Genomic DNA, 64,959 nt, shown 5'->3' with positions numbered 1-64,959 from the left:
TTGAGGCCCTCAGGACAGCAGCAGAGATGTCACCCTGGGGCTTGTTGGCAATATAGGGGCTTGGCCTCAACTGAGGTTCACTGCATCACAATTTGCATTTTAGCAAAACCAGCAGGGGATTCACAGGTGCATAAATGTGGTGCCTGAGAGGTAGCAGTGTGAGTGCGTCCCTGGAGGGAAACGAGTGGGTCCAGAAAAGACAGGAAGAGTGTTGTGCTCAGGAATGAACGGGGTCCGGCAGGGAGAGGGCATATAGAGCATCCTCATATTCGTGGCTGCTGTGTCACAGTCCCTGAGGACACGGAGTCAGCCACAGTGAGCCGTTGCTCCTGGAGTTAATAGAGGGCTGGGATCATGGGAGCCTCTTCCTGCAACACTTGCCCACTGATGAATACACAGCCTTGTTTCCTGTGTGTTTTTGATTAAAGACACCTTATTTTACACACACACATACACACACACACACACTTCCAAATAATTTATTGTATGTTGTATTTCCCTATCCTGAAATACCAGCTCAGAACTGTGACATTTCCAGGCCTGGTTACTTTGATCCCCAGTGTCTTTGGCTTTCAACTTCACAACTGTGCCACCCATGATGCCTTTAGAAACAGCTAGAAATCATCATCATCATCTCATGAATCCTCATATTGAGCTCTTTCCCCCTCTTTTCCGTGGCATCATCATAACATCCTAGATGTTACTTTAACATTTTCTTAGGTGGCTCCAAATAGACATCAAGAATTTCCTTTTCCTGGATTTACCGCATTGTTGATTCATTACCACTGAACTCAAAGGCACACGACTCTGCATCGCGAGCCTGAGCAGGACCTACCTGCACCGTAGTTTTGTCAGTGAGGCTCATCTCACTTTCTTGTGCTTAGGAACACCTGTCAGCCCTGCAGCTCTGGGCTTCAGGGCCTTTTGAAACACTGAAATCACCAGGAAAGTGCATGTAAATGCAGAAAATGTGGCACCAAATAGACCCTGAAAAGGACACGTGTTTACAGTGTGGGACTTACCATGGAAATGCAGAGCAGCAACTCGTTCAGCCTCACAGGACACATGCGATGGGTGACGCACGTCAGAGCACTCGCCCTGCCATCATGAACAGCAGTGAGCTGGTGGGTCTGGGGGTTACAAATCAATGTCACTAGGTGTGTCCATTAGCACAGACAGCCTCTGTGGATAATTGATTATTTCAACGGCAGTGCTAGTGGAGATGTCCATGGTTAGATTTCAGTTACTCAATTTTTTTTTAATTTTTCATTTTAATACATTTTACTTTTTTTTAATTAAAAAAATTTTTATTTGATTTATTTTTTTAATTTACATCCAAGTTAGTTAGCACATGGTGCAATAATGATTTCAGGAGTAAATTCCTTAATGTTCCTTATCCATTTTGCCCATCCCCCACCCACAACCCCCCCATCAACCCTCTTTTTATTCTCTGTATTTAATAGTCTCTTACGTTTTGTCCCCTTCCCTGTTTTTATATTATTTTTGTTTCCCTTCCCTTCAGTTCATCTGTTTTGTCTCTTAAAGTCCTCATATGAGTGAAGTCATATGGTATTTGTCTTTCTCTGACTAATTTCACTTAGCATAATATCCCCTAGTTCCATCCACATAGTTGTGAATGGCAAGATTTCATTCTTTTTGATTGCTGAGTCATAGTCCATTGTATATATACACCACATCTTCTTTATTCATTCATCCATCAATGGACATTTGGCCTCTTTCCATACTTTGGCTGTTGTTGATAGCACTCCTGTAAACATTGTGGTGCGTGTGCCCCTTCGAAACAGCCCACCTGTATCCCTTGGATAAATGCCTAGTAGTGTAATTGCTGGGTTGTAGGGCAGTTGTATTTTTAATTTTTTGCAGAACCTCCATACTGTTTTCCAGAGTGGCTGCACCAGCTTGCATTCCCACCAACAATGCAAAAGAGATCCTCTTTCTCTGCATCCTTGCCAAAATCTGTTGTTGCCTGAGTTGTTAATGTTAGCCATTCTGACTGGTGTGAGGTGGTAACTCACTGTGGTTTTGATTTGTATTTCCCTGATGATGAGTGATATCGAGCATATTTTCATGTGTCGGTTGGCCATCTGGATGTCTTCCTTGGAGAAGTGTCTATTCATGTCTTTTGCCCATTTCTTCAATGGATTATTTGGTTTTTGGGTGTTGAGTTTGATAAGTTCTTTGATTTTGGATCCTAACCCTTTATCTGATATGTCATTTGCAAATATCTTCTCCCATTTCATTGCTTGCCTTTTAGTTTTGCTGATTGTTTCCTTTGCTGTGCAGAAGCTTTTTATTTTGATGAGCTCCCAGTAGTTCATTTTTGCTTTTGTTTCCCTTGCCTCCGGAGACGTGTTGAGTAAGAAGTTGCTGCAGCCGAGGTCAGAGAGGTTTTCGCCTGCTTTCTTCTCTGGTATTTTGATGGCTTCCTATTTTACATTTAGGTGTTTCATCCATCTTGAGTTTATTTTTTTGTGTGGAGTAAGAAAGTGGTTCAGGTTCATTTTTCTGCATGTCACTATACAGTGTTCCCAGCACTTCAGCCTCTTGCTGAAGAGACTGTCTTTATTCCATTGAATATTCCTCCCTGCTTTGTCAAAGATTAATTGGCCATACGTTTGTGGGTCCGTTTCTGGGTACTGGGTTCTGTTCCATTGATCTGAGTGTTTGTTCTTGTGCCAGTACCATACTGTCTTGATATTACAGCTTTATAATACAGCCTGAAGTCTGGGATTGTGATGCCTCCTGCTTTGGTTTTCTTTTACAAGATTGCTTTGGCTATTAGGGGTCTTTTCTTGTTCCATACGAATTTTAGAATTGTTTGTTCTAGCTCTGCGAAGAGTGCTGGTGTTATTTTGATAGGTATTGCATTGAATATGTAGATTGCTTTGGATAGTATTTACATTTTTATAATATTTGTTCTTCCTATCCAGGAGCATGGAATCTTTTCCCATTTTTTTTGTGTCTTCTTCAATTTCGCTCATAAGCTGTCTATAGTTTTCAGTACATAGATTTGTCACCTCTTTGGTTAGATTCATTCCTAGGTATTTTATGGTTTCTGGTGCAATTGTAAATGGGATCGATTCCTTGATTTCTCTTTCTGTTGCTTCATTATTGGTGTATAAGAATGCAACCGATTTCTGTGCATTGATTTGACATATTGCCACTTTGCTAAATTCATGGATCAGTTCTAGCAGTTTTTTGGTGGAATCTTTTGGGTTTTCCATATAGAGTATAGTATTATGTCATCTGTGAAGAGTGAAAGTTTGACTTCCTCCTGGCCGATTTTGATGCCTTTTATTTCCTTGTGTTGTCTGATTGCTGAGGCTAAGACTTCTAATACTATGTTGAATAACAGTGGCGAGAGTGAACATTCCTGTCTTGTTCCTGACCTTAGGGGGAAAGCTCTCAGTTTTTCCCCATTGACGATGATATATGGGTCTTTCATATATGGCTTTTACGATCTCGAGGTATGATCCTTCTATCCCTACTTTCTTAAGAGTTTTTATCAAGAAAGGATGCTGTATTTTGTCCAATGCTTTCTCTGCATCTATTGAGAGGATTATGTGGTTCTTGTTCTTCTTTTTACTGATGCGATAAACCACATTGATTGTTTTGTGGATATTGAACCAGCCCTGCATCCCAGGTATAAATCCCACTTGGTCGTGGTGAATAATTTTTTTTAATGTATTGTTGGATCCCGTTGGCTAATATCTTGCTGAGGATTTTTGTATCCATGTTCATCGGGGAAATTGGTGTATATTTCTCCTTTTTCGTGGGGTCTCTGTCTGGTTTCAGAATCAAGGTAATGCTGACTTCATAGAAAGAGTTTGGAAGTTTTCCTTCCATTTCTATTTTTTGGAACAGCTTCAAGAGAATAGGTGTTAACTCTTCCTTAAATGTTTGGTAGAATTCCCCTGGAAAGCCATCTGGCCCTGGACTCTTGTTTTTTGGCAGATTTTGGATTACTAATTCGATTTCCTTACTGGTTATGGGTCTGTTCAAATTTTCTATTTCTTCCTATTTCAGTTTTGGTAGTTTATATATTTCTAGGAATTTGTCTATTTCTTCCAGATTGCCCATTTTATTGGCATATAGTTGTTCAAAATATTCTCTTATTACTGTTTTAGTTTCTGCTGTGTTGGTTGTGATCTCTTCTCTTTCATTCTTGATTTCATTTATTTGGGTCCTTTCCTTTTTCTTTTTGATCAGACTGGTCAGTGGTTTATCAATTCTGTTAATTCTTTCAAAGAACCAGCTTCTGGTTTCATTGATCTGTTCTACTGTTTTGTTGTTGTTCTTGTTGTGTTGTTTTGTTTTTGTTTTTTGTGGTTTTTTTTTGTTTGTTTTTTGGTTTCAATAGTGTTGATTTCTGCTCTAATCTTTATTATTTCCTGTCTTCTGCTGGTTTTGGGTTTTATTTGCTGTTCTTTTTCCAGCTCTTAAAGGTGTAAGGTTAGATTGTGTATCTGAGACCTTTCTTCCTTCTTTATGAAGGCCTGGATTGCTATATACTTCCATCTTATGGCAGCCTTTGCTGTGTCCTAGAGGTTTTGGGCTGTGGTGTTATCATTTTCATTGGCTTCTATGTACTTTTTAATTTCCTCTTTAACTTCTTGGTTAGCCTATTCATTCTTCAGTAGAATGTTCTTTAGTCTCCAAGTATTTGCTATCTTTCCAAATGTTTTCTTATGGTTGATTTTGAGTTTCATAGTGTTGTGGTCTGAAAATATGCATGGTATAATCTTGATCTCTTTGTACTTGTTGAGGCCTGATTTGTGTCCCAGTATGTGATCTACTCTAGAGAATGTTCCATGTGCACTGGAGAAGAATGCATATTCTGTTGCTTTAGGATGAAATGTTCTGAATATATCTGTTATGTCCATCTGGTCCAGTGTGTCATTCAAAGCCATTGTTTCCTTGTTGGTTTTCTGTTTAGATGATCTGTCCATTGCTTTAAGTGGGGTGTTGAAGTCCCCTACTTTTATGGTATTATTATCAATGAGTTTCTTTATGTTTATAATTAATTGATTTATATATTTGGGGGCTAACACATTTGGTACATAAATGTTTACAATTGTTAGGTCTTCCTGGAGGATAGTCCCCTTAATTATGATATAATGCCCTTCTTAATCTCTTGTTACAGTCTTTATTTTGAAGTCTAGATTGTCTGATATAAGTATGGCTACTCTGGCTTTCTTTTGACAATCATTAGCAGGATAGATTGTTCTCCATCCCCTTACTTTCAATCTGAAGGTGTCTTTAGGTCTAAAGTGGGTCTCTTGTAAACAGCATATAGATGGATCATGTTTTCTTATCCATTCTGTTACTCTGTGTTTTTTTATTGGAGCATTTAGTCCAATGACGTTTAGAGCGAGTACTGAAAGATATGAGTTTATTGCCATTATGTTTCTTGTTGTAGAGTTCGAGTTTCTGGTGGTGTTTTCTGTCCCTTTCTAGTCTTTGTTGCTTTTGGTCTTTTATTCCCCCTGTCTTTTCTCCTCTCAGAGAGTCCCCCTTAAAATATCTTGTAGGGCTGGTTTAGTGGTCACAAACTCCTTTAATTTTTGCTTGGGAAACTTTTAATCTCTCCTTCTATTTTGAATGACAGCCTTTCTGGATAAAGAATTCTTGGCTGCATATTTTTCTGATTTGGCACATTGAATATATCCTGCCACTCCTTTCTGGCCTGCCAAGTTTCTGTGGATAGGTCTGCTGCAAACCTGATCTGTCTTACCTTGTAGGTTAAGGACCTTTTTCCCTTGCTGCTTTCATGATTCTTTCCTTGCTTGAGTATTTTGTGAATTTGACTATGATGTTCTTTGTTGATGGTTGGTTTTTGTTGAATCTAATGGGGGTCCTCTGTGCTTCCTGGATTTTGATGTCTGTGTCTTTCCCCAGGTTAGGAAAGTTTTCCACTCTTATTTGCTCACATAACCCTTCTAACCCCTTTTCCCTCTCTTCATCTTCTGGGACCCCTATGATTCTATTGCTCCTTTTAATGAGTCACTGATTTCTCTAATTATTAAATAATGCTCCTTTGTCTTAGGCTCCCTCTTTTTTTTGTTTTTATTATTCTCCACAAGTTTGTCCTCTATATCACTGATTCTCTGTTCTGCCTCATCCATCCTTGCATCTGTGGCATCCATTTGAGATTGCAGCTCAGTTATAGCATTTTTATTTCATTCTGACTAGTTTTTACTTCTTTTATCTCCACAGTGAGGGATTCTAATTTATTTTTGGCCCAAGCTAGTATTCTTATTATCGTGATTCTAAATTCAGGTTCAGACATCTTGCTTGTATCTGTGTTGATTAAGTCCCTGGCTGTCACTTCTTCCTGTTCTTTCTTTTGGAGTGAATTCCTTTGTTTCATCATTTTGAAGGGAGGAAAGGAATTGATAAGGTAAAAAAAAATAAAATTAAAAAATTAAAAACAACACACACACACAAATCAAATAAATGATGCTAGATTCTAGGTGTGTTTTGGTCTGGTTAATGAAACTAGTTTGATAGATTAGAGAAAAAGGGGAAAAAAAGGAAAACCTTTGAAAATTTGAGAAAATGAATACAATGAAATAGAATAACATGAAATGATGGAAGTAAGATGGAATATAAAAATTTTACAAAAAAGTAAAAAATATAGTAGAAAAAATAAAGAAAAATATTTTTAATAAAAATTGAAAATAAAAATAGATTTTTCTCTTTCTGTATTCAAGAAAAAGAAAAGAAATGAAAAAGAATACAAAAGAAAGAAAATTGAATAAATGGACCAGTGAACAGACTGAAATACGATTGAAATTACATCAGTTTCCCCTAGAAGTCAAACTATGAAGCACTTTATAGTCCATAGACTAAGCAAGCAGAGAGGTTTCTGGTGTTCCTGAAGAGCACCCACTTGGGTGGGGCTTAGTGTATCAGCTGTGTTTTTCACTAGATGCCACTGCTTAGCTTACTGGGGTGGATTGTTGTGGTGCTTGTAGGTGTGTATGTGCATGCGCAGAAGGGGTGAAAATGGAGTCACCCAGCTACCCAGTGCTCTCCCCTACTAGCAATCTTGCTCCTGTCCTTTGTCTCTGGTTTCCATCCACTCCCTGCTTTTACACTGTCTGTGACCAAGCCATTAGTTTACCAGGTGGCACTTCTCTCCTGAGTTTTATCTCAGATGTGGCTGTGTTTCCCCACCCTTCACTTCTGAGGGACTGCAGCTTTGACCCATTCAGATCGTCTGCAGGAGGGTCTCACCAAGCAATGACTGGGTGCCGGCCATGCCCAGAAACATTTGTGGGATGGTGCTGCTGTTGATGCCCAGAGACTGCAGCTGGGCACCAGCCCACCCCAGAAAAAGTTCACACGATAATACAGCAGCAGCATTTCAGAGATTATGGAAAATCACAACACACATCTGGCACCAGGCTTCACCCTTAATGACCTTGTTCCAGCACCAGTGAATGTGGTTGTTCTCTGGGGTCTGCTGGGACTGGGTGGCCACACAACCTCTACCAAATGTCCTTTCAGCAGTGGAACCACTTCTCCCCATGTGGCCCAAGAACCTTCCAGACCCCACTCTGCTCCTGGAGATTTGCCCTTCCCACCAGAGCACTGCCAGGTATTGAGCTGAAGAGTTTCAGACTCTGAGATCTCCCTGTTTACAGAGTGTTAATGGAATTTAAACCCTCTCCTTTCTACTTTCTCACTTTTTAGTTCAGTCCCTGCGACTGTTTCCACTTTTCCACTTTCCCTCCAGCTGCTTTTGGTGGGGCGCTTTTCCCGAAATCTCCCTCTATCTCCGTCTTCTCTCCTCAAGCAAAAATAGCTCCCTGCCCTCCATGGCTTCTCTCTCCCCCAGTTCACCTCTCCGTGCCGTGAACCTGATGAGTTCTGTGGTGCAGGGTGCAGATTGTTGCGTTGATCCTCAAATCAGTTTTCTAGGTGTGCAGGATGGTTTAGTGTTGATCTGGCTGTATTTCATGGATGTGAGATGCAAAAAAACTTCCATGCTGTTCTGCCATCTTGGCTCCTCCTCCAGTTGGTTCTTTGCAGCATTCTATGATCAGTAGATCTGGTATGTGAGACAAGTTTGTGCTGGTCTTCTGGGATTGGACCGGTTTTGCTGATTCTCTGGAGGACTTGCCCTAGTGGAGATGTACCTGCAGGGTGCAGTGGAGGGGGCTTGGTGTAAGAGGCTCCAACCTCCACTTGATGGTGCTATTTTGCTCACTGAGGTCAATCATGCTGGGGGAGGGTGGGAATGGCATTACCCTGCTCTCTCGTCCCCAGAAAGGGAAGCTCAAGCCTGCTGCTCCCCGGCAAGCCCACACAGAAGAGCAAATAATCACCCATCTTGGGTCCCCAGCTTCTTCCAGATCCCTGCCTTCACTCTGCCTGCATCCAAGCTGTCTGCCTGCCAGGTGGCTCAGTACTCCTGGGTTTTATCTCAGATGAAGAGCTGTTTCAAAACTCCAAATTTTAAAGATCCACATGGTTCAGATTCATTCTAACCCTCTGGGAGAGTGTTTTGCTGCTTTTTTGCTGCTTGACAGTTCATCCCAGATATCAGTTGCTTGACGATGCAAGGTTTTGGAGTATATGGTAATGCTCAGCCAAAACCTGGCACCAAGGTTTGCTACCCTAAGCTGCCATCTCTATTTCTATGCCAGTGAATAGAACAGCACATTGGCATCTTCCAGGTCTTTTGTCCCCTACAGACCATGCCACCTCTCCCAAATGAACTCCAAGCAGGGGAACAGTTTCTCCCCATGTGACCCAGGGGATCCTCAGACCATGCTTTCAGCTTCTGGGTCTCTACCTTTATTCCCCACCAGAGCACATTTAAGCCCACCAAACAGGACACTGGCGATTGTTCTGACCTCCAAAACTTCAGTCTTTGTGTTTCATTGCTTATAAATAATGTGGTAGTCAGTCTGTCTTCTTTTTCCACACAGTGGTTTTGGTGAAAATTTCTTAATGTAAAATACCCTTTGTGTGCATCCACCCTTTCTCTCCCTCCAACTGTCTCTCTCTCTCTGTCTCTCTCTGTCTCTCTCTCCCTCTCCTCTTTGCTCTTTCTGTGATCAGGGCTCCCTCCCCTTTGCAGTGTCCACAGTTCTTCCCCCCCCCCCCCCCAAAGCTCCTACCTGCCACATTGTGGCTGTTTTTGAGCTGTTGTTGTTCAGTTTTGCTCTCTCAGTACCCAGATCATTTCTTGTGTACTCAAAATGTTTTGATATTCATCTACCTATGTTTGAGCAATGAGGCAAAGTTTCCCCTAGTACTCTGCCAACTTAACTCCCACCTGATAGGGAATTTAAAGTAAGGAAACCATAAGGAAACCATCTGATTTGAGTAAATAATGGAGGGCATCAGTGAGACCCTCAATAAAGGGAGAGAAGATAAAAAAAAGAAAGAATCAGAGAGGGAAAACTCAAGAGATGAAATTAAAAATACATGGATGGAATGAAGAGTAGACCATACGAAGCAGAAGAATGGATCAGCAACCTGGAGGATAAGGTAAATGGAAAGCAATCAAGCTGAGCAGGGAAGAGAAAAAATAATACAGAATGAAAATAGATTTATGGAACTCAGAGGCACAGGCAAGCATAGTAACATTTGCATTATCAGGATCACAGAAGGAGAAAAGAGAGCAAAGGGTCAAAACATTTATTTGAAGAACGAATAGCTGGAGAATTCCCAAATCTGTTGAAGGAAACAGAAATCAAGAATCAGACAGCACAGAGAGAAACTTACAAAATTACTATGTCCACACCAAAAGACATAGTAATAAGAATGACAAAGAATCATGATAAGGGAGAATTTTAAAACCAGCAAGAGAAAAGAAGACAGTTGCATACAAAGGAAATCCATATAGCTATCAGCTGATTTTTCATCAGAAACTTTGCAGACCAGAAGGGAGTGCCATGATATCTTCAAAGTGCAGAAAGAAAAAGGCCTCTAAACAAGAATGCTGTACCCAGCAATTGAATTGAACAATTAATGAGTTTCCCAGACAAACAAAAGTTATGGGAATTCATGACCACTAACCCACAATACAAGAAATACTGAAAGGAACTGTGAGTAGTAAGGAAAGGAAAGATCAAAAGGAAAGGAAGCACAAAAATAGTAAAAATAAGGATATACATAAAAATGAGTCAAAGGACTCACAAAATAAAGGAAGTAAAATATGACACCATATCCCTAAAATGTGGGGAGAGAGAATAAAGAATGATTTCAAAGTTAAGTGACCAATAAGTTAATATTGACTGCTATATACAGAAGATGATATATATAACCTAAATGATAACTACAAATAAAAAATTAATAGTAGATACTCAAAAAATAAAGAGAAAACAATCCAAGTATATTACTAAAGAGCACAACTAATCACAAAAAAAGAGACCAAGAGGAGAAAGGACCAGAAAATACCTAAACAACAATGAAACAAGTAACAAAATGGGAGTAAGCATATGCCTAACAATAAATACATTGAATGTAAGTAGATTAAATGCTGTAATCAAAAGACACAGTGTGATGAGATAGATGAAAAAACAAGTCATATCTTTATACTGACTAAAAAAGACTTATTTCAGACCTAAATACACATGTAGATTGAAAAGGAAGGGATGGAGAAACATTTATCCAGCAAATGAATGTGAAATGGAAGCCAAATAGTGTTTAAAGGAAAAACTGTACCAAGAGACAAAGATGAACACTATGTACTAATAAATCGAAAAATGGAACAAGAAATACAGCAGTTGTAAATATTTCTGCACCCTACATGAAAGCACCCAAATACATAAAGCAGTTAATAGCAAACACAAAGAGAAAATGAACTAGGAACAATGGCTTTGAATGATACATCAAATCTGATAGATCTAAATGATATATTCAGAACATTCCATCCTAAAACAGCAGAATACATATTCTCTTCAAGTGCACATGAAACATCCTCCAGAACAGACCATATATTACACAATGAAACAAGTCTCAATAAATTCAAGAAGATGAAAATCGTACCAAGCATTTTGTTCTGACAGCAACACTATGAAATTAGAAATTAACCACAAGAAAAAAAAATCTGGAAAAAGCATAAAATACATGAAGTTTAAATAACATGGCACTAAGCAATTAATGGATCAGCCCAAGAAATCAAAGAGGAAATAAAATTTCATGGAGACAAATGAAAATGAAAACACAATAGTCCAAAATTTCTGGGATATAGCAAAGGCTGTTCTAAGAGGAAGGTTTATAGCAATACAGGCCTACCTAAAGTAGCAAGAAAAATCTCTAGAAACAACCTAACCTTACAACTAAAGGAGCTCGAAAAAGAAGAAGAAATAAAACTCTTAAGCAGCAGAAGAAAGGAAAGAATAAAGATTAGAACAATTTAAATTATATAGAAAAATTTTTAAAAGGACACAAAAGAACAGATCAATGAAACTAAGAGGTGGTTCTTTCAATAGAACAACACAATTGACAAACATTTTGCCAGGTACATAAAAAAGGAGCGAGTAATAGAGTGAACTCAAACAAAATCAGAAATTAAAGAGGAAAAATAACAACTGACACAACAGAAACAAAAAGGGTTTTAAGAGACTATTATGAAAAATTATACACCATCAAATTGGACAGCCTACAAGAAATGGATAGATTCCTAACAACACATAATCTCCCATAAATGAAGTCAGATGAAATAGAAACTTGGAGCAGACCATTTATCAGCAATGAAATTGAATCAGTAAGGAAAAAATTCCTAACAAACAAAAGTCCAGGACCAGAAACCTTCACAGGAGAATTCTACCAGATATTTAAAGAAGAAATAATACCTATTCTTCTCAAACTATTCCACAATATTGGATGGAAAGCAGAGCTTCAAAATCATTTTATGAAGCCAGAATTATCCTGATACCAAAAGCAGGTAAAAACACTATAAAAGAGAGAACTGCAGTCCAATATTTCAGACGAATAAAGATACAAAAATCCACAACATCATATTAACAGATTGAATCCAACAATACATTAAAAATTTCATTTGTAATGATCATGTGGAATTTATTCCTAAGATTCAGTATCATCCAATATTTACAAATCAATCAGTATTATATATGACATAACAAGAGAAAGGATAAAAACTGTATGACCATTTCAATAGGTGCAGAAAATTTGTTTGACACAGTACAACATCCATTGATGATAAAGTCCCTCAACAAAATAGAGTTAGATATAACACAACTCAACATAATAAAGGTCATATATAAAAAACCCACAGCAAACATCATACTTAATAGTGGAAAATTGAGACCATTTCCCTTCATTTCAGGAAGAAGGCAAGGATATCCTCTATCACCATTTTTATTCAACACAGTACTGGAAGTCTCAGCCACAGAAATCAGACAAGAAAAAGTACATCCAGATTTACCAAGAAGAAGAAAAACATTCAGTATTTGCAGATGACCCAATACTATATATAAAAATCCTGAAGATCCCTCCAAAACTACCAGAGAAAATAAATGAATTCAGTGTGGTCACAGTATACAAATTCAATTTAGAAAAATCCCTTGCATTTATATACACTAATAATGAGGCAGCAGAAAGAGAAATTAAGAAAACCATCCATTTATAGTTGCACCAAAAATAATAACATATCTAGGCATACACTTGACCAAAGAGGCGAAAGACCTGTGCTCTGAAAACTATAACACACTGATGAAAACATTTGAATGAGACACAAAGAAATGGAAAGGCATTCCATGCACATGGACTGGAAAAACAAATATGTGAACATGTCTATACTACTCAAAGCAATCTATAAATTTAGTGCAATAGCGCTCTAAATCCCAATAGAATTTTTCACAGAACTAAAGCCAACAATGTAAAATTTGTATGCAACCACAAAAGACTCCAAATGGCCAAAGAAATCTGGAAAAAGAAAAACAAAGCTGGAGGTATCACAATTCCATATTTCAAGTTACACAACAAAGCTATGGTAATCAAAACAGTATGGTATTGGCACAAAAGTAGACACATAGATGAATGGAAGAGAGTAGAGAGCCCAGAAATAAATCAATGATCTTATGGTCAATTCATCTTTGACAAAGGAGACAAGAATTTGCAATAGGAAAAAGAAAGTCTCTTCAACAAATGGTGTTGGGAAAACTGGACAGCTACATGTAAAAGATAGAAACTAGACCACTTTCTTACACCATACATGAAAATGAACTTAAAGTAGCTTAAGGACCTAAATGTGAGACCTGAAATCATATACATCGTAGAAAAGAGCATGCCCAGTAATGTCTCTGACATCAGCCACAGCAACGTTTTTCTAGATATGTCTCCTGAGGCAAGGGAAACAAGAGGAAAAGATAAGCTGTTGAGACTGCATCAAGATAAAAAGCTTCTGCACAGTGAAGGAAACAATTAACAAAACTAAAAGGCAGCCTATGGAATGGGAGAAGATATTAACAAATAACATATCTGATAAAGGATGAGTATCCAAAATATGTAAAGAACTTGTACAACAAAACACCAAAAAGACAAATCATCCAATTAAAAAATGGGCAGAAGACATGAATAGACATTTCTCCCAAGAGGACATCCAGATGGCCAACAGACCCCTGAAAAGATGCTCAACATCACTAATCATCAGGGAAATGCAAAGCAAAACCACAACAAGAAATCACCTCACACCAATCAGAGTGGTTAAATTTATTTATTTATTTATTTATTTATTTATTTATTTAAATTTTTATTTTTTCAATATATGAAGTTTATTGTCATATTGGTTTCCATACAACACCCAGTGCTCATCCCAAAAGGTGCCCTCCTCAATACCCATCACGCACCCTCCCCTCCCTCCCACCCCCCATCAACCCTCAGTTTGTTCTCAGTTTTTAAGAGTCTCTTATGCTTTGGCTCTCTTCCACTCTAACCTCTTTTTTTCTCCTTCCCCTCCCCCATGGGTTTCTGTTAAGTTTCTCAGGATCCACATAAGAGTGAAAACATATGGTATCTGTCTTTCTCTGTATGGCTTATTTCACTTAGCATCACACTCTCCAGTTCCATCCACGTTGCTACAAAGGGCCATATTTCATTCTTTCTCCTTGCCATGTAGTACTTCATTGTGTACATAAACCACAATTTCTTTATCCATTCATCCGTTGATGGACATTTAGGCTCTTTCCATAATTTGGCTATTGTTGAGAGTGCTGCTATAAACATTGGGGTACAAGTGCCCCTGTGCATCAGTACTCCTGTATCCCTTGGGTAAATTCCTAGCAGTGCTATTGCTGGGTCATAGGGTAGGTCTATTTTTAATTTTCTGAGGAACCTCCACACTGGTTTCCAGAGCGGCTGCACCAATTTGCATTCCCACCAACAGTGCAAGAGGGTTCCCGTTTCTCCACATCCTCTCCAGCATCTATAGTCTCCTGATTCAGAGTGGCTAAATTCAAACACAGAAGAAACAAGTGTTGGGGAAGATGTGGAGAAAAAGGAAGTCTTGCACCCTGTTGGTGGGAGTGCAAATTGGTACAGCCACAAAGGGAAACAGTATTGAGGTTCCTCAAAAAACTAAAAGCAGAATTACCATATGATCCATTAATTCTACTACTGTATACGTACCCCGATAATACAAAAAAAGCAATATGAAAAGATACACGCACCCTTATGTTTATTGCAGCATTACGTACAATAGCCAAGATATGGAAGCAGCCCTATTGTCTGTGGATAGATGAATGGACATATATGATGTGGCATACACATGCAGTGGAATATCACTAGCTGTAACAAGGAGCGAAATCTTTCCATTCGCAACCGCATGGATGGATCTAGAGAATATGATGGTAAGTGAAAGAAGTCAGAGAAAGACAAATAGCATACGATTCCACTTATACGTGGAATTTAAGAAACAAGAGAAACATACAACAAAAAAAGAGATAAGAACAAAAGGAACTGGACCCTGAACTATAGAGAACACACCGCTGGTTACCAAGGAGGATGTGGGTGGCAGGTGGGTGAAGTAGGTGAAGGAGATTAGGATTACCCTTATATTGATGAGCACTGAGTAAGGTGTACAGGTGCTGAATCACTCTATTGTACACGTAAAACGAATACAACACTGTATGTTAACTATACTGGAATTACAAAAACAACAACAACAACCAAACATAAGACCACTAACACTAATCAGCTGGGTTGGGGGTGAGACACGAAGGAAGTTCTTGGGCAGTGTCCCAAGGACTGGAGAGACAGGGTGAAGGCAGGGTCCAGGGCTGGATGCTGGGGAGCCATGTTCATGGGTTACTGCCTTGATGAGGAGAAAAGGCACGAGAGGTAGGGTCCCTTTTCCATGCCACACAAGACTTGTTCTGCAGCACCTGAACTAGGGCCTCAGGGAGCAGGATGGAAGCAGGTGACAGGGAGAAGCTGGAAGCCGGAGAGGAGGGTCAGACCCAGAGGGGAAGTGAGAGTCTGAGTAGGTGTCCAGGGTTGAGGGCGGAGCCCATCTGCATTGTCGCGGAGACTCAGGGCAGGCGTGTGTGTTGAGAAGGAAGTCAGAAGAGAGGGGCTGCGTGTGGGGAGGTTTGTGAGAACAGACGCCAAAGACCCACTTTCCGAGAGAAAGAAAGCACATCTGCACATAAGATGCTGTTGTTGCAACTGGTGTTGCTCACGGTTGTCCCAGGTGGTGACACTGACGATGGTGAGGACTCTGGGCCTGCCCTGTGGGGGCACGTGTGTGTGCGCGTGTCTGTGTGTGTGCTTGTATGTGTGCGCACACACATGTGTGCGTTGGTGTGCATGTGCTTGTGTTCTGTATGTGTAAATATATGTGATTATGTGTGGATAGTGCCTGTGTGCGTCTCTCTGTGTTTGCATGTGTGCACATGTGTGTGTCTGTACATCTGTGTTTTTGTATGCATGTGCATAATTCTGAGTATTTGTGTGTGTACATACGTGCATTTGTGTCTGTGCATATGGGCATGCAGGGTGTGGGTTCCCCAACACATACCTGGGGAGTGTGGGATGTCAGCCTAGTTCCTTCCTGAGCATCCTTGACCCCAGGGCCTTGTACTCTTCTGGACCATGGGTATGAAGCTCTGGGCTCTGGGGCAGCACATGTCTCCAGAGGGAACTACGGCTCCCTTTCCTCCAGATTTTGATGCCCCTCCCTGAGACCTTTTTCTGCATTCTCTCTCCTTCCCAATGCCCTCCTCTTCCTCAGTCTATCTCTTCTTCTCGTACAGACTTCCAAGAGCCAATCACTTTTCGAAGCATCATGACAGCATCCTTTTACAACCATTCCTGGACACAAAATCTGGGTTCTGCTTGGCTGGATGGGCTGCAGACTCATGGCTGGGACAGCAAGAAAGGCATTTTCATGTACAAGCGGCCTTGGTCCAAGGGCAACTTCAGCGAGAAGGAGCTGAGGGAAGAGGAAAGGACATTACAGACATTCTCCATTATTTTTCCTTTGATATTTCAGAACCATGTTCATCAATGGCAACTTGAATGTGAGTTTGGATCCATCGGGGCAGATGGGATGGAGGTGGCAGGCGTGTGCATCTCCTTGAGTTCCTTCTTCCTCTAGGAAGGAGCGTCCCCTGGCTTCTGAACTTCATGTCTCTCCCCATCGTAAAACTGAATTCCACATGTGTTTAGGGGGCAGAACCTAGACCCCGATTCTTGAAAACCTTCATGTCTTCTGCTACTTCCCATCCTCTCATTGATCACAGGCTGTGCTGTCATGTCTTTATTGGTATCTCCCATGACCACCCCATTTCCTGGCCTCCAGCCAGGTACCCACCTCTCCCTCACTCTGTGACTGATCCTTGAAATGTGCTTTTCACCCAATCCAGATCGCTCAGTGAATCTATGCGTTTCCTGTACCCACTGCTCTCCCCTCACCCTAGATGATTTTATCCCAGCTCTCCATTGGAGACCTTCCCTGTTCTCTGCCACACCCTTCCAGTATCTTCTCCCACATTTGTGCCTTCCTCAGTCATTCACCTCTTCCTCTGCCTCCAGTGATCACCCATTTTCTGAGCCTCCACCTAAACCAAACTTTGCTCCATTCTTTCCAATACACTCAATATCTCCCTCTGCTTTCTTTGCCTTTCACTTATATTCACCTCATTTCATTTCTTTCTCTCCCCCTTTCCTATAACACACAGCCTGTCTTCCCAGATCCCTTTCAGGTACAGGTGGCAAAAGGCTGTGGACTGCATGTTGGGGAATCATCAGTAGGCTTCATGAAGATTGCATATGAAGGATCAGATCTCATGAGCTTCCAGAACACGTCATGGTGGCCATCTCCAAAAGGTGGAAGGAGGGCTCAGCAGGTCTCCAAACTATTCAATCAGTACCATGTGGTCAACTTAAGAATACGAGCACATATTATTGACATCTGCCCCCGTTTCCTCTTGGGTCTTCTTGAGGCAGGGAAGGCAGATCTTCAGCGGCAAGGTCAGTCCTGCTCCCTCCCTCCAAGCATTCTCTATTTTGTGCTCATAAATTTGCAACATTTCCTCAAATTCAGAGTGAAAAGGGGCCAAGAGGGAGAGGGGTGATGCTGACAGGTTTCTAGAGGTGGAAAGACGTGTGTATCTAAAGCGATGTGAAGATCTACCTTCTCAGTCTGAGAATACCTGTCCTGTCTCTGCAGTGAGGCCAGAGGCCTGGCTGTCCACTGGCCCCAGTCCGGGGCCTGGCCATCTGCTCCTCGTGTGCCACGTCTCTGGCTTCTACCCAAAGCCAGTGTGGGTGATGTGGATGCGGGGTGAGCAGGAGCACCAGGGCACCCGACGAGGCGAGGTCTTGCCCCATGCTGACGGGACATGGTATCTTCAGACGTCCTTGGATGTGGAAGCCAGAGAGGCAGCCGACCTGTCTTCCCGAGTGAGACACAGCAGTCTAGAAGGCCAGGATATGGTCTTCTACTGGGGTGAGAAAGGGCGGGGTCCCCTCTGGGAAAGACAGTGGCAGGTCCTCAGAGCCGGAGAGCCTGAAGAGAAACTTGGGATTCTAGGATTCCAGACTAAGAAGTACATATATTTAGTAACCCAGGAAGTGGTGAGCTGTGTGTGAGGGTCCTGTAGATGTGGGAGGAAGCAGAGATTGGGTGAACGGTCCATCTCTGAGCAGGGATGGGAAACGAGAAGGAGGAAGGGTGGTTGGTGAGGCAGAGGGTGATGGGAGCAAAAAGGACCAGGTAGGTCCAGGTCAACCTGGGGTAGATGGGAATTGACCTGTGCACCAAACCCACAGAGCAGCACCGCCCCGTGGGCTTGGTCTTCCTGGCGGGGGTCGTGCCCCTGGTGCTTCTGGCAGGTCTTGCGCTCTGGCTCTGGAAGCGCCGGTAAGTCTCTGGAGCCACCTTTCTGCACTTTCCGAAGAGTCTCCCCACTTTCCTGTCTGTCCTCAGCCCTCCTCGTCCCAGTGCCGTCCCCCCTGCGTTCCTCACCTCCCCCTGCTGCAGAATGATTTCCAATCTGTTCCTCCCAGGAAATCACACAAGACACCTCAGCGTACTGGCCTCCCTTTGGAGTGAGATCCCGGCAGCCCGGGACCAGGACATCCCTAAACCCAGCTCAGTGGTGATGGACCAGCAAGTCTCTGTGTGACTGTTGTCTTTCCTTTCTGCTCAGTGATCAGTTGTCAAGATGAGTTAAGTGTAATTTAAGGGGATTTCTTGTTCTGACCTGACTCTGGGACTTAAATCTCAAAATTATCTCAGAGTATAATGAAGTCCCAGCAACGTCCATGCGTCACAGGCATCAGACATCACTTCCTCCAGTGAGCCGTCCCTTATTCATAACTGGAAGCAGTCTTTGCTTGGTGAGAATTAGCACCTCATTTTCCTGCACTTGGCAAATCTATTCCTGACCCCCAGCCCTTGTTGCCAACAGTTAGGGTCCCTTCCCTTCTAATTCTTAGGACTTTAGAGATGAGGTCCATGTCTTTTTAATATTTGTATCCTTGGCAAGGAGCCCCACTGCATGGAATATGTCCTCAATAAATACCTGTGTTTCATAGGTTTGTCTTTTTCTTTTGCCTTCTGACTGGTTTGTAGTAGTTCAGATGTTTGCACACGTGGACATTTCTGGAAAACAACGTTGAGATAGAAGGGATGGAAAAGGTGAAAAACATTGGGAGGGGGAGAGCAAATCATGGCACTTCACCAAACTTCTCCCCTACATTGGACTCTTTGCCTGCTTCTGTTGGGTCCAGTCCACCTGTCATGCTCTCATGGCCACCTTGTGGTTTTTGGTTGGTTGACTCCACCCTCGTGTGTAGCCCTGGGTTCTAATCAGCCTGACTTCCTCAGGAGAAAGCATCTTTGACAATGTGACAGGACAAAGGATGGACGGGTAACCTCCAGTTCATGACAATCATCAGACAGCTGCCACTTGTCCTTGCCCAGAGTGATGGTTCAGGGCCACGCACCTGTTCCAGGTGGCTCAGGTCACAGGCATTCTGGTTCCTGTGGTCAATGGCAGAGAATGAGATGATCTTTCTTGTCCCAGATGATAAGGTCGGGGTATGAAGCATAAACAACTACAATCCATTTTTCAGCAGCAGAACAGAAAGCCTGAGGATGACACCTGCATTCAAGAAGGCAGAGAAATTGTACATGTGAAGTTTTCCAAGAGGTTGGATCCAACGTGTTCTCACCACAAGAATGAGAAGAAGAGAAAAGAAAGAGAAAGGAGAGGACCCAGATGTGAGGTGGTGGGGTAGTGTTGTTGTGGGCATCACGTCACCCTGTACATCAAGTGTGTACTTCGTTTTATGTTTTTTTTGGAGAAAACAGAGTTTATTGCCCAGCAATTAAAAGTATTCAAATATGGGATGAAAGCTACACAAAATGTTAATTTTCATGGTTGGCTTGGATTCAGGTTTTCTTGACCAATTCTTCGTTTTCCTTCAAAATGCTGCATGCCACTTGAGGCTCGGCAGCTCAGGACCTGAGCGTCACCTGCAGCTCCCTGCATGCCGTGTGCCCTGGGCTCCCAACGTTCTTCAGGCCGTCCTCCTGGAGAAGCTGTTGGAAGACTTTCATCAGGAGGACCTTTGTTCATGTCACATCACAGGCTCTGCTGCACCTGCCAGAGCTGGCGAAGGCCCATGTGGCCCATGGGGCCTCCCAGCCATCCTTCCTCAGGGGCTAGAAAACTGCACTCTGTACAAAGGTACAATTTTCATTTGTCATCATATTCCCGTGAAGCAGAAAACAGTAACAACAACAAAACCAAAGCATCAGAAAAGTGAAGGCAGATGCACAAACCCGCAGAATGGACTGGAGCCCCAATAACCCTGGGATCCCCAGTTCCATCAGCCCATTCATTTCCTGTATGGTTTCAGCCCAAAAAGGTAGATTTCTGTCCTTTGTGATTGGGTGCTCCCTCTGATGGACGTGGACGTGGCCCCTGGGGATGCTGGGATAATATCTCTCTTCCTTGTGGTGTTCTTCCTCACTCTTCTCTTCCTTGCCTTCAATTCTTTTTTTTTTTTTTTTTAAATATATATTTTTTAACGTTTATTTATTTCCGAGACAGAGAGAGACAGAGCATGAACGGGGGAGGGTCAGAGAGAGGGAGACACAGAATCCGAAACAGGCTCCAGGCTCTGAGCTGTCAGCACAGAGCCTGACGCGGGGCTCGAACCCACGGACCGCGAGATCATGACCCGAGCCGAAGTCGACCGCTCAACCGACTGAGCCACCCAGGCGCCCCTTCCTTGCCTTCAATTCTTGAAAATATTCCTCTATTCTTTTTCTTACCTGCTTGCCTTTTTCTTCACATGTCCTCACCTGTCACACTCTTACCCTGTCTTATTGACACTGACATCTGGATCAATCCCTATCCTGGGTGTTTTCGTGGGTTTCTAACAAACCGCTGATCAGGAATCTAGTGCTGGTTCAGCTGCTGGGTATGTGACTGGTAAAAATTTTCTCCAGGGTTTTCCTAGAGATGGAAGGGTAAGCTGCACCAGCCTTCATGAACCAGGAGCTGTCGTGGCAATGGCATTAAATACTCAAAATGCGAGAAATTTTCCATGGATTTCTTCCCAACACATGTATTCATTCATTCATTCATTCATTCATATGTACATTCTGTTATTCATTCATTCATTCATTCATGACTTAGTCAGCTTTTCCTATTTGTATGGTAAACATGTTCTCTAAGACTGGTTCTAAAATGTATGAGAGGCAGCTGTGTGTACAGGTGTTTAAGACATAATGAATAATCTTGTCCTCCAAGCTTTTTTTTTTTTGATATGTACATTTAATCATCCAGAGCAAACTTTAGAATTGGTAAATAAGAAAATTTAACCTCATAGATTTCAGCAATAATTGCTTTATTAAATGATCCATGAATCACACATCACCCCATGTGGCCCTCAGGTAGGCACTTAGAGAAGTTGTACAAATGGAAGGTTTTTATAGAAGGAGGGTGGGGCCGGGGAGATAGCAGCAAAAGTGAAGGATTGTTCCAGGAATCAGGCCTCTTTCTTGGGGGAAGAGTAAGGGCTCTTATCATGCATATGACCTCATCTGTCTTTGGGGGCTGGAGAGAAACCAGGTGACAGACTCATTGCTCTGATGGAAAGAAAAATTTACTGGTGATGACTGGATAAGTCTACATTTCTGGGTGGTTGTAGTTTGTTCAATTGGGTATGAAGTCCCAGGGTGGGAACTCAGCTGATGACATCCTTTTGGGTCTGCGATTTTCTTTTTCTAACAGGATGTGGCTCATGGGCATGTATCTTCATCGTCTTGAACCCCCACCAGCAGGAGCTGCCCTTGGTTCCCTGCTGGCTGGTCTGCTTGGGACAGAGAGGGGGACGCTACCTCTGCTCTGGTCCAGTCCCATCCTCAGCCCAGCCAGGTGTCTTGTGTTTCAGTTTGGGGACTGGGCCTTCTGAGAGTTCCCCCCTTTGCCTCAGCAGATGGAACTTCTTAGTATGGGACAAGGTGTGTTCCTGTCCCTTCCCCCTCTGCCCCTCCCCCCAGCTGCAGAGTGGCTCACTGTGCCCTGAGGTAGTGGGGCTCCCTGCCCTTCCCACACCCAGTGAAGGCTCCTTCCTGTATGGGGGATGGTGGTCTTCCTGCCCTTCTTAGGAGGGAGCTGCTGTCAGACGTCAGGCTTGTACCACCAGAAACCAGTTCTCTAGTCTGTATCCTGGACTTCAGTTTGTCAGGACCCTGGGAGGCCAATGGGCAAAAGCCTAGAGATATATCAAATTTGCTAAGTCTGTGACTCTCAGGGCCTCCCAGTCCTCAATGAGCCTTCAGTCATTTGTTAACAATTGTAGCTGAATTATTCATTCTGGTTTATAAAGCCTCTGGCATCTGAATCCCTGATTTCCTTGGAGGAGTCTGTATTTCCCTAGATTTTGGGTTGACAACATGCTCTCACCCTTCAACGTTGATGGATTCCAGAGAAGTGATTTGGACGATCCAGCTTTTCAAAATCTTATGTGTGGGAGTGAGCTCTTTCCAATTTTCTATGTTTCAGTCTGGACTTGCCAAAAATATTATCTTTCTCTCAACAGCCTGAGTTTATTTCAGTTTACTGGGGATCCAAGAAATAACCAGACAAATAGCCCAAACACATTATCCAGATGACATAAAGCACAAATACTTAAGGGCTTTTAAACACTTAGGAACACCATGGAAGTAGAAGGTCAGCATGTCCAGCACGGCCAACTCATGATAAGACAAGCATGGAACATTCTAGCAGGAATAGTAGGAAGGGAATCTGGATACACGATTCCAGAACACTCTATTAAGTCCACACACTATAAATTCCCATGATTTCTTGTTGTAGATTTGCCGTAGGACCCTCGGTGTGAACTTCATGGTTATTAGCATATGCTTGAATCCAAAAGATAACTGTGTAGATTCAGATTTCATCAAGTAGGATTACAACTAATACTTTTGGATACATAACAAATACAAATACAAAAACATTTTTATGTCAAAGAAATCCATAACCTTTAAGAATAATTTGATGCCTGAACTGAATTATCCAATCACTCAGAGTTAATCATCGAGCGCCTACCACTTGCCAGTCCCTGTTGGATTTGGGATCCGGTTCCAGGGGATTAGAAACACCTGAGCCAACAACTGAGTCAAGATTCTGAGAGGGCAAACACCTGTAAAGGTCACCACTTTAGTAAATATTGTTTCAGGCAGGTTTGTTAGAGTCTAGAGTCTGCACATTAAAAGAAAACTCAGCACACCAAAATGGTTAGTTCTTGGTTGACGTGATTTTCTTCCCAAGTAGACTAAAAGCTCCTTGAATAGTGGTTGCATTGTGAACACTGTATTGTCATGCGCGTAGTGAGGTGCTTGGATCCAGGAAGCTGTTAAGCGACTGTTTGGTGAGTGAATATATATTAATGCAAGTCCGACTGAGGAGGTATTCTTCAGATGTTTCAATATCCTGTGGTCTCTCTGATGGCAACTGATTCTCCCCTAAAAAAATGGTGAACTGGTGGTTGTTGATACTGTTACACAGGCAATCATGGCGAAATTTGGAAAAGCGAATAGAGTGTTAAAAGAAACCCATGGGCTCAAAATGGTGCCTTGGGCAGGCCAACTCCCCAAACCTTGTTTCACCTAACCTAAGTGCAGTCCAACCTCCCCCAGAAATGTAAGTCTTCCCCTGTCATTGAGGAATTCTCTGTTCATCACAAGTGAGGACCTCTCTCACATGGACCCTCTCCATCCCCCAAGAGAGGAAGTCATCTGCATGATTAGACCCCTTTCCTCAATTAAAAGAAGGTGACCTTCAAATTTATCTGGTGGATTTTGAATTTTAATGCAGACAGTGAGAAGGCATAGATGGGAATGGGTTGGGGTGGGGGTGAGACATGGACGGAAGCCCTTGTGGGGTGTCCCAAGGTCACGAGAAGGTGACAGCAGAGTCCAGGGCTGGGTCCTGGGGAGCCGTGTGTCTTCATGGGTTACTGTCTGGATGAGGAGAAAAGGCACGAGAGGTAGGGTCCCTTTTCCATGCCACACGAGACTTGTTCCCCAGCCTGAACAGGGCCTGAATCAGGGCCTCAGGGAGCACGACGGAGGCTGGTGACAGGGAGAAGCTGGAAGCCGAGAGGAGGGTCAGACCCGGAGGGGAAGTGAGAGTCTGAGTAGGTGTCCAGGGTTGAGGGCGGAGCCCATTTGCATTGTCGCGGAGACTCAGGGCAGGCGTGTGTGTTGAGAAGGAAGTCAGAAGAGAGGGGCTGCGTGTGGGGAGGTTTGTGAGAACAGACGCCGAAGACCCACTTTCGGAGAGAAAGAAAGCACATCTGCAAAAAGATGCTGTTGTTGCAACTGGTCTTGCTCACGGTTCTCGTCCCAGGTGGTGACAGTGACGATGGTGAGGATGTGGCCCTGCCTGGTCGGTGCAAGAGTGTTTGTCTACATTTGTGTGATGTGTGTCATGTGTGCACATATGTTGTTGTGTACATGTGTGCATGTGTGTATATGTGTATAAGTATGTGTGTATAGGTGCTTGTGTATCTCTGTGTGTTTCTGCCGTGTGTGCACGTGTGTGGGTGGGTGTCTGTATGTCTGTGTTTGCATCTGTGTCTATGTGTGTGCAAATCACGTGTAACTCTGAGCGTGTGTGTACGTGTGTGCATTGGTGTCTGTGCGCACGTGCACACATGGTGTGGGTTCCCCAGCACATTCCTGGGGAGTGAGGCATGTCCACCTGGTTCCTCCCTGAGCCTCCCTGACCCCAGGGCCTTGTGCTCTTCTGAATGATGGGTGCCAAGCTCGGGGCTCTGGGGCAGCACGTGTCTCCAGAGGGAACTATGGCTCCCTGTCCTCCAGATTTCGGTGCCCCTCCCTGGCCCCTTTTGTTGATTCTCTCTCCTTCCCTCTGCCCTCCTCTTCCTCAGTCTATCTGTTCTTCTGGCACAGACTTCCAGGAGCCAATCACTTTTCGAATCATCCTGACCTCATCTTTTTACAACCGTGCCCGGACACAAAATCAGGGTTCAGCTTGGCTGGGACAGCTGCAGACTCATGGCTGGGACAGCAAGACTGGAGCTTTCATTTTCCTGCGGCCTTGGTCCAGGGGCAACTTCAGCAATGAGAAGTTCATGGAACTGGAAAAGTTATTCTATTCATACTCCATTAGATTTCTTCAGGTATTTCAGGACCATGTCAGTCAATGGCAGCTTGAATGTGAGTTCAGGTCCCTCAGGGCAGGTGGGATGGAGGTGGCCGGTGTGTGTGTAGCCATGAGTTCCTTCTTCCTCCAGGAAAGAGCCTCCCCTGGCTGCTGAACCTCTCGATTCCCCATCGTAAAACTGAATCACACCTGTCTGTTCAGGGGGCAGAAGCCAGACCCTGATTCTCGAAAAGCCTTATGTCTTCTGCTCCTTCCCCTCCCCTCGTTGACCTCAGGCTGTGCTCTGAGGCCTCCAGTAATGTCTTCAGTGACCACCCTATTCCCTGGCCTGCAGCCAGACGTCCTCCTCTCCCTCACTCTGTGACACATCCTTGAAATGTGCTTTTCTCCCTGTTCAGTCCCCTCATGAGCTCTGTCTATGTGTTCCCTGTATCCACTTCTCTCTTCTCACCCTAGATGATTTTATCCAAGCTCTCTAGTGGAGGCCTTCCCTGTTCTCTGCCACACCCTTCCAGTCACTCCTCCAACACTGGTTTCTTCCGCATTCACCTCCTCCTCTGCTTCCAGTGACCACCACTTCCCCTCTCTCTGAGCCTTCACTCAAAGCACACTTTGCTTGATTCCTTCCAATACCCTCAACTTCTCCTTCCTCCATCCATGGCTTCCACTCATCTCATGGCAACACTTTCCCTTCTCTATTCCTGTATCTCACACCCTCTCTTTCCAGATCCGTTTCAGGTCCAGCTGGAAGGAGGCTGTGAGCTGCACCTTGGGGAAGCATCGGTAGGATTTGTGGAGATTGCATATCAAGGATCAGATCTCATGAGCTTCCAGAACACGTCATGGTGGCCATCTCCAAAGGGAGGCAGAAGGACCGAAGAAGTCTGCACACTATTCAATCGGTTCTATGTGATCAATGAAATTATACACACACTTTTCAGTGACACCTGCCCTCAGTTCCTCTTGGGTCTTCTTGATGCAGGAAAGGCATATCTCAAGCGACAAGGTCAGTTCTGCTCCCAACCTCCAAGCATTCTCTCTGTGCATTCATAAATTCGCACCATTTCTCAGCTTCAGGGTAAGAGGGGGCCAGGTGGGAGAGGGGATGATGCTGACAGGTTTCTAGAGGTGGAGCGATGTATGTATCTCAACTGATGTGAAGATCTTCCCTCTCAGTCTGAGAATTCCTGTCCTGTCTCTGCAGTGAGGCCCGAGGCCTGGCTGTCCACTGGCCCCAGTCCGGGGCCTGGCCGTCTGCTCCTCGTGTGCCACGTCTCTGGCTTCTACCCAAAGCCAGTGTGGGTGACGTGGATGCGGGGTGACCAGGAGCACCAGGGCACCCGACGAGGCGAGGTCTTGCCCCATGCTGACGGGACATGGTATCTTCAGACGTCCTTGGATGTGGAAGCCAGGGAGGCAGCCGGCCTCTCTTGCCAAGTGAGACACAGCAGTCTAGAAGGCCAGGATATTGTCCTCTACTGGGGTGAGAAAGGGCTGGTGCCCAGCAGGGAAAGGGTGGTCCTCCAGCAGTGCAGGAGAGATAGATACAAAGTTGGGATTCTAGGGACTCCAGATCATAAAGGACTAAAATTAGTGACCTAAGAAATGGAGCGCTGGGTGTGAGGGTCCTGTAGATACAGCAGGAAGCAGAGGGTTGGTTGAAGGATCCATCTGTGAGCAGGGATGGGAGAGGAGAAAGAGGAAGGGTGGTTGGTGAGGCAGAGGGTGACGGGAGCAAAAGGGACCAGGTAGGTGCAGGTCAACCCGGGGTGGATGGGAATTGACACCCTCTGTGCACCAAACCCACAGAGCAGCACCGCCCCGTGGGCTTGGTCTTCCTGGCGGTGATCGTGCCCCTGGTGCTTCTGGCAGGTCTTGCGTTCTGGCTCTGGAAGCGCTGGTAAGTCTGGAACCGTGTTTCTGCTCTTTCCCAACTGTGTCCCCACCTTCCTGTCTGTCCTCAGCCCTCCTCCTCACCATGCCCTTTCCCCTGGAGTCCTCACCTCCACCTGCTGCAGAGCATTTCCAATCTGTTCCTCCCAGGAAATCACACTGGAGACCTCAGTGCACTGGCCTCCCTCCGGAGAGAGATCCCAGCAGCCCCAGTTCCAGCACTTACCTAAACCCAGCTCAGTGGTGATGGATTTGCAAGTCTCCGTGTGCAACTTTTGTCTTTCCTTTCTGCTCGATGATCAGTTGTCAATATCGGCCAAGAATAATTTAGCGGGCTTTGTTGTTCTCACCTGATTCTTGGAGTTAAATTCTACATTTTCTCCAAGTAAAATGAAGCGTGAGTACCTCCCTGGGTCACAGGCATCAGATGTCACTTCCTCCAGGGAGCCCTCCCTGATTTTCAAGGGGAAGCAGTCTCTGCCTGCTGAGAATTTCCAACGTCCATAGTTTCTCTTTGGCAAACGTATGACTCACTACCCATCCCTTATTGTCCCCAGTTGGGTCCCTTTTCCATCCTAATTCTTAGGCCTCTTGAGAGTAAAGTCCATGTCTTTCTAATATTTGTATCCTTGGCAAGGAGTCTCGCCTGCATGGAATATGTCCTCAATAAAAGTCTGTGTTGAATTGATGCCAGTTTCATAGGTTTTTCTTCTTTTGCCTCCTGTCGTGTTTGTAGTAGTTGAGACGTTTGATGTTCTTCTTGTTAAAAGTCTTTTCACTTTGCCTGGAGACTTGATACTGTCATGGTTCCTTGGTAACATCTCTGAGCCTCTGAGGAGAATACAGTTTTGTCTGTGGATATTTCTATTATTTAAACACAGACACCTGTTGGAGTGGACCTGTTGTGGATGAAAGGAGGAGGGCAGATGCAGGTCCTGGTTGTTTGAGGCCCCCAGGACAGCAGCAGAGACGTCACCTGGGGGCTTGTTGGCAGTATAGGGGCTTGGCCTCAGCTGAGGTTCACTGCATCACAATTTGCATTTTAGCAAAACCAGCAGGGGATTCACAGGTGCATAAATGTGGTGCTTGAGAGGTAGCAGTGTGAGTGCGTCCCTGGAGGGAAACGAGTGGGTCCAGAAAAGACAGGAAGAGTGTTGTGCTCGGGAATGAACGGGGGTCCGGCAGGGAGAGGGCATACAGAGCATCCTCACATTCGTGGCTGCTGTGTCCCAGTCCCTGAGGACACGGAGTCAGCCACAGTGAGCCGTTGCTCCTGGAGTTAATAGGGGGTTGGGATCATGGGAGCCTCTGCCCGCAACACTTGCCCACTGATGAATACACAGCCTTGTTTCCCGTGTGTTTGTGTTTAAATAGAGCTTATTCATATATATATATATATATATATATATATATATATATATATCCAAATAATTGATTGCATGCTCTGTTTCCCTATACGGAAATACCAGCTCAAAAGTTTGTAATATTCCCCTGCATGGGTACTGTGATATCCAGGGTCTTTGGCTTTCAGCCCCAAAGCTGTGCTGCCCATGATGCTTTAGAAACAAACAAGAAATGGTCATCATCTTGACGAATCCACGTCATGAATCCACGAATATAGTTTCCTTTCCCCTTTTCTGTGGTGTCATCATAGCATCCTAGATGTGACTTTAGTACTTTCTAGAGTGGCTCCACATGGCCATCACAAATTTTCTGTCCCTTTCCTGAATTTATCGTATTATTGATTCATTACCACTGACCTCATGGCCCACAACTCTGCCTTGTGAGCCTGAGCGAGCCTTACCTGCACAGGTGTTTTTGTCTGTGAGGCACATCCCGCCTTCTGTGCTTAGGACCACCCATGCTCCTTGTAGCTCTGGGCTTCAGGGTCATTTTAAATACAAAATCACCAAGAAAGAGCATGTAAATGCGGAAAGTGTGGCACCAAATGGATCGTGAATAGGACACGTGTTTGCAGTGTGGGAATTCACACAGGATGGCAGAGCGGTACCTGGTTCATCCTCACTGGGGAACATGTGGGGTGTGTGACACATGTCGGCCACTCTATGTGTCCATGAACATCAATGAGCACATGTGTCTGGGGTTACAAATCAATGCCAGTAGGAAGACCAATCTGCACAGACAGACTCCGTGAATAATGAACATGGACTCTTTGTGACTTATGACCCCAAAGGCAGTGGAAACATCCATGGACAGACTTCAGTTACTGTAGATTTCATTAATTCACTCAATAAACCTTTCTCAAGCCCTGACCATGCAGCAGGGACATTTGGAGTGGAAGGTAGTGGGGAGGAAAAGGTTATTATAGCCTTTGGGGTTTGAAAATTCTGCTTTCTTGATTTTTTAAGGTTTTAATTGTTGTTTCTAATAGTTTCTTAGTACAGGAAGCTCTTTGTGTTCAATGGCGAAAGAGACTTAGTTCTAATCTGTTCAGGGTCAGAGAGGAGAGGCTCAGGGCAGGAGAACGTCCAGAGGGAACAAATGCAGGTTCCCACTGCTGCACATGGGGACATTTCTGGGAGATAATGTTGAGATGGGAGAGGTGGCAAAGGTGAAAAGTATTGGGAGGGAGAGAGCAAATCATGGCACTTCCCCAAATTTCTCCCCTAGATGAGACCCATTGGCTTCTTCTCTAGGGTCTAGTCTACCTCATGGCCACCTTGTGGGTTTGGGTTGGTTGATTTCAGCTTTGTGTGTGGCCCTGGGCTCTGATCACCCTGAATCCCTCAGGAGAAAGCATCCTTGACAATGCGACGGGATGAAGCATGGACAGGTTCCATCCAGTTCAGGCCACTCACCAGACAGGAGCCACTTGACCTTCCCCAGTGCGATGGTTTGGGGCCAGACACTGGCTCCAGGTGGCTCGGGTCACAGGCATTCCGATTCTTGTGGTTGATGGCAAGGAGAGAGATGGTCTCTATCGTCTTGGATGATAAGGTCGGGCATGAAGCCTGACACAACTTCAACCCATTTTTCAGCGTCAGGGAAGCAAGCCTGAGGATGACACCTACATACAAGAAGGCAGAGAAATTCTACACACGAAGTTTTCCGAGAGGGTAGATCCAAAGTGTTCTCGCCACAAGAAACAGAAAAGAAAGAAAGAGAAAGGAGAGGATCCGGGTGTGAGGTGGTGGCCGTGTTACCAAGAGTGATTGTGGCATCATGTTACCTTGTTCCAAACATATACCAAACATCAACTGTGTATTTCCTTTTACGGTTTTTAAAGAAAACAGAATTCTTGCCTCGCAATTAAAAGTATTCTAATGTGTGATAAATGCAGCATAACAATTCACTTTCATGGTTTGCTTGAATTCAGGTTTTCTTGACCAATTCTTCATTTTCCTTCAAAATGCTGCATGTCAAACTGGAGGTTCCACAGCTCAGGACCTGAGCGTCACCTGCAGCTCCCTGCATGCCGTGTTCACTGGCCCCCGACGTTCTTCAGGCCGTCCTCTCGGAGTAGTTGTTGGAAGAACTTTCATCAGGAGGACTTTTGTTCTTGTCACATCACAGGCTGTGCTGCACCTGTCGGACCTGGCGAAGGCCCGTGTCGCCCGTGGTGCCTCCCAGCCTTCCTCCCTGGGTAGCTGGAAAGCTGCACGCTGTACAAAGGTACAGTTTTCATTTGTCATCATATTCCCGTGAAGCAGAAAACAGTAGCAACAACAAAACCAAAGCATCACAAAAGTGAAGGCAGACACACAGACCCACAGAAGGGACTGGAACCCCAATAACCCTGGGATCCCCACTTCCATCAGCCCATTCATTTCCTGTACGGTTTCAGCCCAAAAAGGTGGATTTCTGTCCTTCGTGATTGGGTGCTCCCTCTAATGGATGTGGCCATGGCCCCTGGGGACGCTGGGCTAATATCTCTCTTTCTTACAATGTTCTTCCTCACTTCTGTCTTCCTTTCCCTCAATTCTTGAAAATGTTCGTCTATTCATTTTCTTGCTTGCTTGCCCTTTTCTTCATGTGTCCTCATCTTGTGACACTCCGACCTGTTTTGCCTGTTAATCCTGACATCTGGATCAGGCCCTGTCCTGGGTGTTTTGGTGGGTTTCTAATAAACCACTGGTCAGGAATCGAGTGCTGATTCTGCTGCTGAATAAGTGACCGGTAAAAATTCACTACAGGTTTTTCCTACAGACCAGAGGACAAGCCTCACCAGCCATCATGAACCAGGAAGTGTTGTGGCAATGGCATTAAATACTCAAAATGCAAGAAGTTTTCAGTGGATTTCCCCCAGACCCAATACGTCAGTTCATTCCTTCACCTCTTACTCAACTTGTACTATTTGTGCGGTTGCATATTCTCTGAGACTGGTTCCAAAACCCTTGAGAAGCAGCTGTGTGTCAAGATATTAGAGATATAATGAATCATCTCTTCCTCCAAGCTCAGTCCTTTTTTGATGCCTGTTTTTAATTTCCCGGGTGAAAACTCAGAAATCTTTGTGCCTTTCTGTGTCAACTTTTCTCTTTACAGGTTATTCTCTAAAAATCTCTAAAAATCTTGTCTACAGTGGGCTTTATGAGCCTTCACATGGGATGGGGACAGAGCCTTCCTCTCTTCCTGTAAGCATTCCTGTTGGTTTCCTAAATAGTGGCTCTGCCTCGGCCACAGTGGGCTCATATTTAGGGGATGGAAGTGTCCACTAGGAGAATCTCCTCATGGAAGGATCCAGAGTGTAGTACAAATGTGACTCCATTTGTGATTGGACACGGGAGAAAGGAGAAGCTGAATGAAAAGTAAACTTCCTGGACAGTTGGAAGGAGGGGCTGTTGTGCAGAATCCATGAGATCCGTGGGCAGATGGGGAGAGCAGATGAGTGAGTGGTGGCATTTTGCTTCCACTGTGCAGAAGCATTGTATCCCCACCCCAGGTGCGTCTCCTGCTTTCTGGACACAAAAGTTATTTGATCAGGTTGAAAGGTGTGATGTTTTAAAATGTGAAGTGTTGCATAGAAAAAGTGTTTAACTTAGTTAGTATTTGATGTTTTCCTAATTTATTCATTAGCTTTTCATCTTGTTCTAAACTTAAAAAAAATTTTTTTTCAGTGTTTATTTTTGAGAGTGAGAGAGACAGAGCACGAGGTGGGGAGCGGCAGAAAGAGAGGGAGACACAGAATCAGAAGGAGGCTCCAGGCTCTGAGCTGTCAGCACAGAGCCCAACGTGGGGCTCAAACCCATGAGCAGTGAGATCATGACCTGAGCTGAGGTTGGACGCTTAACTGACTGAGCCACCCAGGTGCCCCGACATTTTTTTTTAAATTCAAGTCAGTTAACATATAGTGTAGTATTGGTTTCAGGAGTAGAATTAAGTGACTCATCACTTACCTAGAACTTTTTAATGGCATGTAAAAACCTCCTCCTCCTCCTCCTCCTCCTCCTCCTTCTTCTTCTTTTTTTCTTTTTCCGAAATCCAGACATGTGACCAGATGACTACAGTCAGTTTTGTCCATGAGAGAAGAGTTAACTGATCACCGCCTGATCCCATTTATGAATCTTTATGTTCACTATTTATAATGATTTCATTATGAACCCTTTCATTTTTAACTATTTTAATCGTTTTGGTGACCTTAAAAATTCCTTTTCTTATTCCCACATGAGAGGAAGTTTACCTGGCCAAGTCCACAGCAAGCTGCGAGCATCTAGAGAATGTCTCCGTTCTGAAAAGAACATTGAAATGGAACTTGAGAGCGGAAATGAGCACTTGCAGTGAATAACTAGGCAAAGGGCATTTCTTCTTGAAACGGGGCTGCGCACGTCTGCCCACAAAGACATACTTCCTCATGAGCGAGAAGGAAGGAGAAACAAGAAGAGGGAAAACGCCTGAGGGCGTGGTCCTTGCTACAGAGAAGGAAGGAGCATCAACCAGTTCCTGTGAGCTGTACAGGGTCCTGGGTGCAGACTGCAGGCACAGCGGGTAACCCTGCTCCAGATGTGTTGTTCCAGGCAGAGAGAAAGATGGAAAACAACCGCAACCAGTTCCCTGAGGCAAAATCTGCATGACACCAAAGCCAGCGAGACTTTTTCCGGAAAACAATAAAACAAATATTAAAATAGTGACTATCTGCTGACCTCATTTAGGCACACTTTCCGGGAAATTAGGTGCACAGACTCAAAATATTTATAAACAGAATCCAGCACCCGACGAAGTGGGATTTACCCACACAACGTAAGGATTGTCTACCGTTAAAAATCTCTCCATAGAATCCCTTACTTGAACAGATGAAGAAAATAAAACCACATCTATATAAATAATCACGTCCAGAGTTACAAAAAGAGCATTTGATGTCTTGAAATGTCCCCTCTGATAAAACCTGACCAGCCCAGAATGGAGGGAATGTGGGTGCAAGCAGCCTGCAGGGCACTTATTTGCTTCCGAAGGTTTAAAAGTATTCCAGTGAGAACCAAGGACGAGATGACCGCCCACTGGAATCTTCGCTCTTCTGTAGAATACTACAAGCCATCCTTAATCCAGGAAGGCAAGGGAAATAAGGAGGCATGGAAATAGAAATTGAAGAAAAATTATTATTATTTGCAGATCATACAATTGTATGCAAGAAAATTAAAAAATAAGCAAAATAATGGGAATAACAAGAGAGTTTAGGAACTTATCTAGGTAAAAATTTAACGTATAAATAAAAATTGTAAGGATTTCACTTGATCTTAGCCAAAAGGCTGAGAAGCGATAAAAAATTGTAAGGATTTCAAGAAAATGAGTATCTTTTTATTCTTGGTGGGTTTTTGTTTTTTTTTTTTTTTTTGAGATAGTATGATTGCTACCTAGAATTAGAATCCTAGGAATTGGAATTTAATTGGAATTAAAAGTAAACAACTGGAGCTAATATAACAATTTCTGGGGCCCCTGGGGGGCTCAGTCAGTTAAGCATCTGACTTCAGCTCAGGTCATGATCTCACAGTTAGTGAGTTTGAGCCCCGCAGCAGGGGCTGCGTTGAACAGCTCGGAGCCTGGGGCCTGTTTCAGATTCTGTGTCTCCGTCTCTCTCTGTCTCTCCCCTGCTTGTGTTCTGTCTGCCTGTCTCTCTCTCTCAAAAGGAAACATTGAAATTTTTTTTAGCAAGTTCTTGGGGCGTCTGGGTGGCTCAGTCGGTTGAGCATCTGATTTTGACTCAGGTCATGATGCCAGGGTCTTGGGATCAAGCCCGGAGTTGGGTTCTGCGCTGAGTGTGGATCCTGCTTGGGATTCTCTCTCTCTTTCCCTCTGCCCCTTTCTCCTGCTCACAACCGCTCTTTTCTCTCTCTAAAATAAAAAAAAAAATAGAAAAAGATTTAAAAAATTTAGCAAGTTCTTTAGCCACAAAATAAATATTAAAAAGTCAACAGCATTTTTTATATAAGCAACAAGAGAAAATAAGGTAAAATTAAATGCCACTTATAATAGCAACAAAATCTACAAAATAGCCAAGAATTAGCTAAAGAAAGAATATATGAGAATTCTACAGAGAAATTATAAAAACGCTTAAAGATCCTAACAGTATTTCTAATTCATCAGAGTTGGATGGAAGGAGTTATCATTATAAAAAAGCATACTTCTCTTTAAATTATTCTATAGCATCAGTAAATTCCTAATTAAAATTCCAGCTGGATTTTTGTAGGCACATAGCAATTTAATTTTTATATTATATGGAAGAATAAATGACTACAAATAGATTTGAAAGAGTAGAGCAAAGATTTATTCGCAATGGAATAAAGTCATAAATGTAAAAGACAGTACTACAAAGTTAGCAGCATAGAACAAGGCAGAATATTTTTATGACCTATTGGTGAGGAATTATTTCTTAAATTAAGTTCCCTAATTGGAGGCTGCAGAGCCTTGGCAAGAAATGGCCCAGGGTGGTCATTCACCCGCCTGCCATATACATGTACACGGCCCCCATTCAGCAGTGGGGCAGGCTCCAAGGGCTTGGTCCTTCCCAGGGACCCGGAACTAAGGGGGGTCCTGCCAGGCAAGAGTCCTGGGTTCTCCTCCCTTAGGAGACGGGCCTGTCCAGGAGGAGTGGGGGCAACACGGACGATTTCACTGTTTTGCAAATTGTTGCTTCTGTACCACGAAGTGTATAGAATGGATGGGCTTTTTGAAAAAACAAATACACAAAAAGTAAACACTGTTGCATTTTCCTTTACAAAACCAAAGCTTTCTTGTCCACCAAGTATACACTGGACAGAATTAATGGTGGACGACTGAAAGAAGTATTTGGAATTCTAAAAATAAAATACGCATGTATACAGAGCACTGTGGTAACGTCTTTAAAACAGTGCTCAATGAGATATGCTAGTAAATAAAGCATACAGTTTAATACCTTTTGTGGAAATTGAACTTGTATACGTCAAAAAACACCACGTTTTCTAAGAACACACAGGAACAGAAGGACAGCCCATCAAGACAGTAAAATGTGGCGAGAAGGGAGTAGGGGGATGAACAGATCAGGTAGTTTACAGAGGTGGTCTGCTCAGACCAAGAAATGTCCGGGGGCCACAAATGAAGGAGAATATTTGCTCAACTATCTGCGCTTACGATTCTACAGGCAAAACACAACAGGACAAAACAAATATTGGAAAACGTTTTAAAATTATGTTCTACAGAATAAAGAGACTGAATTGGGATAATGGGTTGCACCATGGATAAAACGCCAGGGAAAAAAAGACATAAAAATATAAAATATTGTATCAAGTACTTTCATTTGTAAGCACAGACTCAAAATGTGCAACATCAAAACCCTCCGGTTAGAAATGTGAGGGTTTTTTGTAATCGCCCAAGGCTACAGATTGGGATAAATTTCTATATTTTACCTCTGGGTGGCAGTGGAGATTAAAACAAAATTTCTGTGTCCTTGTTCCTGAAGAAACAAGTGGCTTACAAACCCCACGCTTAAATTCACACTAACTTGTTAGTTAGTCATTGGAATTACTTGTAAAACCATGCATATAAGATGAAAAGTTTATCAACAGTAACACGGGAATAGAATCCAAGGGAATATTTGGCTGGTAGAGTAAGATGACGCCAAGAATGAAATAAATTTAAAAAAGCATCATGATGCCCTCCTAAACACTGGCTGTGAGTTTTAAGTCACGGGAGGACTCTGCAGTGACTGAGGCAGGGTCTAGAAGGGCCTAGAAGATATAGAAAGGTGAGTCATTCAGGATAAGTATAGGTTTTCCTGGTCCTCAGGCCACACGGAAATTTCTCCCATCAGTTCCTATGTGGTGTGGTGAACAACGTTCTCGAGAAATTTGTTCTGTCAATTTCACCAGTTTGCTAAGTCTCTTAATGTAAGGGGATGATATCAGGCTACGTGAAAGATGAGGAGACAACCCTACACAGCATGACGGCATCCGGGCCTGCGTGTAGGTCTCCCACGCTCTGGCAAACTCAAGGCTTGATTTTCCATTATCTGTAGGAATGAGCATACTCTACGTCTCTTGTAAATACCGCCTATGTTGAACTTGAGCGGCAGCGACTTTTAGACTATGTACTCTAACATCCACCTCATGTGCCACAATTTTTATATTACCTGCTAAATGCAGAGCGGTAGCCAATAATCAGTTGAGCTGTGGGTAGAATTAGGAACTGGACATTTCTCGTGGCTTTTGGAGATCTGGTCAAAGACTGTCGCTTGAACCCGGGATTTGCTCCCAGGGGGCTGAGAGCGTCCACAGGGAATACGAAGATCCTTCCTGAGACCCAATTTTGGGGCTGTTCTAAGACAGAGGCACCGGCTGGCCTGATTACGACTCCTTCCATTCCCAGAGCACAACACATTCTGCTTCAGCAAGAAAGCCAGAGATGACTGTCGACAGGAGCCAGTACCATCCCTAATTTGGGCGTAACGTGTCCTGAGAAAAGAACGCTTGGTCTTTGAGCTTTGAGCAGCATTACTCAAGCAAACTATTGACCAACCATATATCATACCTACGTGCCTAAATGGATAGGTGGATTGGGCTCCTCGCAGAGACCACCGGTTGTCTCTAGAATCTATTCTCCACCTTCTCTGGAATAAATCAACCCCCCAGTTATTAGCTGGGCAGCAGAAAGGCTGCAACCGTTAGGCACCCTGTAGCTGGTGTGGTTGCGTGACTGTGCTCTGACCGATGGACTGTACAACCTCCGTGAAGTGTGTTGAGATAGCAGGAGGTGGGTGTGCCCAGCCCCCTCCTTTTTTCCTGATTGCTGGTGGAAAGTTGCGTTTGCAGGAACGACCTTCAGCAACCATCTCGGAGCATGGGGTGACCTTCAGAATGAGGACCTGGAGTGGTGAAGACCATGATAGGACAAAATAAGGTAAAACAAAAAATAATAAAAAAAAAAGCCCCAAACAAAAGAGGAAACCAGCACCCAAGCCCCTGATGCAATGAAATGCCACCACCACCCTGAACTGCCTGCTTCTAGTTTTTTCTCAAGGGACAGAAATACAACCGTATATTTTTAAAGATACTGCTAATTTGAACTTTTAATAAAACAAAAGCCAAACGTGGGCTTCCAAATATCCTTTACGTTGACGCCCTCAGTCCTAATGTGGCACGACATTTTCGTAAACTTAGTAAACGCAGAATGATATTCGAATCCCAACTGAATGTACTTAATTCCTTGCAAGTTTCAAAGGATTAAGGGATTTTTAAAAAGAAAAATGAAGTAAACAATTTGAAAAAGATAAAAATAAAATAAAAATGAAGTTATGATATCAATAAGATGTCGTCAATGCCAACAAATTGCCGTTGTTCAAATTTTGACTCCAAATCTTGTGGTATAGTCAGTCTTTGCTTTGTATGAGAGTGTGGGACTGTAAAAATGGATTATGCAAACCTTCACCTTGCAAAAAATATCTACTTCTGTCTTGCAGAAAAAAAAAAAAAAGCACGTGGTTCATATATAATTACACACAGAAATCTAAGGGTCAATGTGATAAGGTAGTGCCATAGCTCTCAGATTTTAGCCAAGGGGTGGTGGGTCTTTGAACGAATGGATGAGGAGGGAAGGCAGCAGGGGTGGTAAAAGAGAGGAGGGCCTGGGAACTCACATGAAGGGTGAGTAGAAAACAATGTGGACTCAAGCTAGAAAAGTAAGAAATGAGACCCAGGAAACAGAGAAAGAAAAGACTGTAAGTAGAAATGGATGTGAACGTGGACCAAGTCAGACACTGTTGTGGTTGAAGGCGGGCTAGAGAACGTCAGTTCCCCTCCATCAGAGAAGTTATTTGTGGGGGAAGCATTCTGCAGGTGGTCCTCCTGGGGGACTATCCCGCCCTCAGTGCTGTGGGTGGGGGGCAGGTGGAGGACGCGGAAGGGGGCAGGGCTGCTGCTGGGACCCGGAGGAAGGGGGTAGCCCGCAGGCGTGCTGATGGGGAAGTGAAAAGGCCAGGAAGGGCATGTGGCTGTGGGGTTTCTCCAACAGGGAACGGGGCAGAGGGTGAGGCTTACCAGGCAGGGGATGGCAGGGCAGGGGGCAGGTCCTGTGAACTTGGCCGCGACCACAGGGAACCCAGGAGAGCTCTCTGAGGGGCAAACATCACCCATGGAGGTGAATTTGGGAGGGCCAAGGACCAGGACTTCTGGGCGAGCAGAGGGTGCCTGGGGAAGGCTGTCGCCAGAGGCAGAGCAGGGGGCCCGCAGCACAGCCACAACCTTCTTATCCCAGGAGGCCGCTCCCCTGTCAGATTATCCCATCTGGGCTGTGTGTGTCTACAGGCTCACCTGTACCCACTTCCTCTCCCCGATGCCTTTTCTACAGACTCCAGACCCTGGGGTCTGTGTTCCTGAGCATTCACTACTGCAAATAGCTTCAGTCCCCTCCTCACAGAGCCCCCTGCCCACCCCACCTGCCTTTCTGTTGGGGTGCCAGCCACGTGAGCCTCCGGGCATAAAACTGACCGATTTAGGATGAGTTTAGCTGGCTTTTCGTGGAAGTAACCGAAATATTTTAAGAACGAGCCTGACGTAATCAGGTCTACATTTTATGGGGCCGCTGAGGCAGAGTGCCCAGCAGATGTGGAGGGGGCGTGGGCTGCGGGAGGCAGCGGGGGTCACGGCTGCCCCTGGCCCCCACGGGAAGAGGCATGCTATGCAGGTCACACAGACAAGTGACAGGGAGCAAGGAGAGGACGGGTCCCAGGAACGCGGGTTTCCAGCTTCTGTTGGGGTGACTGGCCCGGCACGGCCACATCCTGGGCTGGGCTGTCCCTGCTCTTCTCGTTCCCCTGAGGCCGAGTTTTCCCATGTTCTCCTCCCTTCTTTCATCAGTCTGTGCTCTTTCCCGTGGCAATCACGTGGATTGTCTCACGAGTGACTCCGGGAGAAAAAGCGAGGGTAGAACCTGTCCCACGCCCACAGGTTCGGTCTGCTCTCCTCCTCCGGCCTGTGCTCACTCTGCACGGGGGCTCGGTCCGCACTGGGCGAGCTCGGCTGCCCGGGCCTGACCCCCACACCGTCACTTTCTCCCAGTTCTTGGGGCTAGAAGAGCAAGGGTTTGGTTTCTGGTGGAGTCTCTCTTTCTTGGTTTGCGGACGGCTGCCTTCTTGATGTGTCCTCACATCACCTTTCCTTGGTGCGTGAGGACAGAGGGAGAGAGAGCGAGCTCATTCCCCGGCATTTCTCCTTGTAAGGCCCCCCCCGTTAGCACCTGTGTAACAATGACTGCCTTCCTGGAGGCCCTATCTTCTAATAGAACCACCCTGCAGGGGGTGAGGGGGAGGGTAGGTCTCCCACGTATGAATTTGGTGGGGGAGGGGACACAAGTACTCAGTTTATAACAGTAAGACCACTTCATTTGGAGGTCAAGGCCACCAAGAGTACTTGGATTACACGCATAAGGGAAGTTCTCTAGAAGCTTCATCAGAAGTGATGTGGACGATTTGATCGTAGATCTTACGCTCTGTGTCTTTACCTCACTTTGTTCTGAGTTCGGGAGGGGGGCAAGTTACAGGGTTACAGGTTCTATTATACTAACCGCTGTGGCCAGGTTGGGTCCCAGTGATAAGTAAACGTGAGAGGGGTGCCTGGGTGGCTTAGCGGGTTAAGCGTCCGACTCTGGGCTTCTGCTCAGGTCATGACCTCACAGCTCGTGAGTTCAAGCCCCGTATCCGGCTCTGTGCTGACAGTGCGGAGTCTGCTTGGGATCCTGTCTCTCTCCCTCTTTCTCTGCCCTGCCTGCCATCTGTCTCTCTCTCCCTCTCAAAGAAATAAACTAGGGGCGCCTGGGTGGCTCAGTCGGTTAAGCAGCCGACTTTGGCTCAGGTCATGATCTCGCTGTCCGTGAGTTCGAGCCCCGCGTCGGGCTCTGTGCTGACAACTCAGAGCCTGGAGCCTGTTTCAGATTCTGTGTCTCCCTCTCTCTCTGACCCTCCCCTGTTCATGCTCTGTCTCTCTCTGTCTCAAAAATAAATAAACATTAAAAAAAATTAAAAAAAAAATAAACTTAAAAAAAATAAGTGAACTTGAGAATCTTAGAGACCAAGTACAACACGGTTGATTTCTGATGCCAGCCAATGGCCCGTGGCCTCTGCCTCGGAAACTCCTATTGGAGGCAGCGGTTCTCAGAATCCTGCAGGGAAGGTGGTCAGAGGCCACGTCTGAAGCACAACACATTCCATGCCCAGAGCTCAGCGGCCCCAGCCCCAAGGCGAGGAAGCAGGGAGCTGTAGTTTTCCTACGAGCCCGTGGGAAAAAATGTAATAACCACACAGCATTGTGTGGACTGTGGCCTCCTAAAATCAGAGTTTGCCATTAATAAGAAGATTTGGGCGATGACAGGATCTGGGACGTGAGTGAGATCTGGCTGGGGCTGAAATTGTGGAAGGTGGCTCTTGGAAGTTTGTGACATGTGGAAATCGCCACGTATCTGTGGCCGTAATAGAAAGAGCTCACTGAGGGGCTCTTGCGTGGCTCAGTCGGTTAGGCGTCTGGCTCTTGGTTTCAGCTCAGGTCATGATATCATGGCCTCGCGGGTTCGAGCCCCCAAGTCAGGCTCTGTGCTGACAGTGGGGAGCCTACTTGGGATTCTCTCTCTCTTCCTCTCTCTCTCTGCCTCTCCCCCCACTCACACTGTCTCTGTTTCTCTCAAAACAAATAAACTTTAAAAAGAAAGAAAGAAAGGGCTCACCGAGTGTGATTTCCAGCCTTGTTATCAATGCTGACAAACGTGTCCCCGAATTCAATTCTTGGCTGAAAATACACTTCTGCATTGGCTGAACGCATTGTCAGGCTCTATCCGTTCACGACTCCGTTAAGATGCTTGGAACCAAGCATGTGTTGAGTGACTTTTTGGTGAATGGATGTATGAGTTAGATTCAATAGGCGGGCAAACTCTTCACACTTTTCATGGTCCTGTGCACTCTGGGGTGGCTGCACTTTCCTCTCTCGGGGGAAGGGGGAGCCGGCGATGGCTTATCAAGGTGCCTGGGGAGCTGACGCAGACCTGAGAACACAAATCCTGCAACTCACAAAGGTGCCTGCGAGAATCAGGGGAGGAGAAAGGTGGGGGGATACGGGGTGAGGCGGGAAAGAGCAGACTCTGAAGATTCTGGAAAGGGGAGGAGAGGGATGGACCATCCAGAGAGGGGGCTGGATGGGACAGAGGCAGAGCTGGACCCCTGATCTGTTAGAACAAGCAGGACGCAGCCAAATGGTGCGGTTTCTGTGTTTTGCTGTAGCGATGAGACGTGAGTCCCAGGGAGGTGCGGTGACTCTCCGGTGTCACACACAACTCCCTACAGGATCCTGGCAGAGGGAAGCGGGCGTGGTGGGGGGCGGAGACAAGGAGAGGAGCTGGAAACCAGGCAGGGGGACAGTCTTGGTGGGAGCTGGAGGGGAAATGAGAGCCCGCGTAGGAGGCTGGAGGCTGGAGAGGGAGCAGCAGAGCTTTTTTATTTCAATCAGCGGTTGGGGGGGAGGACGGCTTGTCGGTGGAAGAAGGAAGTCAGAGCAGAGACAGTGCCAGGCAGGTTGGCTGAAAACAGAGGGGAGTGGGGAAACCTCTCCAGGTGACATGGTGTCTCTACAGGTCACCCTGCTGGCTGCCCTTCTCCTGGGAGGTCACGGTGCACGAGGTAAGAGCCTCTGCCGCCCGCCCGGTCCCCAGCTCCGGGCAGAGCCCGGCGGCCTCTCCCAAGACGATCGGGATTCTCAGGTGGCTGGAGCGTCCGCACCCTGAGAGGTCCCGGCCCGGGTTAGGTCCGCTCCTTGACAGGTGGCGAGCGTGGGGCCCCGAGTCAGGGAAATGTCATCACTAACCTCGTTGTGGCTTGCCCCTCTCTCCCCTTCTCTCCCTCTTTCCCTCTCCTTCTTTCCCTCTTTCTCCCTCCTTCTACCCCCTCCTCTCGCTCCTCCTCTCCCTCTCCCCCTGCCCTCTCTGTCTCTCCTCTCCTCCTTCATAACTGCTTCACTTCCCAACTTCTCTTTCCTGCTTGCTTCTTTTTTTCTCTCAAACAACCTGATGCTCTACTACCCACAGCAGCCCAGGAACCCCTCTCGTTCCATGTCGCCCATATCTTCTCCTTTGCCAACCAATCCTGGGCACAGCATCAGGGCTCAGGCTGGCTGGGTGACATGCAGACTCACGGCTGGGACAGCAAGTCCGAAACGATAATTTTCCTGCGCTCGTGGTCTAAAGGCAACTTCAGCAACGAGGAATTGATCGACCTGGAGCTTCTGTTCCGCGTCTACTTCATCGGATTAACTCGGGAGACTGAAGAGTATGCCGATCAATTGCACTTAACATGTAAGTTCCCTCAGAAGGTGCTTCGATTTCCAGGAAGCATGCGCACACCCTTCGGGACCATTGCATGTTGTTCCTGTCCCAGGATAAACATCTTCATGAATCAACTCGGGGGTCCTTCCAGATTTGGGCTCCTCAAGACTTCCTAGACTCTTTCTTCTTCTGACTCCTTTTTTCTTGCTCATTTTTAGCTTTCCTCAGTGGTCTCCATTCTGCGGCCTAAAACACAGAGACACATAGTCGTGCCCCTCTGCTCCTGACTCCCTTAAACTGTGATCTCTTCCTCCATTCAGGCGCTTCCAAGGTTTATGCTACAGCCCAGCAACCATTACGACCCATGTCATGTGCCCTCTACTTGCAGGAGACCCTTCACGTGGACTCTGACCTCCACTTTACTATCATTTCCCTGACTTCTTCAAATCAAATTCTTAATTCTTGGCATATATCCCTATGGACCCTTCCCCATCCCCCGAATTCTCTTCCTTCTTCCTGATCAAACACATCTTTGGCTTACGCCCACACCTCTACAAAACCTTCCGGCTCCACTTTTCAATCAAGCCCTTATATCATTTGTCTCATTTTCCCACCCACAAATCTGTCTTTCTCCTTCCTCCTTCTTCCCAGATCCCATGGAAATACAGGTGGCAGCTGGCTGTGAGCTACATTCTAGTGACATTGCAAAAGGCTTCTTACAGGCAGCTTATCAAGGATCAGATTTCCTGAGCTTCCAAAACATGTCCTGGGTGCCATCTCTAGAGAGTGATAGCAGAGCCCAGAGCGCCTGTGACCTCATGAACCAGTATGAAGCCATCAGGGAAACGGTGCACAGCCTCACCACAAACACCTGTCCCCGATTTGCCTTGGGTCTCTTCGATGCAGGGAAGGTGGATCTCCAGAAGCAAGGTTTGGACGGCCCCTGCCTCTAAGATTTTTCTATACATGCCCCTTCCCACCATCCCTTTCAAAGTTAAGACAAGGACGAGTTCAAGGAGGCTAGGATTTTCTGGGTACAAGTTTCCTAGAGCAGGATAATATGTACATACTGATGCGGTTACCCCCTTGAGCTGTGTGTTAGAATCTCCGTCTGAATACCTTTCATGCCCTCTGCAGTGAGGCCAGTGGCCTGGCTGTCCAGTGGCCCCAGTCCCGGTCCTGGCCGTCTGCTGCTGGTGTGCCACGTGTCCGGCTTCTACCCAAAGCCGGTGTGGGTGACGTGGATGCGGGGTGAGCAGGAGCAGCCGGGCACCCGGCGAGGCGACGTCCTGCCCCACGCTGACGGGACGTGGTATCTTCGGGTGACCCTGGACGTGGTAGCACAAGAGGCAGCAGGCCTGTCTTGCCGGGTGAGACACAGCAGCCTAGGAGGCCGGGACATGGTCCTCCACTGGGGTGAGTAAGGTAGAGCCTGTAGGTTTGAGAAGGTGGCTCTTGAGCCTGGAGGGTTGGGCAGAGGAAAGTTTCACGGCGCCAGAACGAGGGGAGTGCGGTATCAGGAAAGAATGAATACAAGTGATTTCAGGAAAGTAAGGGTGGAGCACAAGGGGGGCTCGGATGCCAGAGGCTTGGGGAAGAGATGAGGCACCCTCCTCCGGGCAGGTGTGAGAACAGAGTGACAAGGTTGTTTGAAGACGGCATTCATATCCGATGCACCTGTTGAGATGGGGAATCAGTGGACAGAGTCGAACCGGCAGTGGGTCAAAAATGACGTCTGTTGTGTCTCTTTAATACCCACAGGACACCGCCTTTCCATGTACTTGATCCTGTTGGCTGCGATAGTGCCCCTCATTCTTCTGACAGTCACTGCATTGTGGTTTAAGAAGCGCTGGTGAGTTCTCCGGGTTTCCTCCTCTCTTCCCAGTTTCTTCTTTCACATTCCAGCTTTACCTGTCTTAGCTTCTGTCTCCTGACTCCTCGCTCCTCCAATGCACCCAGAGGCTGCCATCTGTCTTCCACAGCTCCTATCAAGACATCCCGTGAGCTTCCTCGCCACGCCTTCCCCAAGGGCCCGGGAGCCTAGGACGTCAGAGTGATACCCTTCTTTCCACCCTCCGTTGAATTTGTTTTTCCTGTTTCTGCTTTACGATCATCAGTTCACACAAACCAGTCTAGTTGTGTAACCCTCTATGGAATGCCTCCCTTATAATCTCCATTCGTTCCATAGTCCTCAACTTTCAAAGCCCATTGTGGTTCACAGCCTCCAGAGTCTTCCTTGACCCATTGGTGGGAAGCCCTTCAACTCCGTTCCATGTGCATCTCATTTCTCCCTGCACAGCGGCTCCCTAGGTCGTTCTTCCCCTTCCAATATGCAAACTCCTCTAGGACGGTGATCATGATGAAGATGTGTTTTCTGCAGCTAAAACGTGCTCAGTGAAAATCAAACCCAAACAAACCATATCCAAGCTGGACTCACTGTTCTATTGACAGTCTCTCCTCATATGTTTACTCCTGACGTGGTTATAGGTTTTGAAGGATTGGTGTTTCCCTTTTTCTTTAAATGTTTCTTAAGTGGCCCCCAAATCCCATATCCCTTTAGGGCCCTCATTTTTTCACTAAACTCTTAAGGAAAAATGCAGCGTTGCTCCTTGCCAAGCTTTCCCCCCGCCCCCCAAATACAACGATGCTACTCTTTCCAACTTATTCCAAACACGAAGAGAGAAAGAGTGAGCAGGCCACGTGTGCGGTGGGGCAGACGTGTCGTGGATGGTTAACAAAATGGAACAAGAGAGCCGGTCCCCAGGATTGGGGTGGGATCAAGGCACAGGATGTATATGGAAGACAAACCCCCCCAAGGGTGGCGCTCTCTCAGATACCTTTGTCTGGACTTTGTTTTCTTCAAGACTCATTCACTAATTCAAGTAACACTTGTCAAACCGTGAAACACGGGACAGGCACACTCGTGAACTGGTCGAGGAAGAAACAGTGGGGACCGTATCCACTTGACTAGAGATGCAATGCCCACCTTCTTCAGTCTGTCGATGCCCTTTGTACTCGGTACATTTTTTTGGTTTCATTTTAGAAATTTTGAATCAACTTTATGAATGTGTAATTTACATACCATAAAATGCATCTATCTTAAGTATACAATTCTATTCGTTTTGGCATACATATACACTTATGTAAGCAAGACCACCGTCAAGATACAGCACATCCCATTACCCCAGTTACCCCCATACCCACTGGCAGCTAAACCTACCGCCAACCAGGAATCCTTGCAAATACTGGTATGCTTACTGATATGGCTAAGCTTTGATTTGTCTTTTCTGTAATTTTATTAAAATAAAATCACTTATATAAACCATAAGAGACTCTTAAATACAGAGGACAAACTGAGGGTTTGTAGGGTGGTGGGTGGGGGGAATGGGCTAAATGGGTGATGGGCATTAAGGAGGGCACTTTAGGGGATGAGCACTGGGTGTCCTATGTACGAGATGAATCACTGGGTTCTACTCCTGAAGCCAAGATGACACTGTATATTAAGTAAATTAAATTTAACTTAAAACAAAGAGGAAAAGGGGCACCTGGATGGCTCAGTCTTGACTTTGGCTCAGGTAATGATTTCACGGTTTGTGAGTTCGAGCCCCAGCATCGGGCTCCATGCTGACAGTGTGGAGCCTGCTTGGGATTCTATCTCCCTCCCTCTCTCTCTCCTACTTCCTCTCTAGCTCTCTCTCTCTCAAAAATAAATTAAAAAAGAAAAAAGAAAAATTAAAAAAGGAAAAAACGGAATCACTTATATGTACTCTTTGTATCTGGGCTTTTTTTTTTCCACCTAGTATATGGTTGTAAGTCATTCCATATTTCTTGTTATTACTCAGTAGATCTCTGGTATGAATATACTATCTTTTTTTTTATTCATCCACTCTTTGATGGTTATTCGAGGCTCTTTGTGGTTTTGTTTATTTCATTACCTGCCTGGGCTAGTTCTGTGGATTCTGGCTGCCCTCCTCACTTTGCTTTTTTATCGAGCTGACAACTGGTGTTATATTAGTTTCAGGCATAAAATGTAATCCTTGGGTCTTTGTCTACACTGCAAAGTGGTCACCGCAAGAAGATCTCTTTTCCTTCCTTCCCTCCCTCCCCTCTTCTCCTTCTTCCTACTTCCTGCCTCCCTGGAAGTCACTCCCATCTCGACTTCCTAGATGGGATGCTGCGTGATTCATGAATCGTTTCATAAAGCCGATTACATCTTCAAATTCTTTTGGTTGAAATTTGTGTGTTAGCAGCACTGGTAAGGGTTACATCTTTTGTCGAGGGGACACATATGGATTGGAGCACACACACATTTACCATTCAAGCAGCTTGCAAATCTGCCCTGGCCTCTACTTTTTCTGTGCAAAGCTTCGTGTCTGGCCAGGGATAAGCGGAGAACTGTGGCCCGCTTTGCTCTCTCCTTAGTAGGTGTGCAACGTTCCACACTTCTAGGAATACATGGCAGCTCATCAGGCCCCACCATGGCTGACTCATTTCCCTGATATCTGTTAAATTTTGGCCGCTCTATTCTTTGCCTTAATGGGTATTGCAGCCCTAGGCAGCAGTCATGTTGACCTTTGATTTTTGCCACCCATTGTTATTATTTCCTACAACCTCCCTGGGCATGAGGCCTCTCTGCAGAGCTCCAGGTTGGGTACACCCTTCCAGTGACAGCAAAACCGTAGGTCCTCAGCTTCCAGAATCACCAAGCCAGGGGAGGGATGGGAGCAGCCTGGCGTCAGTCACTCTGTTGTTCTTGCTGAGGGTAAGGTAGCTCTGGAGTAAGTACTTCTCAATCTGTTGTATACCTTCAGTCATTTTCCAGAATTCTGAAATTGCTTATTTAGAAAATCATGTCCCTTGTTATCACCGATAGTTAGGGAAAGAACGTGCTGAGCCCCTTACCCAGCCACTCTGGACACCTTGCTCCCTGTGTAATATTATAAATCAAACAAGCAAGAGTTTCCATTCCTAACCATTGAAAGCAAAATGCAACACTACTCATAACCACTTGTCAAGATGGTGACAAGCCGTAAGTCTAGAACCATTTCAAGCTCCTTTAAAGCATAACAGTTTACTTGGGGCACCTGGGTGGCTCAGTCGGTTGAGCGTCCGACTTCGGCTCAGGTCATGATCTCACAGCTCGTGAGTTCGAGCCCCGCGTCGGGCTCTGTGCTGACAGCCCAGAGCCTGGAGCCTGCTTCTGCTTCTGTGTCTCCCTCTCTCTGCCCCTAACCCACTCACATTCTGTCTCTGTCTCTCTCAAAAATAAATAAACATTTAAAAAAAATTTTTTTAAAGCATAACAGTTTACTTATCTACAGGGGATCTACCCCAGGGTCAGAAAACAATTCTTACCTTTTTCCAGTAATCATATTGTTCATGATGGTGTTGGTATTGTCCTAAGACCATCTTGCGTGTGTGGTCTAATGGGATGTAGTGTAGAGTGGGGTGGGTGAGGACGTATTTGTGTTGGTTCAACGGCGGCCAGTTTTTCCTCATGGGAGAAGTTGCTGTGAGTTAAAGGAATAAAACTCTGTGGTTCTGGAATTGAAATGAAATTTATACAAATGTGAACTCATTATGGTATTCTTTTTTTTTTTTTTCACGTATCAGTCTTTTAATGTCGAGACATAAGAAAATGGCCAACCAGAAAACAGCTTTCCGTTGGCCTAGCGGAGATCATTCGTTACAAGTAGCCGTTCTGGCAAACTGCACAGCTGGGCGTGAAGTCAGGGCAGCCCCTGCTCCATTGTCACCTCCAGGCTGAGCCCCCCTACCTCCCGTAGAATCAGAGCATGCGGTGAGCGAAGCCGAACTTCTCGGGCCTCCTCTTTGCCTCTTCCTTCTGAACCAAGAGGGGAGAGAATAACCAGCAAAGCTTGTGTTGTTATCCAGAGGGGAGGCTGTAAGAACGTCACTGTCAGCGTCCTTTATACCCGGGGGCTCGGAGCCCACAGGACGATTTTAAGAGGCCCCCGTGTAGCCATGTGATTGGCTCCCAGAACAGACATTTTGGTCTGAACCGTGAGGGTTACGGCAGACACAGAGGGGGCAGATGGTAGGGGAGAGGCCAGGAAGCGAGTGTCACAAATGGTATGTCTTCAAAAAAATAAGGCATGTGCTGCTGTCCCCAACTGCCATCAGGCAAGGAGTGGCTCAAACCAGGGTCTTTGCAAAAATATAGTCTGTGTGCAGAGGCCCCCCTTTCAGCGAAAGGCGAAGGTCCTAGAACGGAATGCTGGAAGGACTTTTATTAATCCCCTGGGTTAAAATGACAGTTAAAGTCACTTGGGGAAAGAGAGAAACACCAACTACCCCTCCCTTCAAGCTTTAGTGGCCGACAGGAATCCAGGCTCTGAAGTCACAAACAAGATTATTTTTCAAGATTATGAGCGAGAGCGGCAGCTGGTCAAGCGTGTTCTTGCAGGAAGGCCGGGAGCAGGGAACGTGAGGGGTGCTCCCTGTGAGCGGCTTATGGGGAGAGCGGCGGTCCAGCCCCACGGCCCCCACGCGGGGACAGTCGTCCTCAGGGCCAGGGGTGGGGGTGCTGGGGACAGGTGATGCTGTGTTCCACAGATAATGGTATGAAGGGACGGTTAAAATGTAAAGTTTAAGTGCGGCATTTGGAAACATTGTTATTAAAATTTTAGGAGATTACAACCTGGAAGGATTGAGAAATTCTAAAGAAACGAAGCAAAAGCAAACAAACAAAAAAGAAGGCGGAAGATGTCAAAGGCATGAGAGCTCTTTGTGGGTGCTGACCAGCTCACTTTGCGATTAGAGATAATAAGTCGCATAAAATTTGACAATCAGGGGCACCTGGGTGGCTCAGTCCATCAAGCGTCCGACTTCGGCTCAAGTCACGATCTCACGGTTTGTGGGTTCGAGCCCCGCATCGGGCTCTGTGCTGGTGGCTCGGAGCTTGGAGCCTGCTTCGGATTCTGGGTCTCCCTCTCTCTCTGTCCCTCCCCCACTTGTGCTCCCTCCCTCCCTCTCTCTCTCTCTAAAATAAACACTTAAAAAATTTTTAAAGAACACTAAAAATAAAAATGCATTAGTTTTTACTTCTAGTAGAGTATCTATCTATGTAAAATTTCAGCCCTCTCATATCGCCGGTGGGAATGCAAAGTGGCACTGCCTCTGTGGAAAATGGTTTGGCATTTCCCTAAAAAGCTAAGTGTAGAATTAACCATATGACGCAGACCTTCCACTTCTAGGTATATCCCCATAAAACCTAAAGACAGATGTTCAGATAAATGTACGTAAAAGTTCATGGCAGCACTATTCGCAATAATGAAGAGTGAATAGGAAGAAACAGCCCAAATACCCATCGGTGAGTAAATGGCTGCACAAAATGTGGCAGATACACAGAATGGAACATCATTCAGCCATAAAAAGGAATGAAAAATAACACAGCGTGGATGTGCCTCAAAAACATGTTTGGGGGAAAAGAAACCAGGTTGCGTAATTCTGTTCATATGAAATACAACAGTAAGTCCACAGAGACCGAAAGAGGATTATGAGCTAATAGGGGATTGGCCTGGGGGAAGGGTGGGGGTAGGTGACCGCATAATGGCTATGGGATAGTCCCTTGGGTAATATAAATTTTGGGCAAGTTGTTCGAGCTGGTGGTTGCAACATTGTAATGTACTAAATTCCATTGAGCTGGCTGTTTTATATTGTGTTTCACCTCAACAGCAAAACAGATACGCAATTAGATAATCCGAAATTTTGGAGTCTAAGTATGAGATGTTCCATTGGAAAAGAATGGAAGGAAAGATGGAAAATCTTTGGAGAAAAAAAAAAAAGCCTACAAGGTAGTAACAAATAGAATAATAGACGTTTCCTTTTCAACAGTAGATGTGGGAAAATAGTAAATTAGAATTTGACACTAGAATTTGAAATCCAGACCTACTGGGACCTCTGTCTGCTCTATAGATAGAAGGATTGTACGGACCCCAACATATGCACTCATAAAAGATAGACAACAGCAAAAAGCAAAGTAAACCTACAGGAACAAAGGTGTGTAAAAAAAAAAAATTGAAAGCCCAAAACATACAGTTTGGATTCAAAGACCAATTAAGTCAAAAATGCAGCGGGTTTTCCAATCAGTCTGTCTCAGAAGTTTAAATCTCTCAAGAGGGACACGTGGGTGGCTCAGTCAGTTAAGCATCCGACTTCGGCTCAGGTCACGATCTCACTGTCCGTGGGTTCGAGCCCCTCTCGTCGGGCTCTGTGCTGAAAGCTCGGAGCCTGGAGCCTGCTTCGGATTCTGTGTCTCCCTGCCTCTCTGCCCCTACCTGATGGCTCTCTCTCTCTCTCTCTCTCTCTCTCAAAACTAAACAGTAAAAAAAAATTAAAATGCTAAAAAAAAAAAAAGAAGTTTCAACCTCTCTGTGTCCCAGTACTGGGGAGGCAGGTACATTTCACTGGAAATTGCCCCTTCCAGCTCAAATTTGAGGTTCTTTGTGGCCCTTAAGAACCTGTGTGTTCTGGGCAAAGTTCAGCCAGCCAAGGTTCCTGAGCTAAAAGGAAGTCTGTGAACTCACTTCCAAGTTTGGGATAAGGTGGGCTGGGGGACGAGAGTCTGGATGCTAAACAGGTACCGCAGAGCTGAAAAAGGTGCGAACGGCAGGTGCCCCGTGAATACTCGCCGGATAAATGAACGAGTAGGGCAAGACGCCTGCCGTTTTCGGATCTGTTGCTAACTTTCATCCCTCGGTTAAAATCGCAAAGTTTGAAAGAAAGCAATACAGCTACGGGCCGCTCACTTGCCTGCTTCCTCTGCCCGGCTTCGGGCCCGCAGGTACCGTGACCTCGGCTCGGGCTGCGGGACGCGGACGGCGCTGGGCCTCAGGCGGCTGCTGGAGGCCAGCTCGCTGGGCCGCCGCCTGCATTTAGGTGGAGGGGCCCCGACTGGCCCCGGGTCTGCGGACATCTCACGTTTGCCGCCGAGGTGTTTGTGCTCTTTGCTTTTGGGGTGGAACTTGAGGATCTTTGTAGTATTTCTTGTTGTTGGGATCTTGGAGGAATCAGGGACGTTTTCACCCGTTAATCCTGCTCTCTCTCCTCTTTACCAGGAAAGGCAGGACCCTGTCTTCTGAGTCTCTTGGTTGGAGTCATCTGGGTGTCCGAAGAGTTGTGTCCACTCAGGCTTCTGTCTTGGAGGCTCGGAACATTTGGGAGAGGGGACTTTACGGCCGGAGGGTGGATTGATGTGGCAGGGTGCCGCCTCACGGCTGCCAACCTCCCGTCCCAGCGGGTGCGGTAACGCCTTCGGTAGGGTTTGCATCCGAGCAGGGGTGGTGGTGGCGGCGACCGTGACGGTGGACGAGAGGGCACGAGAGCACCTGTCAGGTGTCTGACCCGGAAACGGAGGCTGCCGTTCCCAGTCTCTCTTTGAGTCCACGCAGGACGCCGTGGGCCAGCATCCCGATCGGCCCACACTGCTCGGCCAGCGTCCCCTCCGAGGCCAGCTCCACCGGCTCTCGGTGCTGCCACATCGCTGTCAGCGGGATGTTTGTTGTGTGGGAGAATTAATCTACTCACTGCGCTCACGCACCTACTAAGTTCTTACCATTTGGGCCGGTCAGCGAGTCAACACCACATCCCGCAGATGGAGTCTTGGGTGTTCTCCCTCAAACTCAAGGCTCACGAAGAAATAAAAAACCAACCATGTTAATGGCGGGAGGTGTCCAGTCTCTGCTGTCGTCTGGCTGTCACCCAAACGGTGACTTACATACTTCACAATTCGGACTTTGCGGTCAGGCTCAGATAAAGGCCACTCTTCGTGGCGGGAGCCACTGATTTCCAGGCGTAGAGATGGTGACAGTCCTCATCTTGGATTTGCTTATCGACAGCCGTAAGATTGGTGAGCGAAAGCCCCTCGTGCTTGGAATCTTCTACCACCCCGTTTCTGCTAGATGATACGTGGACCTATGCCAGTGGGTCACGCTTTCTTGATTGGAGGAAATCCAAGAATTATCGTAACGGGCAACATGTTGACTAGCGCCCATATATTTCCCTCCGTGGATGCTCAATGTACTGTTGCGATGTGCCGAGGGCATTCGTAGAGAAGACAGGGGATGACAACTCAGGACCCATATCTTGGAACTTTTGGTGAAAAGTGACAAGCTCCTTGCTCACCTAGCAATCGTTTATTTGCTGTCGGAAATGCCGAAAGGTAGAGTGAGGCTGTGAGATGCTGCGAGAGGAGAAGGACGCTCTCTGGCCTGGGACCCTCTTACAAAAATCTGTCTCTGAGACTGAAGCTACACACAGGAGACTCCCCAGTTTCTCCTGGGCTCAAGAAGATTTGTTACTCTATTTTTTTTCGCTAAATAATTTTTTTTAAATATAATTTCTTGTCAAGTTGGTTTCCATGCAGAAGCTTTGTTACTCTATTTTTTTAACTAAATAATTTTTTTTAGATATAACTTCTTGTCAAGTTGGTTTCCATGCAGAAGCTTTGTTACTCTATTTTTTTAACTAAATAATTTTTTTTAAATATAACTTCTTGTCAAGTTGGTTTCCATGCAGAAGCTTTGTTACTCTATTTTTTTAACTAAATAATTTTTTTTTAAATATAACTTCTTGTCAGGTTGGTTTCCACGCAGAAGATTTGTTACTCTAAACTCCAAAGCCTGAGCGCCACCGAAAAGAAGGTCATATGCCAGTAGAAAGTGTCATCTTTACCCGTGAAAAATGGCTGTGACATAAGACGAATTTGTTTGGATTCTTAAACGGCAGTATTTATCATACTTGATTCTGGGATTTGGGTTTGTGGCACTACAGCCCGGGTGGGGTTTTCAATGCTTTGCCTTGTTGTAAATGACTGTCAATATATACAGCATCCCAGAAATGAGAATGTGGGTGAGAGGGTCCAGACAAGGTGGGTGAGATGAGCCACAGGAACCACTGAGGACGCCGGGAGCAGTGACAGAATTGCAGGGCAGGGAGGCGGGGCAAGGTCCAGCGGGGTGGCTAAACCCAAAGCATCCTTCTAGATCCAGGCGAGCCGGAGGAGTTGTCCACCATTTCCCCCTTATTTAATGCTGTGGAAGGACCTGCGTGGGGAGGTGAAACGGCCCTTCAGAACCACATGGGGGTGGGGGTCTTCCGAGGTAGGAAGCAGAAAGGGAACTGGCCCCCGGGGGCCAAGGAGACAAGAAACCAGAAGTCAGAGTCAGATCGGCTGGGGTGAAAACGAGCGGTGAGTGGGAGGCCCGGGGCTGCGGGAGGGGCGGCTCTTCTCTGCTGGGCAGCCTGGACCAGGAAGAGATCTGCCAGCTGGGAGACAGAGGAAGTCACCCCTGAGCGAAACTGCTGAGCCAGAGCCAGAAGAGCAGCAGCTGGGTCCCCGGGGAGATGCTGCTTCCGTGGCTCCTGTGGCTTGTGGTCCTCTGCCCGGGGGGCGGCGGCGAGGCAGGTGGGCGACTGGCCAGCACCAGGAGGGGCTGTGGATAAAGCCCCGGAGGGTCGGGTGATCCTAGCACCACTGCTCCCCCCATCCGGAGGTGGGGTGGGCGCCCAAGGCCTTGGGGGCAAAGGTCTCGGGCTCTGTGTCGCTCCTCAGACTCCGGGTTCCTTTTCTCCGGATCTTTCCAAGTTTCATTCTTTCGTTGTCCCCGGCTTCTGCCGTTCTGCTCACTTTTCTTAACCTTCCGTCACCCACAGCCTTTCAAGGGCCCACCTCTTACCACGTCATCCAGATCTCGTCCTTTGCCAACAGCAGCTGGGCGCAGAACCAAGGCTCAGGATGGCTGGGTGACTTACAGCTTCAAAGCTGGGACAGCGACGCGGGCAGGGCGGTTTTCCTGAAGCCCTGGTCCAAGGGCAACTTCAGTGAGGAGGAGGTGACTGGGCTGGAGGAGGTGTTCCAGGTCTACCTCAACGGGTTCATCCTGGAAGTACAGGACCATGCCCATGAGTTCCAGATGGAATGTGAGTCCGGGGCTCTCGTCGAGGGAGGTTCTCAACGACTTGTCTCTCTCCTGTTGTAGGCCACTACTGCCTCTGACCTTGCCCCTCCTTCCCTCGGTGCCCAGCTGCACCCACAAGCTGGCCTGGAGTAGCCACAGCCTCAGATTCCACACCCCACAGAGCGTTCACACGCTCTGCTGATGGTCCCCTTTGCAACATCTCCTGGTTGGCTTGGGTATAACTTGCGTTTCTCACACCCCAAGCAAGAAGCCCCACTTCCCTGCCCTGATGCTTGAGACATCTCTACCTGCAATCCCTCTCCTCGAGCCTCCTGCCTCCTCCCTGGCACTCTTCCCGTTCACTCTGCCCAGCTGCCCCCCTTTCCCTGTTCACACACACACCATCACAACTGCCTCTCCGCCGTTGGTGACACGTGTGCCTTTCCCTGGTCCTAAGCTCTCCGAGACCCTGGCTCATCCTTTTATGCCTCACACCTTTTGCCCCACCCGAATCGCAAATCCCAGGTTCTTCTCCCGTCTCTCTCTTGGGTGCGGCTTAATAACCGTTTCTCTGTTTTCCTTCTCTCCAGATCCCTTTGAGATCCAGGGGATAGCAGGCTGTAGTCTGCATTCCGGTGGGGGCACGGTGAGCTTCCTGCGGGGAGCGTTAGGAGGAGTGGACTTTCTGAGCATCAAGAATTACTCCTGTGTGCCCGCCCCGGAGGGTGGAAGCCGGGCACGGCGCATCTGCGCGCTCATCCATCAGTACGCGGGCATCCGGGACATCGCGGGGAAGCTCCTCTTTGAAACCTGCCCTCAGTATCTCCTGGGTGTCCTTGATGTGGGGAAGGCAGAACTGCAGAGACAAGGTTAGTCCTGTCCCCCCCACTGAGGCCTTTCTGTTTCACCTGCCACCACTTTCTTTAAGTTCAGGAGTAGGATGTACCCAAGAGAGGGCTTAATAAATTATTTGGTTTCCAAAGGAGGAGAAAGGGCCACCATCCAAACTTGAGTTTCCAAATCCCTCTAGACTAGAGTCATAATCCGTTGCTCTCCCTGTTCCTTTCTGCCCCAGTGAAGCCCGAGGCCTGGCTGTCCAGTGGCCCCAGTCCTGGTCCTGGCCGTCTGCTCCTTGTGTGCCATGTGTCCGGCTTCTACCCAAAGCCAGTGTGGGTGACGTGGATGCGGGGTGAGCAGGAGCAGCCGGGCACCCGGCGCGGCGACGTCCTGCCCCACGCTGACGAGACGTGGTATCTTCGGGTGACCCTGGACGTGGCGGCCGGGGAGGCGGCCGGCCTGTCTTGCCGAGTGAGACACAGCAGTCTAGGAGGCCGGGACATGGTCCTCCACTGGGGTGAGAAAGGGCTGGTGCCCCGCAGGGCCCGGAGAAGAGGGTCCTCAGGCATAGAGGGAGGCACTGGCCGGGGGTGGGGCTTGATCCATGACCAGGAGGGAGAGGGAAGGAGGGACACGGCGGGGGAGGCATGGAGGGCTTGAGCATCAGGAGCACGTGACCATCAAGTAGGCAAAGGAAGGTCAGGAGAATCAGAGAATGGGTTTTCAAGGGACGTCCTGTGTCCTTCCCCCATTTTCAGGAAACCCCGTCTCCATCGGCTTGATATCTTTGGCGATAATAGTGCCCTTGTTCATCCTTTTGACAGTTCCTACATTGTGGTTTTTGAGGCGCCGGTGAGTGTTTACTTTTAGTCTTTCTTTTCTGTGCATCTGTCCATCCTCCCAATTTATTGATTTACACATTAGCCTCAGTTCTTTTCCACCAGACCCTCCCCTTTCTCCCCAGTCCCATCTCCTTTATGTAAATCCATTGTTTAAGTTGTGGTGAAATGTGCACGACACAAAACCTGCCTTCTCTGGACGCCGGTGGGGGGGGGGGGGGGAGGGTGTGGTCAGTGAGTTGGCGTCCGACTGCGGCTCAGGTCAGGATCCCACAGGTCTTGGGTTCGAGCCCCACGTAGGGCTCTGTGCCGACAGCTCGGAGCCTGGAGCCTGCTTCCGATTCTGTGTCTTCCTCTCTCTCTGCCCCTCCCCTACTTGCACTCTCTCTCTCTCTCTCTCTCTCTCTTAAAAATAAATAAACATTAAGAAAAAAAATTTTTAAAAAAATCTGCCTTCTTCATGGTCTTCAAATGCACAGCTTAGAATGTATGAAGTGTGCTCGCATTTTTGTGCAAGCAATTTCTAGAGCTCTTTTCACCTTGAAAAATGAAACCTCTACCCAATGAACAAGCCCTTCTCAGCGCCTGCTCCCCAGGCCCGGGCAAACACCATTTTGTGCTGTGTCTCTATGAATTTGGTGACTCTGGGGACCTCACCTAAGTGAAGTCATTAGTCGTTGTTCTTTTGTAACCGGCTTCTTTCTCTCAACACAACACCCTCACGGTTCATGCGTGTGGTTGCACGCGTCAGAATTTCCTTCCTCTTCAAGGCTGAGGAATGATGTTCTGGGGCACGAACAGGACACATTCTGTTTGTCATTCATCTGTCGACAGACACGGGGGTTGATGTCACGTTCTGGCTACTGGTGAACAATGTGGCTATGAACATGGGAGTGTGAGTACCTCTCACGTAGAGCTAAGTTTTGGTTGTGTTCTTCATAGGTCGTATCAGAGTATCTAATGGACTCCTCTTCCATTTGGAATAAACGCTCAGAAGCCCAGAAGCTCAAGTTGTCAGCCTGGGAGATGATCGCGTCATATTTCATCAAATAATCCTCTTGGTTGGTCACACCAGAGTTCCCGTACGATGCGAGATAAATCACTATTCATAACTGGCAGACAAATAATAGAAAACCACAAATTTATTATGAGATGGTGTCAATAGTACGATTCACCCTGATCTCCTACGTGTGAGACGTGGGAAAGAATGTGTTTCAGAATAAATGACACGTGGTATACCCCTTACTGGTGACGTCTCTTTGGTTTCCTATTATAAAACTTTTTTTCTGCTTCTGCTGAAATGTCATTTGCCAAAGGAAGCTAACTACAATTATGCTGGGATCATCGTATTTGCAGAGATGCTGAGCATGTTTAACACGGTTTCTCTGTCTCCGCCTGGATGACTTTCTAATCCTCGAGGTCCAGCTGGGATGTCTCTTCCTCTAGGAAGCTTTCCTTAGCGGTGGAGTGGAAATGACCCTCCCTTGTCCGGTGTCATGCAGTGACCTACTTCACTCTGTACCCACAACATTGAGTTATTTTTGGTTTTCTTCCCCCTTTACTTGTGAGTTCTTTGGGAGAAGGGCTTTCTCCAGATGGATCTCTGGCACGATCTCTTCTGTGCCTATGCATTTGCTCAGTAAGAATTGCCTAAGTGGATATAACTGCCACGTTGATGGTCTTTTCCCCATGCTTGTCCCCAACCCCTTAGTTAATATTCTAGATTTCCCTCTTTCTAAGATATTTCTCACTGAGCAATCCTCTCATCTGCGCCGAAGCCTTCTAGAGAAAACCCCTTGCTCCCTTGCTGTGACTATAGCCCACTGGCAAAGCTTCCTCTGGACAGGATCCTGCTCCTCGATTTTCCAGTGAGAATGATTAGGCAGGATGGGGGGAGGGTAATAGCACAGAGGGGCTGTTAAATATTCATGCAAAACGATCAAGAGGGCTTTTTAAAAATACCTGCGCTGTCGCAATTTAGTCATATTTCTATTTACTTTTATACTGACTCATTCTTTTGCTTATTCCATAGTTTTCAAGAAACTCCATTAAGAAAAAGATTAAACTCATTTTGATTAAAACAGCAGGAGGAGGAGGGGGAGATTTTGAGGATATTTTTATTTTATCATGTTTATTTATTTTTTAAATGTTTATTTTTTCTTGAGAGAGAGAGAGAGAGAGAGCATGAGCAGGGAAGGGGCAGAGATAGAGGGACAGAGGAGTCAAAGCACAAGCCAGATGCAGTGCTCCAATGCATGAACTGTGAGAGTGTGACCTGAGCTGAAGTCAGACACTCAACTGACTGAGCCACCCAGGTGCCCCGAGGATATTTAAAAAAAATGTTTATTTATTGATTTATTTTGAGATAGAGGGCGTGAGTGGGGTGGGTGGAGAGGGAGAGAGAGAGAATTTCAAGCAGGCTCTGAGCTGTCAGTGCAGAGCCCCACATGAGGCTCGATCTCATGAACTGCAAAATCATGACCTGAGCTAAAATCAAGAGTCAGATGCTCAACAGGTTGGGCCACCCAGGTGCCCCAAGGAGATATATATATATATATATATATATATATATATATATATATATATATATATTTTTAGGACTTTGGGAGGGGAGGTCAGAGCAAGCAGAGACCTTGGCGAAGTGGAAGGTACTGGAAGCAATTCTCCCATATGGAAATGTTAGGACAATACGAACTTTAGGATTGAGCAAGGATAGGAAATGGCTGAGGTATATAGCTTTCTCTCCTCTCCTTTAGCACAACTGGTTACTTCTCCAGAATGCATTAAACCTTACCTCACCTTAGAGCAGAGGCACCTTCAGCTATCACCCAGGGCCCTAATGCATGTGTTTTTGGTGTGGACTGTGAATCAGCAGCAGGAATAGTGCCTATAAGCTTGTTAGGCAAAAGAGGTTCTCAGACCCACCCTAAATCTATTGAATCAGCAAAGCCAGGAATGGGAACCAGATTATCTGTATTTTCAACAAGCCTTTCTGGTTATTCTGGTGTATATATTTAAGTTTGAAAAATCCTTCTCTAAAGGTTTCTCAACCTTTGCACTATTGACATTTTGGGCCAGATAATTCTTTGTTATGGAGGGTTGTCCTGTGTACGGTGGGACTTTTACTACCATCTCTGGCCTCTACTGGGTAGATGCCAGCAAAAAATCCCCAGTTTTAATGACCAAATGCATCTTCAGACATTGCCAAATGACTCCTATGGGGCAAAACTGACTATAGATGAGAACCGAGGTCTAAGATAATGAATACAATTTCATCCCCCTGCTTAGTTAGAATAATTGGTTCATAGTGTGTATGTGACCTAATTTCATCCAATCCAACTGAAGCCTGAGTTTCTGTTTGGTGGTTGAGTGAAGAGGGGCTCTCTCTTTGTCTGGATGGTACGTTGCCTGCAAAGCTCAAGGTTGCAATGGAGTTTTCTTCCCAAAGTTAGGCTGGCCCAGGGTTGAAGTTCACAAATAAAACTGAGCAATGAAAACAGGGCCAAAGACCAGATCAGCTATGCCTGCAGATTGACCTCCCTCTGGGTATGACACCTGTAGGAGAAGACAATGGTCCCAAATGCTGGGTTTACCTTCCAGGACTTCTTTCCTTTCATGGATCATAGTCTTTCCATGCCTCACTGTCTTGAGAGTTCTCAGATGTCTTTAAATAGATTATATTTTTCAAAATCTGTCTTATGAGCTGTTCTTATGAGCAGGGTAATTTTCCCCAAACAATATAACTCATCATTGCCAGTGTTATTCTAGAAGTCAATAAAATTGGTTAGGATTGACCTTGAAAGAATAAAGATTTAGTAATCAGGGAGGCAAATGGAAACTGATTGATTCATGACATGAGCACATTTGGGGGAGACATTATTGTTTTCTCAAGCTGCAGAGATCATCGTTGATGATGATTGTGATGGTGATGGCGATGATGATGGTGATGGTGACAGTGACAGTGATGGTGATGGTGACATTGACGGTGATGGTGATGGTGATGATGGCGATGGTGGTGATGATGATGATGGTGATGATGATGATGGTGTGGTGACAGTGATGGTGATGGTGGTGATGGTGATGGCGATGGTGATGATGATGATGGTGGTGATGATGGTGATGGTGATGATGATGATGGTGATCATGATGATAATGATGGTGATGTTGATGGTGATGATGATGATGATGGTGATGATGGTGATGATGATGGTGATGGTGACAGTGATGGTGATGGTGGTGATGGTGATGGCAATGGTGATGATGATGATGATGGTGATGATGGCGATGGTGATGATGATGATGATGGTGATGATGGCAATGGTGGTGATGATGATGATGGTGATGATGATGATGGTGATGGTGACAGTGATGGTGATGGTGGTGATGGTGATGGCGATGGTGATGATGATGATGATGGTGATGATGGCGATGGTGATGATGATGATGATGGTGATGATGGCAATGGTGATGATGATGATGGTGATCATGATGATAATGATGGTGATGTTGATGATGATGATGATGATGGTGATGATGGCGATGGTGGTGATGATGATGATGGTGATGATGATGATGGTGATGATGATGGTGACAATGATGGTGATGGTGGTGATGGTGATGGCGATGGTGATGATGGTGATGATGGCGATGATGATGATGGCGATGATGATGATGGTGATGGTGACAGTGATGGTGATGGTGGTGATGGTGATGATGATGATGTTGGTGATCATGATGATAATGATGGTGATGTTGATGGTGATGATGATGATGATAGTGATGATGGCGATGGTGGTGATGATGATGATGGTGATGATGATGGTGATCGTGATGATGATGGTGACGATGGTGATGATGATGATAATGGTGATGGTGATGACGATGATGATGATGGTGATGATGGTGACGGTGGTGATGGTGGTGATGGTGATGATCATGATCATGATCAAGATGGTCCTGATAATTTTTATTGTTTCATGTGTGCTTTTTGCCCCCCACATTCCTCATTTAATCCTTACAATAGCCCTATGAGGGCAGTAATGTAATTGTTCTCATTTCACGTGTGGATGCTGTAATTCACGGAATTGTGCAATTTGTTCACGTTACATCCACACAGAGCAAGATGGCCTAATAATTCTCTTATTTCAATTCTTTTTTTTTTTTTTTTTAAATTTTTTTTTTTTCAACGTTTTTTATTTATTTTTTTTGGGACAGAGAGAGACAGAGCATGAACGGGGGAGGGTCAGAGAGAGAGGGAGACACAGAATCAGAAACAGGCTCCAGGCTCTGAGCCATCAGCCCAGAGCCTGACGCGGGGCTCGAACTCACGGACCGCGAGATCGTGACCTGGCTGAAGTCGGACGCTTAACCGACTGCGCCACCCAGGCGCCCCTCAATTCTTTTTTTTAATGACTCTTGGGGAAAAGATGAACTTACAACATGTTTAATGTAGGATTGGAATAAGGATAGAGATGGTTCTAGAGCTTTAATCACTCTCAATTTGGGAAGGTGGTTTACAAGGAAAAGTATGGAAATGGATAACAGAGACAGGAGTGGTCACTGACATGGGTAGGAGAAGAGGTGATAGTAGGTCTTAAAAATCCTAGTGAAACCCAGGGTGTCTGGGTGGCTCAGTCAGTCAAGCATCCAACTCTTGGTTTCAGCTCAGGCCATGATCTCATGGTTCATGAATTTGAGCCCTACTTTGGACTCTGCACTGGCAGCATGGAGTCTGTTTGGGATTGTCTTTCTCTCTCTCTCTCTGCCCCTCCCCACTCATGCTCTGTCTCTAAAAATAAACAAATAAACATTGAAAAATTCCTGGTGAAACCCAAAGTGCAAAATAAATATGCACAAGGCCCAGAAACATAACAAGTTATGAATAAAATTTTAAATGGGAGAAAAGGGATGCATCTTCCTTCCAGAAGAATTCCAAATTATCTATGTAGATATTTCCTTTCCAGAAGGTGGGGCTTGATTCCCTGCCCTGGAACGTGGGCTGGACTCACTTCCAATGGACAGAGTGTGGACAGGTAAAAGAGTAACTTTACAGTGGAAAAACCCGGCAGATGACCTTAGTCAAGTGATCAACGTGAACATTACCAGTCACAAGTCATGTTGATAGCACATTCCTCTAAGACCACGTGAAGACAAGGGCATGCCGCCTCTGTGGTAGTCTTCCTTCAAACCCACAAACCCAAACTGGTCACGAGAAAAACATCCAATATTCCCAAAGTGAGGGAAATTCTACAAAATCTGACCAGTACTTTTCAAAATCATCAAAGTCGTGAAAACAAGACCAGTCTGAGAAGACTAAGGAGATGTGACATTGAATGCAGTGTGGCTCCCTGGATTGAAACTTTGAACAGAAAATAGAAATTAGTGGGAAACTTGGTGAAATCTGAGTAAATCTGTCCTTTATTAATTGGGAAATTAATTAGGTTAATTTCTTAGTTTAGGCAAATTTACCACAGTTACGTAAGATGCTCATTTTAGAGGAAAACAGGTAAAAGATATATAGGGACACTCCATATGATCTTTACACCTTTTCATTAAATCTGAAATTATTCTGAAATAAAACATTAAAGAAAGTTCTAGTACAGTCTTAAGAAAGCCCTGAGAAATCCAGAGTTCAGTTCCTAAAGTATATTCACTGATAAGATGTCTTACACAAGTGTAAGTGTAAGTGTCTCATGAAATAGCACTTGCTTGGAGAGGGTATATACTCTGGGTTATAAAAACTAAGAACAACTGAAAAAAAAATTTCCTAAAGCATGACCAGTAAAAAGAAAAATTCAAATTAGAAATAGATGGACAACACATTGAATTAATTGGAACAAAAACCACACAAGTTGAAATTCAGTATTAAACCTGTTATTCAAGTATTTTGTCATTGGAGGGGTGCCCGAGTGGCTCAGTCAGTTGAGTGTCCAACTCTTGATTTTGGTTTATGTCATGCTCTCACAGTCGTGAGATCAAGCCCTGCATCAGGCTTTGTGCTGAGTGTGAAACCTAAGATCATCTCTCTCTGTCCTTGCCCCCCACTAACATGCTCTCTTTCTCTTTCTCTCTAAAATATAAATAAATAGGGGCACCTGGGTGGCTCAACTGGTCAAGCATCTAACTTCTGCTCAGATCACGATCTTGTGGATTGTGAGTTTGAGCCCCGCATAGGGCTCTCAGTGCAGAGCCCACTGCGGATCCTCTGTCGCCCTCTCTCTCTACCCCTCCCCTGCTCTCTCTTGCTCTCAAAAGTGAAAAAACATTAAAAAAAACCCACTAAAACAGGGGCGCCTGGGTGGCTCAGTCGGTTAAGCGTCCGACTTTGGCTCAGGTCGTGATCTCATGGTTTGTGAGTTTGAGCCCCGCGTCGGGCTCTGTGCTGATGGCTCGGGGGCCTGGAGCCTGCTTCGGATTGTGTCTCCCTCTCTCTCTGCCCCTCCCCAACTTGTGCTCTGTCTCTCTATGTCTTTCAAAAAAATAAATAAATGTAAAATAAAATAAAATAGCACTAAAACAATAAAAATTAAAAAAATAAGAATAAATAAATGAATGAAATTTTGTCATTGGAAGTGTTCACGAGCCTACTGAGAAGTATCGGTTGTCCTGGCTGGAGATGGTCAGAGAAGCAGGAACGAAAGCAGGGTCACGAAAAACCAGCTTTATGCAATGGTCACTCTGTCTTCTACTCTACTTGACTAACTGTGCAGGGGGTGAAGAAACAGTCACCGTTAGCTATAGAGTATGAGATATCATGACCTTGGTGGTGGGGATGGAGGAATATAGGATGTTGTGGTGATGAATCCTCCAGACTCCTTAAATGAAGCACTGTGGTTATTGGTTAAGTTTGGGGGTGATGTGGGGGGGGGGGTGTCTGCAGCCAACAGCCAAGAAAGAATTCTTGAAGACGTCTTTGGAGCAGAAGGGTGATTTTATTAAAGTACAGGGACAGGACCCTTGGGCAGAAAGAGTTGCACTGGGGTTGTAAGAGTGACTGGTTATATACTGTGGAGCTGGGGGAGGGAGAGGTCAAAGGGAAGCCTCCAGAAGGACTTTCTTCTGCTAAAGAGGACTCATAGGATGCCAGGGGCCTTGCTATTATCAGGCTAAGGTTGTTTTCCCTCTAGGAAGGCATTAACATTACGACAGTAGGGGCTTCCTGGAGAAATGTTACACTCTGCATTTGCCACAAGTATTTGTCAATGGGCTGCAGGTCAGAAGGAAATTTAACTTCACCTGCCATTTCCTTCTAGCCTTTGTTCCCACATCACTATGGAGGGGAGGCTGATGTTGGGGCTCTAGGAAACCGAGTCTGTAAGTTCCAGGAGATTAGGCTATTGATAAGATTGCCTTTTTCTTGTCATTTACCGAGACATTTGCAAACTGATGGAGTCTCCTGCATGACTGTGATCTCTGTCAGTTAACCATTTGTTTTCTTTGCTCTCCTTTGTTCTTGGGCAGCTGGGAGTGCCCGAGGAATGTCATGTGTATCCCACCTGACGGGGAGGGTGTGCTAGCTCGTGCTTTGCCTTCAGCCTGCCTTATGGTCCCTCATCAGTTCCCATGCCTGTCTTCAGGGGGCTCCAGTTT

At 45.8% G+C, this 64,959-nt stretch overlaps 4 protein-coding genes across 5 annotated transcripts; all 4 read left to right on the top strand.

Moving 5' to 3' along the window:
- The first annotated feature begins 15,296 nt into the window (after window positions 1–15,296).
- Window positions 15,297–19,018, top strand: LOC132685867 (T-cell surface glycoprotein CD1a-like). Its single transcript, XM_081791844.1, has 5 exons — window positions 15,297–15,712; window positions 16,257–16,523; window positions 17,197–17,475; window positions 17,675–17,953; window positions 18,277–19,018. Exons 1-5 carry the CDS (start codon window positions 15,655–15,657, stop codon window positions 18,369–18,371), a joined length of 978 nt encoding a protein of 325 aa, XP_081647970.1. The 5' UTR covers window positions 15,297–15,654; the 3' UTR covers window positions 18,372–19,018.
- Window positions 19,019–24,137: 5,119 nt separating this feature from the next.
- LOC132686707 (T-cell surface glycoprotein CD1a-like) lies at window positions 24,138–27,738 on the top strand. Its single transcript, XM_060644586.3, has 6 exons — window positions 24,138–24,395; window positions 24,944–25,210; window positions 25,885–26,163; window positions 26,362–26,640; window positions 26,967–27,057; window positions 27,201–27,738. Exons 1-6 carry the CDS (start codon window positions 24,335–24,337, stop codon window positions 27,295–27,297), a joined length of 1,074 nt encoding a protein of 357 aa, XP_060500569.3. The 5' UTR covers window positions 24,138–24,334; the 3' UTR covers window positions 27,298–27,738.
- A 14,173-nt stretch (window positions 27,739–41,911) lies between these two features.
- Window positions 41,912–46,080, top strand: LOC132686706 (T-cell surface glycoprotein CD1c-like). 2 transcript variants are annotated; one of them, XM_081791946.1, is made up of 6 exons: window positions 41,912–42,132; window positions 42,540–42,803; window positions 43,425–43,703; window positions 43,911–44,189; window positions 44,535–44,625; window positions 44,756–46,080. In XM_081791946.1, exons 1-6 carry the CDS (start codon window positions 42,072–42,074, stop codon window positions 44,775–44,777), a joined length of 996 nt encoding a protein of 331 aa, XP_081648072.1. In that variant the 5' UTR covers window positions 41,912–42,071; the 3' UTR covers window positions 44,778–46,080. The 2 variants fall into 2 exon arrangements, with proteins under 2 accessions (XP_081648072.1, XP_060500567.2); XM_060644584.3 differs by having other exon boundaries at window positions 41,913–42,132; window positions 42,537–42,803.
- Window positions 46,081–54,092: 8,012 nt separating this feature from the next.
- LOC132686703 (T-cell surface glycoprotein CD1b-like) lies at window positions 54,093–57,606 on the top strand. Its single transcript, XM_060644582.3, has 6 exons — window positions 54,093–54,201; window positions 54,450–54,716; window positions 55,285–55,563; window positions 55,770–56,048; window positions 56,290–56,383; window positions 57,313–57,606. The coding sequence occupies exons 1-6, from the start codon at window positions 54,141–54,143 to the stop codon at window positions 57,329–57,331; spliced, it is 999 nt and encodes a 332-aa protein (XP_060500565.1). The 5' UTR covers window positions 54,093–54,140; the 3' UTR covers window positions 57,332–57,606.
- Window positions 57,607–64,959: the final 7,353 nt, after the last annotated feature.

Source organism: Panthera onca, chromosome F1 (genome assembly GCF_046562875.1).
Source record: "Panthera onca isolate mPanOnc1 chromosome F1, mPanOnc1 haplotype 2, whole genome shotgun sequence".
NCBI lineage: Eukaryota > Metazoa > Chordata > Mammalia > Carnivora > Felidae > Panthera > Panthera onca.
The sequence above is the reverse complement of the archived record's forward strand: the minus strand, read 5'-3'. Positions and strand labels throughout refer to the sequence as shown.

Coding starts and splice junctions, on each gene's coding strand:
- LOC132685867 (XM_081791844.1), top strand. CDS start 15,655: ATGCTGTTGTTGCAACTGGTGTTGCTCACGGTTGTCCCAGGTGGTGAC. Junction 17,476..17,674: donor GGCAGATCTTCAGCGGCAAG/GTCAGTCCTGCT, acceptor CTGTCTCTGCAG/TGAGGCCAGAGGCCTGGCTG. Junction 17,954..18,276: donor GGATATGGTCTTCTACTGGG/GTGAGAAAGGGC, acceptor CCAAACCCACAG/AGCAGCACCGCCCCGTGGGC.
- LOC132686707 (XM_060644586.3), top strand. CDS start 24,335: ATGCTGTTGTTGCAACTGGTCTTGCTCACGGTTCTCGTCCCAGGTGGT. Junction 25,211..25,884: donor CAGTCAATGGCAGCTTGAAT/GTGAGTTCAGGT, acceptor CTCTCTTTCCAG/ATCCGTTTCAGGTCCAGCTG. Junction 26,164..26,361: donor GGCATATCTCAAGCGACAAG/GTCAGTTCTGCT, acceptor CTGTCTCTGCAG/TGAGGCCCGAGGCCTGGCTG.
- LOC132686706 (XM_060644584.3), top strand. CDS start 42,072: ATGGTGTCTCTACAGGTCACCCTGCTGGCTGCCCTTCTCCTGGGAGGT. Junction 42,133..42,536: donor GGGAGGTCACGGTGCACGAG/GTAAGAGCCTCT, acceptor TACTACCCACAG/CAGCCCAGGAACCCCTCTCG. Junction 43,704..43,910: donor GGTGGATCTCCAGAAGCAAG/GTTTGGACGGCC, acceptor TGCCCTCTGCAG/TGAGGCCAGTGGCCTGGCTG.
- LOC132686703 (XM_060644582.3), top strand. CDS start 54,141: ATGCTGCTTCCGTGGCTCCTGTGGCTTGTGGTCCTCTGCCCGGGGGGC. Junction 54,717..55,284: donor CCATGAGTTCCAGATGGAAT/GTGAGTCCGGGG, acceptor CCTTCTCTCCAG/ATCCCTTTGAGATCCAGGGG. Junction 55,564..55,769: donor GGCAGAACTGCAGAGACAAG/GTTAGTCCTGTC, acceptor TTTCTGCCCCAG/TGAAGCCCGAGGCCTGGCTG.